This window comes from Triturus cristatus, chromosome 9 (assembly GCF_964204655.1).
Source record: "Triturus cristatus chromosome 9, aTriCri1.1, whole genome shotgun sequence".
Classification (NCBI taxonomy): Eukaryota; Metazoa; Chordata; class Amphibia; order Caudata; family Salamandridae; genus Triturus; species Triturus cristatus.
In genome coordinates, this window is record NC_140592.1 from 51684728 (window position 1) to 51756816 (window position 72089).

Sequence of the window (72089 nt, forward strand, 5' to 3'; positions counted from 1 at the left end):
TTAACATCTATGTACGGAGGTGGTGGAGAGCTGTGGTCTGTCTTAGTTCTCGTATGCAGATGACAGTCAGATAATCTTTGCTTTGTTGTCGGCACAGGGTAACAACACCGGAACCTTTAATTTATGCTTCAGCAGCATCTCCACAGGGATGGCCACAAACTCACTCAAGCTCAATGGTGAGAAGACTGAGGTTATGGTTCTGGGAAAGAACCCCCAGCTATGGGGCCCTCAGCACTGGCCGAAGGCATTGGACAACCTCCAGGACATGTTACCTAAGGTAAAGAACCTCAGCTTCTGGCTAGATGAGAAGCTTCCTATGAAGTTGCAGGTAGCCGCCACCTGCTTTGCTGTTATGAGGTGGGTCAAAAATATCACAGCCATTTTACCACTCTCTGCCCAGAAAACAGTGATCCAAGCCTTGACCATTGTAGAGAGTTGATTATGGGAACATCCTATACTTGGACGCCAAGAAGGCAGTCATCTGGAACGTACAAGTAGTGCAAAATGCTGCGGCTAGGATGCTCATTTGCCTCCTGAAGTATGCGTTGGAGCATATCTTCTCTGTGAGCTTCAGTGGTTGACCATAGACAGTTGCATACAATTCAGAGCTTTGTGCTACATGCACAAGGCTAGATTTGGCACTGCCCCACAATACATTCAGGATCTGGGGGTACCTTGTCAGCCTGCACACATGCTCCGGTCATCTAACCAGTCCCTTTACAAAGTGCCAATAATTTGTCAAGCATGCATGGGGGGGGCGGTTTTTGTATCTTGAGCAGAAACTTTGCATAGCTGCCAAGGTTTCAGATTGCTATGTGTGACATTTTCATAATTTCAGTGTAATCATGAGTGACATTTAAATGACTATAAGTGACACTTTTTTGTGAGCAACAAAACATATAGGGAACCATATACATATTAGAAATCACACCCATTTGAGCAACAAGGAACGCTAAGAAGTCCCTGAAGAGACAACAGTCATCTCAAATTATTTCATGCATTCAATCACTCTTTGTGGATGTAACAAGTTAATCTACACGCATGACATTTTTGTGCGTTTCAAATGAGTGAAATATAAATTAAGAAAACTATGTCTGCAACTTATTTTGGTGTTAACTAATTGGAATTACGGCTTAATACTGTTAAAACATATGTCAGCAGCAGTCAGACTGAACGTCAGTACAGAGCCAGAGACTTAGTGCGTGACTCCCCCAGGCTGCCAGTTCACAAGTGCCTAGTAGGATAGTGTGCCTACCTGGCAGAGCGCTTCACTGGTGACGTTGCAGTGGTGCTTGAGCTGAGGGCCCGTCTCATGAGACGTCTGCTGGCTGCAGACATGAAGTTGTCAAAGCTGTCACTCTGATATCTGGTGCTAGGATGCAGTATACCAACTGCTCTCTTGACCTGACCGCGGCGGGCTCGAGCAAATCAGGAAAGAGTGCATTATCTTATCAACAATATAGCAGCCATGCACACCTTTAGGACACGGTCTGACTTGGCTACCAATAATGATTTATGTCTCCTTTTGCCTGCGCCAGAACCCGGGCCCAAGTGAAATAAATGACATAATGCACGTGCCCCTCAGCCTAGGAAGGAGGCTGTAGGACATAAACACCGGTTGTGACAGAGCGAGCCCCACGCTAAACGTTAGCTCTAATGTGGCTTTAAGTCAGCCCAATTGTTTTTAATGGGAGCGGAGTGGAGTAACCTTTTTATTCAAATCTCTGTGACTCGCGCATGAGGGGTTCAGCTGCCCTGCAGATACCACCAAGGTCCCGGTCCAGATTATTGTGCTCAAATGGACATGTTCATCTGAACGAAGCCTTATATGTAATGTTTCTAACGGCGCCCTGGCCTGCACAACTCTAGCCATATTATTCACTGCCGCTTGGGCAGCTTATATTAGTGTTCTGTCTCGCCATTGGGAAAGTCATTGCAGCCTCACGTGACGTGGTCACATGAATCGGAGTTTTGTGCCTGAATGTAGCTAAATCAGAACAAGTGCTACTGAGCTAGCCCCTACACACGCGCTGCCAGCTTTGCTCAGCCTGACTGCAAATTATTATAGCACTTCACTTGACAGCTCGGAATGCTATAAAAATGCGTGACTGTGCATTTCAGTGTGGTGATGCGGACCACCACACTGAAATGCATCAGTCTAACGCCTGATGCGTGGTACTTGGCAGGCTTGGCTTTGGAATGATATCCTAGAATCTCTGCAAAACTGTTCTTCACTCACATTACTTTGGAAGGCATTAGAATAGGGGCTGCACTCATTCTACCAGGGTCAAGTGTCTATATAAATATATTTAGAAACTGTATTGATAATAATCATTATAAAGCAGAAAAGGTAGGCGGCCCTACAGCAGGTCTTCCCTGAACCGATGGGATGGCGAAGTGAACTAAGGAACGATGATGGATTCAACCCAGATCTGTAACTGGGGGTGAGTCTGAAAAGTTTCAGCGCTCAGTTCCATGATCTCCTTGTGTTTGCTTTGTTCGCCCTAAGTTGGCAGGGTATTCCCAGACGTGGGTCCCTTGCTCACTTTGCCATTGGATTCAAGCTAGCCTGGCTGATGAGGGCTTTTAGCCCGAAACCGGTCTCAGGATGCTTATTTTCGGTCCAGGGAAGACATGGCTTGGCAGTTCGGGCTGGACTGTTCCCATGAGGCACAGGGTCAAGACTGATTTGCATATAGCTGTGTCTGAACTGGGGTGGCGAAGTGAGCTAAAGAACGATGATGGATTCAACCCAGATCTGTGACTGGGGATGAGTGTCTGAAATGTTTCGCCGCTCCGTCCATTATCTTGTTGTGTTTGCTTTGTTCGCCCTAAGTTGGCAGGGTATGCCCAGACGTGGGTTCCTTGCTCACTTTGCCACTGGATTCAAGCCTGCCTGGCTGATGAGGGCTGTTAGCCTGAAACCGGTCCCAGGATGCTTGTTTCCGGTCCAGGGAAGACATGGCTTGTCAGTTCGGGCTGGAATGTTCGCATGAAACACAGGGTCAAGACTAATTTGCATATAGCGATGTCTGGTCTGGGGTGGCGAAGTGAGCTAAAGAACGATGATGGATCAGCGCTCCCTCCATCATCTCCTTGTGTTTGCACACCGAGACATCTCCCAACTGATTATGTAACTTTGTAAGGAGTTTGCTGAGAACCACAAGGGTGCACATGATCACATGACACTGCAATAGTGAAGAGGGGAGAGGAATGCAAGGGCACAGACGGGAGACGGTAAATGATTAGTCTCCTTTCAAACATGTTTAGATCTATAAAGCATAAGCAAATTGAGAAGATCATCACTAACTTGCCTTTATGCAATGTATTGTTCAGGGTTATGCGAGGCCAGTTTAGTTAGTCACTAAAATAGTGGATGATTAAACAGTTTATTAAAATATATTTAAATATTTGTATAATTCAGCTTTATTGGAACAACTAGATGCTTACGTGAGCTTGGTTGTGTAACTGTCTTTCAATCTGAGAAATAATTTTACACTCATTACTGAAAGAGAGAAACCAGTAATAAATAAAGGATATTATGGCATTCTTGCGTAGTTTATGTATTCCACAAGGTATTGGTGGCCCTGGCAGTCAGGCATCTTCTCCTGAGTCCCAGGACTTTTGGTGTTAGATGTAGAGAGGATGGATGTGAGAGGATGTGGTCCGTAGGCTAGACTGCCGATTTTGGTGCTGGAAACCAGGGTTGGAGCCTGGGGGTCGGGTCCACATCCTGTGATTCTGGGCAAATCACTTAATCTCCCCATGCCTGAATATGTAATGTAAAAACGGTGCTCATGTAAAGCGCTCCAATACCTTCGGGTCGGGTTCGCGCGAAATAAATATGCAGCAAAAAAAAAATCCATGCACCATGCTTGTTGACTCACGGATGCATGACGTAATCACCCCTGGTGGTCACGTGATGACGCGTCGCTGCTCAGGGTCTTTCCTCTAACCAGAGTCCGTCTCCTCCTGTGGCGGGAGTAAGTACGAGCGTTACTGCTGTGGCCGTTAAGGCGCTTCGCCCGCGGTGCGACCGGTTTCAGGGCGCTTTTTCCTGTCACTTCTGAGGGAGGGAAAGATGTGAGTCCCCCAGTCCCTCCCGCGGGAAGGGCAGCTTTGTCCCTGGGTGATAAGCCGCACGCTTCCGCTGCCCGCCCTCACCTGAGGCACCTTCTCGCCAGAGTCCGGGTAAGTCCCGGCGGGATGGTACACGTGAGCCGGAGGCGGCTGTCTTTGGGAGCAGCCGCCTCCGTAGACTAGGAGGAGGCCGGCATAGATTGCCAGTTTGTTCCCACTCATACATCATGGGAAAGTGCGCAATGTTTGGGACTTTGGGAAGGGATGGGCGTTGAGAGGGCGGCTACCCGCCACCCAGCAGCAGACAGCGGTATCCCTGGAGCCACATGCTGTTAGCGCACAGAGGAAAGTCCTTGGAGACGAACGGCTCCGACTCTTTCATAATCCTAGCCCCAACCCAATGCCGAGGGCAACGGTGCATTCTGGGCACTGTAGTTTTATGCGACTGGTGTTTGCGCTAAGGTTCTTACTCCCTGTTGGATTGGAAACTGGGACAGGAATTCCGTGTCTCTGGTAAACTGCTGTCTTTCAACTAGTAATCATATCTACCCCCATCAAAGTGCCAGGTCCAGGCGTGACGAGCTGCTCCACTCTAGGGGGCAGATTTACAAGAAACTGATGCATCTCTGCATTTTAGCCGTGCTGCATCAGTTTAATTGCGTCACGCAATAAAACCTTGTGCCACCATGGGTGCGTTACATTTACAATGCGGCGCAAGGATTGACATGCGACGCGCACCTGTTTGCGTAAAGGTAACGCATTGCTGGAGTTGTGTTGCAAGCACAACGCAACTCCAGCAGTGCTCAGGAATGCCTATTCCTATTGTGCTGCATCAAGCAGGCGTAAGGTTTTGACGCAGTGGCGTCGTAGAAGTGACGCAGTGAAATCTTGTGTTCACTGTGTCATTTTTACTACAGTTTCCGGTCTTGAAAGAAGGAAAGCTAGATTAGAGTATCTACTCATGTGTGGAAAACTAGGCAGCTAAGTGTACAGGGTGTTCATATCTAAACCACACCTTCACCTATATCTACTTCTGTCTGAATGGAAAGCAGTAAAAGTACACGGCATCACAATCTCTAGTTGAAAAAATAAATGCATTTGTAAATAATCATGCTTATTATGAAATCATATATAAAGGAACTCATTTGCCCCCCGACTCCATAAGCGAAACGTCTAATGAATTTTACTTTTTGTAAACATTTTTTCACACAAAAAGCGTAGTGGCCATATTTTTTTTAAAAAAGGATAAAACTCAGAAGAAGTTAAAAAAAAAAATAAAAAAAAATTAGTGTATAAATAAAATGTGTTCAACTGTTTGATGTTAATACTTTTGTTTCCTGCTGATGTTTGTAACCATCATCAATTCACATAAGCTTCACGTTCTTTTGTTGTAATATCACCAAAGGGCGAAAAGGTTGAAAGTTGGGCATTTCCTGCCTCATTTAACGAGCTTCAAAAGATTACCCTGTCCTGGACCATTTGTACTCGTAAGAAGCTTGTTTCCTGGGGGTTTAAGCTCCCCACACGAGGCCCCAATGCAGTTGCATGTAAACTGGGTACAATGTTTTCATTCAGAAAAAGAAGCGGCAGTGGCGCGCAGAAAGGCGTCTTTAAAAGTGCAATTAAATTGACCTTCGAGCCCCCTATGGCTAAAGGGGAAGGAGCTGCCCCCTTAAATTATGGGGGTTGATGGTTTGCATCAATGAGGACTCCTGATAAAGGAATGCTTTCTCAGATCTTGGTGTGTCTAATGGGGTTGATTGCGGCATTAGGTTCTTTGATAAGATAGGTTGCTGTCCCAGAGGGTCTCTTATGAAATGTGGTCATACGTCTTTGCTCCAACAAATAAGACCGTGGTGCCCTTTAAACATATGGATTTTATAACGTGGCTGTGTGCTTCTGTGCAAGGCAGTTAGTTGTCAAGTGCAAATGAGCAGTCTTCTACTTTAAATTGTGGCTATGATGTAGAGGAGACCAAATGCTCACCCAGTTGTAGAAATTAAATAATAAGTGATGACTCACAATCACTGCTTATAGCCTTAGAGGTCTGTAGTTGAGGAGGTGCCGGAGTCATAGGGGTTTCTTTATTTCTTTTAGTACCTATTATAGGTGAGTGGCCACACCTTTTATGAGTGCAAAGTGTGTTGGTTGTGTTGCAGGTCTGATAAACTCTAACCAGTAGTGCAGTTTGGTCGTGTGGTTATCTTGGGATTATTTTATACAAATAGGAGGTGCACCTCCTATCTCCTGAGGCCTATTTATACGTCTGACATGGAGTCATTGAAGCATATGCCACAGAACTCATTTCATTGACCACATTACGGTGAGCGACTTAGACATTAACCTGCATAGAACTGTGAAGCAGATCTCTTGTACAGAAAATCTTTTTTCAGCGCTATGGTTCGGGAGTTCGCTGCTAGCACTTCAGATTTCTCATGTTCTGTAATTCACAACTCCATGTTACTCAAGGCTTTAAGTGGGCCGGGTCTCACCGGGTCTGGGCACCGGCAGTTTTTTAGGGGGGGGGGGTCGGGGGGGGCTCGAAACGGGTCTCTATTGGGCTCTGTTTTGAGCCCTGGCACAGACAGTCCGTTTTTTTCCGGACGGAAGTGACAGCAGGCACATGATGTGCGCGTGTCCACACTTCTCACAGTGGAGAAGTTACGGCATGACATCATGCCAGGTGAGCGTAGGGGAAGGGAAATCCTTTAAAGGGAGTCATTTTCTCTCTGGATTTCCCCTCTTTTTGAAACTCAAGAGCAGCAACATTGTCGTAGTGTCACCAGAGCTTTAAGTGGAAGCTTTTTTCAATATTATATAGAAGCCATAGTTGCTGCTTATTTATCTTATGCAACTAACAACCATTGGCAAAGCCAATTGTCCGGTCTTCTTGTAGGTATGATTCTACTTGTATCATGTATCTGGATGCAATGACAGAAACAGCAAAATACAAGTCGGGTGGCACACTATGCTAAGCACAGATTTTTAGCTTACATGTTTTTAAGCCACGCCCTTAATTACATCGGCCACGCCCCTCGGAGAGAACCCCAGTTTTTTCATCCCACTTAAGGCCCTGGTGTTACAGCTATAGACTATTCCCTCTACAAGGGCACAAGTCCTAAGAAAAATAGTGTGTGTGTGTGCAGGGGTATTAATTACACAAATCACAATTAAATTACAGGAAGAGACACCACAATAATTATAATGTTCCTTGCTTATAATGTGGAACAGCTGTGTTTTAGAAAAGCATCACGTTAAGATAATTATGCAAAAATGTGACAAGAAAATGTTTCAAGATGTTTCACTTTTTATAAATAAAACACGTTTTCCACTCTTCAGTAGATAATTTAGGGAATTGGCTGAAAGGGACACTATTTATAAATAAACGTGAAACTCTGGATTACATTTTAAACAGTTTTTAGAGAATTTAACAAGAGGTGCATTTGCATGTCTGTTTTATGTTGTGTTTTTTCTTTGTCTAGCTTCAAAGCACTGCACATTTGCAGTTCTTTAGGCGATAGAAGGGTTAATGGTGTCATGTTATTTCTCAAGACATTCTAAGACATGGGTACTCGTAAACATTTGCCCAGGGGCCGCAAAGTATGGTCTTTGGTGTGACCGAGGGCTGCTCTGTGGCGGTATGGGGTCCTGGGTGGGTCAGGGATTGTGTTGGGAGATCTAAAAAAAATTCAAGTAAATAGGCAAGCATTTATTTTCAGGGTTACCAAAGTTAAGTGGTGCAGGACACCACAGTAGTTGATTCATTTAACCTGCAAATAAATGCTTACCGGTTTGTTTAACATTTTTTATGATTATTAGTGGTCAGCAAGTAAACAGCAGATCATGCTAGTGTTCACCAGGGGGGCCGTATGTAAATGTCGAGAGGGCCTCAAGCGGCCCCGGGCTGTACTTTTAAGTATCACTGTTCTAAGATAACCCCCTCCCCCCCCTTGGCTCTCACAAATAAAAGGACTGCTACCAGTGGGAAGGAGGTTTAAAAACACTACAAGGCCAGGTTATCCAGGGTTGCCACCCTTGCCAGAGAAACATACCGGCCATCTGCTCACATTTTATGATCCTGCATCATAAAAGCAGCTGCAGAACACGTTTTAAAGTTTTTTCTTTACATTTACTGTTTAAAACATGTACTGATAAGATGGGGAAAAAAATGGCCTGAAGTAATTTTCTAAATTTTTGTACCAGCAAGGACATTAAAAACAAGCATTTACAATGCAATGGTCTCGGCATTGTTAAAGTTAGAGCTATTGGCATTGCTCATTACATTATTTTTGTTTATGTTTTTAAAAGATTTAAAGAAACGGCATTGTTATTTACACTGTCAATAGCTTAATCACTCTCAAATGCGAGACCTATTGCATTTGCACCCACACACAGAGCCACACACACAAATAGAGCCACCCTCACACAGAGAGCCACTCACATAGAGCAACCCACACACAAATAGAGCCACACACACACACAGAGTTATTAAAAGGAGTTTATGATGGCGTGACAATAGTCTGCTCTAAATACACAAACACAACCGGTATAGCCATTCGCTGCAAAGCACGGATACACATTAGGGTTTTTATTATCTTTAATAGTTTTATTTTCTTACAGCTTCACAAGCACGCACAAGAAAGGCACACAAACTTCAACAAACACACATTTGTGCATATGAGTGCACCTTCGTTGGCATAAGGAACCGCGCTCAACGCTTAAACGCATTTCTATATCCAAAATCATCCTAACACAATAGTTAACACAACCACAACGCATGCGTGCATTTCGCAGCACACATAACGGCATAACACTGACACCACACACACACCGGTAAATGTGAACCGGTGGTTGCAGGTGGCACTCACCGGCACTCATTTTTTATTTTTAGTTCTGCCCTGACTGCCCAGCAGGACACGCTCTTTCCAGGGCAAAAGTAAACTGGCCAGTGTGCAAAACTCTGCTCCAGGGAAGATCGCGCAACGTCTAATAGTTATCGAGACTTCTAATGGACGAGCAAAACGGTTCCAACTTAGGGGGTGAGCGAGCACTACTCAAAACAGCCTTCTATAAAGCAACAACGGTCATGAGAAACATTCCCATAATGCATTCATCTGAATCTGAGAGCGGAGGCAACGTAACGGGCAGAGCTGCAGACTTTGGACTTGGGGAACATGACATCGGCGTCAGCAACACATCCTGTGATCCTGGGCAAATCACTTTAATTTTCCCGTGCCTAAAAAAATGAGCGTGACTTTATGTAAGGTAATTGATGCTCATATAAACCGTTTCAATACCTTCGGGTCGAATTCGCTCTATATAAAACTACTACAATAAAAATAAATAGACAGCACATTAGCACGACTTTCCTTTGTCCTTAAAGTCGTACAAACACTACATTTGATGCTTATGACACCCACTCCCATGCTAGTGCGAAAAAGTTTCATCTAGAAAACAGAGAAAGTATTTGGAAAAAAGTATATTGGATTAATTCATTTGCTGATTAACGACAGAGTGAATACATATGTTTTTGAAAATGGTTAGAGAAGCTATTTATTGCTGACTGAAATAGCAATTGACTCCCCGTGCGTGGTGTCCCGCCACTTAGCAACATTTCTCCCCAACAGTGATTTACCCACTTTTCTTTTAAAGAAAAATGTAAACCTGTTCAAGCTACATTGCCAGTGGGAGTTGAGGAGAAGCCGCTCGCGTCCCCCAGCCTGCCCTCCCCTGCAGAGGCTAGTGACTCATTTAATAATTAACTTGTTCATGAAAATACCACGTTCTGTCGCCGGTGACGTGTCCGGATGGTGAATGGCTGCCACCATTGTCTTGAAAACACTGGGCGCGAGGTGGGTGCGGGAGGGGGCTCAGGTGCACGCCAGGATATTGACATTGCTTACTTGTTCTATGGCTCTCTCTACCGCCCCTATGTCTGTCCCTCCACTCTTCATGAAGTAGGGATGGGACTGCAGGGCTGGGGATCCCGTGCTCGCGCGTGTATGCAGGGAATATGTCGTAGGGGGTGGAGGTCCCGTCGCAAGTTGTCGTGTCTCTTTGGAATGTGCAGGGCCGGGGGTTCCGGGCGAGAATGTGCAGGGGTCACATGGTCCCAATCCGTCTATGTGTAAGGAGAGGCTCCACGTCATGATGGCGCGATTGTATGGAAGTAAACAAGAAAATGCCAATACTGATAGAAACTCAAAATCCATTAAATGAGACGTTGAAGAAACCTCAAGCGACCACGTCGGTACTACTAAATAGTATTTATTTAAATTATTTTGCATGTATTAATAAATGCAGATACATTTTGTATACAATTCTTTGTGTGTACAAAAATCTGAAGCCGTCTACAAATATAGGACCTGTCACAGTGAACACAAACAATGAATGGAAAAGAATTAAGAACCCAAGAAAATAGGCTACACTAAATTTGTCTACCAAAGGGGTAGGCTGGGGATTTTAGAAAAACAATCAAACACCACTCCTCATCCAAAAACAACACAATCACACACAATTTCCTTCGGAGACCTTTTAGAGCTTGGAAAGACCAAAGGAATGCTCAACCTGGTAAGTTATGAGAAGAACTTTAAAGAGGGTGCATGACAACAAATGTTATTTCAAATTTAAAAATTTTTCAAATTGAATAATGACAGATGCACCACTTTGTTATATTCAAACCAGTGTTGAGAGATACAAAAAACATGTAGAAAAACAAAAGCGGAGGTCGACGCGTTTCGAACCCCTAGTATTTTAATGGGGGATTCTCCTCAGGACCATACACGCGGGGTGGAGATGAGAATCAAGCTCTGAAGTCAATGAGCCCAGTCCAATTAGATGGGTTCGTCTCTAAACTGGAGGGAATTAGAATTTTGTTGGTCTGGGGTGCGAGTCACCCATGGCGCGATTGTATGGGGCGGGGGTCCTCGATTTACTGGTGGGTATGCGCAGGGCTGCCGTGTCCCAGGCTTTTTCAGCTCAGGGAAATTTGAGAAGGTCAAGGGACCGGAGGCCTCGGTCGAGTTCAGGGGGAGGTGTTGTGCAGGGGGTCGTGGGCTCTTCCAGCCTAAGGAAACGAACGGATGGGCTGGGAACTGGCCTCGCACCGATGGCCACTGATGAGGAAACGAAGGGGCGGCAACTTCCCAGAGTCCCCTTCCCGTGTTGCTGATCAGGCTAATTAATGTTTTACTGTTTAAGAAACAGGCTAATGAATATTGGCTTTTCACAAACCTGTTAACAATTTCGTTAATTGATTTTTTGGGTTGGCTTTTCAGAATTCCTCCCCTACGTGCACAGCCTGAGAGGACAGGGGGAGGAGACCAGAGCAGCAGCCGGACACGGGAGCACCGAGGGAGCCGAGAGCAGGGGGAGAGGACGAGCACACCACTGCCTTTCTCCGAGGTCAAGCAGAAATGCCTCGGAGAAACGCAGTGTCGTTTTCGGAATCGGGGGCGTGTTTTTCTTTCTCTCCTCTTGCCATTGGCTGGAATGTTTACATTCCAGAGGAGAGAGAATCGAAAAAACACGCCCCCGAATCCGAAAAGGACGGGGCTTGTTTGGAGAGACAAACCTCTTCTCCAATGGCTGACCAGCATTTCTGAGGCCAGCCAATGGAGAAGAGGTAAAAAAAAAAGGGGCGGGTTAAAGCCCCACTTCTAAACATTAAATCTCGGAGCGAGACTGCGCAAGCGCAGCCTTCGAGCCGAGACCTTAAAAGGAACCGCTATTGCCCAACTGGGTTGGCTGTATGCTTGATAGAAAAACATTACTACTAACTTTGAATTACTGTAGCCTGAAGATATAGGTTAAACACAAGTGTGACAAAAAAATAATACTGGATAAAGAATAGTAAGGAAAAAACCTTGTCAAAGTAATGTATTGGACCATTGGCTATGGCACGGTAGAACACTACTTTTAGACAGAAGTGCACATGTAATAAGGCAAAATGCTGTTCATAACAGTAAGAGAGCTAATGGCAGAAGTGAGCTGACCCATTGTCACATCCATGCTATGTGTTCTGGTGGACCGTAGGGGAAACATGAAGAGAGCCTGTTTCCAACATCACATACAGCATACATGACGAGCAATGAGATGAATTCCTAAATGAGGCCTGTTTTCCTTAAACATACATCATCTTTCTGCACACCATAATTACATGTGCTAAGAAGCACTAGTAAATTATCGCAAGTATTTTAAGTGGTCCCACTTTGGTGAATTTGCTTTATATCACTTGACCCAGTCTTTTTTTCTGTGTTGGTTTGTGCAGTTGCAATTAACGGCAAGGTTACATTTCCTTTAATTTGGTCTGCGGAGACCTCCAATGAGGTCCGCTTCGTATGTTCTCAAATTCTGTGTGCAATTTTTTTTTTTTTAACATCTTTTTTTATTAACTTTTCTCAAGATCTCATACATTACATAGCAGTGATCAGAAGGCACGTAAACCAACAGCATGGCATTACAGAATTGAGGATCATCGGGGCTACCAAAGGGTCCCGCTACAGCTGTCTTCCCCCCCCCCCCCCCCCCCTCCCCCACCACCTCTCGAGGTTCGGTACTTGCACCATGGGCCCTTCTGTGTGAAATTTTAAACAAAATCTTTCCTGGGCTCAAATTTTTGAAACGTTGTGTGGAATAATTGCAGCTGCTCTTGTAAATTATATTTAAGTTTATTGCAAAAGACAAATATTTTAACCTAAATATTTTGTTCCGTCTCTTAAACATGGCAAATGTATTTAAGAAAAAAATCATGAAATAGACATTTTTGTGAATCCACTGTTTGTTAAACCTAATGAGGTATTGGGGGGGGGGGGGGGGGGGCATCTAAACTTGGCAGGTGTGGGTTTGGCAGATGACAGTCCAGCTGTTTTGGGCTATGTCAATTGGGCTGGTTAGTAGTAATTTAACCACCCATTTTCCTGACAGTGGCCGCCATTTTAGGTAGTGTGACACGGTGGCAGATGCTCGGGAGGCTAATAAATTCTCCTCGATTTTTCCAGTTAATGTTGAGCCATAGGATGTTGTTGTTGAGCACAGGTGCGCAAGGGAATATGGTTGTAAATGTTGTCACTGGAAAAAGGTGTAAGGCGTTTGGCCCTTTAAGTTGCCATGTTGTTAGATTAAAATGACTATGGTGAACATAGGTGAATCAGGACAATGGGGGGTGGCAATAAAGTGAAACCTGGAGAAAGAAAGAAGTTAAAAGTTTAAGTTTTAAGATACTTAGATAGTTAGATGTTAATAGACTTAGGTTAAAGGGTGAAGGGGCTAAAGGTCAACAGTTTAATAACAGTATAGGTGTTACAAAGTGGCAAGTTAAAAATGTAAAGGGGTGGGAACGTTTAAGGGAGGGGGATAATGACTTACAAAACTGAACCTTACTATAGAACCATTTTTCTAAGGCGAAGACCTCGGTAACTTTGTGATATGCACCTGTTTTCAACAAAGCGGGCTCTTTTATACACTAGAACAGTGAGTATCTGCTCTGTGCTGCTCCCCATAATGCTAAATGTATCCTTTAAATTTAGGATTGCAAACGTCAGGAAACTCGTAATCACCTTTAGCCACACTTGTATCGATTGTTTGGAAAGAACACACAGAAAGCGAAATCAGAGCCCACGATTAGGACGTTAATGCACTACGTTCCTCATTTGACTTCATGGAGGTGGCTGTCTGGCCTGCAAGGAAGAGCAGTGGTGTACATCTGCAAAGAAGTGAAAGCAATCTCTCTTGCTCAGCGTTATGAGCCCCTCCCAGCCAACAGAACTGCAGCACGGTACTGCATGACTGTGGGTGTCTTATGTTTTTCTGAGCTCTGCTGTTCTTTTCCTTCGCTTCCTGGTTACGTCGTACTGATTTAGATTATTCGCCCTATACATAGTTTTGTTGTTTCTTGAACAGTAAACATTCAGGTTTATAAAGTCTGGAGGGGATTGTTTGACATGAAGAAAACAGACAGCACTTTGATTATTTATCCCAGAAACGACCCCCCCAACCCCCGCTACCCCCTCCCCCGCATATAAACAAATAAAAATAAACAGCCAGCTGGTTGGTTATGTCAGCTAATTATTTGCCTCAGGTGAGAGCAGTTAGTCACGAGTTCGAGCCCTGGCATTGCTAACGGAAGTCTTCCATCTCGTGAGTTTTTAAATTGAATACTATTCATTGTACTAATAGTAATACATGTTGTTTTCAATTAGATCGACGGTTGTGAAGACAACCGATGTGTCACAAGCATGGAAATGAAAGTAATACCAAAACATTATATCAGAATTTGCCTGCTCGCAAACATTGAAAGAACCGTGTAGAAGTGCTTACAAACGGGCCCTCGTTAATAAAAAAAAAAAGAAACCTTGGCAAATCCCAAAAAGAAACTAGCATGCTTCTTCAATGTTTGTGAATGCTTTTTGTAAAAATTGTACAAGTGAACTACTTTTTGTGTGCACAGCCTGAGAGGACAGGGGAGGAGACCAGAGCAGCAGCCGGACACTGGAGCACCGAGGGAGCTGAGAGCAGGGGGAGAGGACGAGCGGACGAGAGGACGAGCACACCACTGCCTTTCTCAGAGGTCAAGCAGAAATGCCTCGGAGAAACGCAGTGTCGTTTTCGGAATCGGGGGCGTGTTTTTCTTTCTCTCCTCTTGCCATTGGCTGGAATGTTTACATTCCAGAGGAGAGAAAGAATCGAAAAAACACGCCCCAGAATCCGAAAAGGACGGGGCTTGTTTGGAGAGACAAACCTCTTCTCCAATGGCTGACCAGCATTTAGGATGCCAGCCAATGGAGAAGAGGTAAAAAAAAGGGGCGGGTTAAAGCCCCACTCCTAAACATTAAATCTCGGAGCGAGACTGCGCAAGCGCAGCCTTCGAGCCGAGACCTAAAAAACGGTCCTGCTTTAGAGAACTGGCCAGGCTACAACCTTAAATTACTCTTGCATGGTGTTTGTAAATGCAGGCAGCTGCAGAGCTTGGATACTAGGTGACACCTCTCATCCTCCTTCAAGCTCTGGTAGGGAATGGAGTCCTCCCTCTAAAATTGTGGGGGAGACCTGCGTCCTCCAACTTGCACCCTCCCCTCTATGGTATGCTCAGACAGATGATCCAACCAAAGGAAATGCTGGCTGTCGCAGTGCTGTGAAAGCCAGACTGGGTGGTGCTAGCGCTATACTTAACTCATTACTTAGTAATTATTACCTTTAACTGGAAAATCCATGAATCTTCTTAATATCAAGAATGTTCGTTATACGTTATAATGTAAATACACAACACACTAATAATTATATGACAAGCATTCTAAAATGCTTGTGATTTACTTCCCTGTAATTGAGGAAACATACTTGAAAGAATTATGTGATATCATTGACACCCCAGTAGAGTTGAAGAGACCAATCACATGCATACATATGCCACGAAGGATCTTCTATACAGCGAGCACTGACTTATGATAATCACCTCTGTTGTTTTTATTATAACTAAGTAGCTGCATAATCTTTGTAATGTCAGTGCAGCTAATGTACATTGGCCTATTTTTAGGCCTCACATGCAACAGTGCATGCACTCTCGCTTGCAAGGGGTATTATTTACAATAAAAAACAGGCAACCCGTCAATTGAATACCATTCGTTAGCTTCATTGTCACTTCTTTGCTGCCACCTAATTGTCCAGTGCGTGACATTCACTACTTCCTTTTCTTTCTGTGGAGCATGGACCAAGAGCAGGTTGATTCAGCTTAATTAATGTCCGTCCGGTGATAGTGCTGTGATTGAGGTACCCATTTCAGGACATTTCCTCTGTTTTCAGTTCTTGTGCTGCTTTCTCCATTCGTTCAGTTTTCAAACGCATTTTTGGAAATTTTTCATCTACTTCTTCATCTTTTGGCTTACTCTTGCAACTAAAATAAAATCACATTTTACCTGGGTTGAATTCAGAATTTATAATATATAAATGGCACACTAACACTACATTTGCACCTTCAGGATGCTTGTTGCCGCATGCCTATTTTTGTGGCCTTTCAGCTATTCATCCACTTTATGCCTCATACCTTTGTGTTGATTTTAAATTTGGTTCCTTGTTTAGGTTACTTATACCCATTTCTGTACTACTCTAACACACTCTTTTTTCAGCTACTCCATTCTACATCACGCCATTCCACTCCCGTCCAGTTTACACCACTCATCCCTAGTCTATGCACTTTGCTCTTTGCTCTTCGCCACTACGCTCTATGCCACTCCACTCCGTGCCACGGAACTCGATGCCATTCCATTCCTCCCAGTGCGCCTCTACGGCCCTCTGTGCTACTCCACTCCACCAATTTTCTCCATTCTGTGCCAATCCACGTCATTCCAGTCCGCACCTCTTCACTCTGTGATACCCCACGCCACTCCACTCTATGCCACTACTCCATTTCATTCCGCGTCACTGCACTCTGTGCCTCTGTACTCTACATCACTCTGTGCCAGGCCACTAACCTTTACCCGTGCTGCAAAGCAGCCACGCTGCTGTACAACATGGATAAAAGACATCAGCAAAGCCAATAGATCTCATATAGGTGAGACCTATTGGCTTTGCCAGTGCATCTTTTAGTTGAACCCGATATCATTCTCTTTATGCAGACGAGTAGTGAAATTGGAAAGTAGATTCTATTCTGATAAGTTGAATAAAATTAGCCTTTGTTTGGTACACCGAATTCCTAAAAGGGAAAAACAAGCTTTTTCAAAACTTCTAACATGATTGTAGAATTGTTTTACAGGAAAGTAATATTATAAAGGAGATTGACTTGTGTGTTTTTGTGTGGCATACACTATCGTACACATACACATTGTAACATAACAGTAATGTTTTGAATTAATAATACACGCATTACAGATTTCACTTAGTTACTTAGTATTTTATTCATTTCTTCCGTTTTTTACTAGTCTGTAAAGATTTGCAAAATGTGCGGGCGCACCGCATGCACGCTGGCACCAGATGACATCAGTAAAGCTTGCACATACCGAGATGTGCACGGCAGAAGACGCCGCCCTGAATGGAGAGATGACGATGCCAACAAATACAGTCCCTCTTACAACAAGGCTCCTCAATCAAACAACCCTGTTCTTGTCTCTGGAAGACATTTTGACAAGGTAGCAAAGTGCAATGCAAAAATGCTTGATGCATTAGGAAAATATAATAGTTACCAGTACTTGTGGAAAATTAGTATGCCATTAATAAGGTTCTGATTTGTGTGCCAGTTGGACTGCCCTGCTTGAGAATGGCCATCTGAGTTATTCAGACTTTGGAATTTGATTCTTAATTGTTTTGTTAACTTATTTTTCACAACTCGAAGCCTAACAGTGAATGTTCTGGTACTGTCACATATGGGGACGATTTACAAATGTTTTCTTGTCAGCAAGTGTGATGTACTCATGAATTTGAAGGCGTACGTTACATATACTCATGCAGAAATCTTTGATAAGTGGGCCTTCTCCTCAACACTTAATTCTCACTGTTCGATTCCAGTACACCTCAACCGAAGCCACGTCGAAAATGCCATATGCTTGCTTTAAATAAACAATTGCAAGTTCCTGAGTAATTACAGTATGCAACTTTGAAACCTATATTTTATTTTTAAAAAAGTGTTCTTGTGGTAGATGTGTTCTCCACAGCAGTGCCTCACTTGTTAAACAAGGATTCACGCTGGCTAGTGTTCTGCCATTTGAACCTCATTGTTCAGTTACATTTCCTGGATGCTTTGAAACCTAAATGTAAAATATTTAGAAGTACATATGTCCCTTTGAGGTTTCTTTTCTGAATACCAGTGACTTTCTTTCTTTTTTTATGTAACCTTTATTTGTCAAGATTTCCAGAGGATTATGGGGATACAGCGTCAATTAGGGAACAAGAAGAGCTCTGAATAAGCAGTACAGTGACCATAGTTCAAGCAGTGTAGTATGAAACCACAACCAATCTTTTTGGTATAGAAAAACTTCCTCCTACTTTACAACTTGAATTTTACAGCACTTGAGAAGTAAGAGCCAGATTTATGCACCTTTTTGCGTTCTCAAAAGGTCTGTTTCGCAGAATCGTGCTATTTGCAACAGCGAAAGGGATTTCTTTGGTATGTAGGAAACCCAAAGTGCAATTTGCTAACCTGTTACTAAATCGCAATGTGGGTATACATACCGAATAGGTATTTAGAAGGTGAATGTTTAGTGCGTCCCTTGCAATTACCGATTCAGCATGGTATGTATTGTTTTGCAAGCAAAATTCGTCCGCAAAACATGACTACTTTACAACCATACAAATGTAGTGGTAAGCCATTCGCAAACGGGAAGGGGTCTTCATGGAGCCCTCTCCCCTTTGAGAATGTTACAAAACATTTTTGTTGGAGTAGGCAGTGGTCGCGGGGCCACTGCCTGCTCTTAAAAAATGTTAGTTAAAAATGGTATATTTTTAAACATTCTGTTTTACTTTGAAGAAAACAGTTTGCATTAAAAAAAATTGCTTTATTTAAAAGCGGTCACAGACTTGGTGGTCTGCTGACATCAGTAGGCCACTATTCCTGTGATGGCTGCGATATATAGTGGGTCGCAGTTTGCGAGCCAATTCATTAATTTTCATGAGGTAGGTCGAATTCTACCCATTACTTATTAGTATTTTATGAACAAACTTATTAGTACACAGGTCGGTTCACATAATAGCACACTGGTCGCAAATTGAGACCAGTATTTTGCAATGAGTGCTTCGTACATCTGGCCCTAAGAGACATATTGAATTTTTCTATTAATCCTCTAGTCTCTTGACAAGTTCATTCAGGGTATCCTGCTGTTGTTTTCTCAGTTTTATAATCTCCTACCTGCTGTTTGAACCAGATATGATAGGAGGCGATTCTATGTCTTCATTGCTCTTTCTGTGACAGAAATAACCTGTACCTGTAATACTGCAGCTCTCATTTTCTCCTCTTTGATACATGAGGCTGTCCAAGTCAAGGCACACTCAGATCGCTGTAATTGACTTTCAATTGATTGAAACTGAGAGTTGTGACTGTAAACTCTTGTCAAAACGTCATTATTATCGCTTCCTCTTTTGCTTGGTGTTTTGAGGTCGTATTTAGCACTTTATGCAAATGTCCAGTTCTGTTAATAAAACATAAACTAACATTGTATTTCCTCACTGTAACCTAAACGCGAGTGTATTTCATTGTGGGCCTAGAGTACAACCATGCAATAATCCCACCACTTATTTACTACTGCACACTTGTCTGTTTATGACCAGAATGTGATGCTTTCGCCACTCATCATTACTGCGATGAGTGGCGCCAGTTTTGAACCTTCGATAAAGCATTCTTACTTTCTGTTAGAGAAGTTGAATGGCTTGTTGCGGTTACTCATATTGGCAGAAGGTTTCCTTTCCTATGTTAGTTTGTTGTTCAGAAAGTAAGACTGAATAGTGGTAAGAAATGTTTGAAAATCAGCACATTTGTAGGTATGTGGTTAAGTATTATTTGAAGTTTGTGATATTTTGCTGTTGATAGTAAAGGAAGCTAAGACGCATTGTTGATCTTTTAACAGACAGCTGCTTTACATCTAAAAGACACATCGGTGAAAATATATTTAATTGTGATTATCTTTCTGCAACTTCAGTATTTGTTCTGAGATAGAAAGGTGTGCTGTATTTGCAAAACTTCAATCGGAGAAAAAAAAACAATTCCATTAGTAGCTCAAAATTGTTTACGATTTAGCAGGTTGTAATGTCTCTCTCTCTATGTATGATATCTATATGTGTGTGTGTGTGTATGTATATATGTATATATATATATATATATCTATCCATCAAATACACACATACACACAAGATGTCTAACACCTGCTTTTATGAACTTGAATTGTCTAAGAATTGCTTTCGGGTTGCAATTTAGTATTCTTGATGTGAGATCCATCACAATGCAGGGCATATTTCTAGGGCCATGTTGATGATGATGAAGCATGCCACTCAAGTTGGTTGGTAGTGTTTTGCCTTCATGTTTTGAGAAATTCACACTTTCTCAGCGAGAGTATCTAGAAAACTGTGATAATATGCTATTCTCACAAACAGATTGCTTTGTTTGATTTTGAGGTTATTTCAAAATGTATTCTAATATTATTTTTTGGGTGGGGGGCTGGGAGCTGGGATGGTCAATTAGAAATTAAAGAAAAAGGCAGATGTCTTCTGTGGGCCTAAATATCACACTTCAGCTGCATTTAGATTTTACAGTTAGAAATCAAAATGTTTATCAGAGCGTTTATTTGGTTAATTTTAAGTATTTTTTATGTTTTGTGTTTGGCTAGTTTGGCCAACATTAATGTACCAATACCACCCTATTTCTCAACGAATTGAACACTATTGTGATTTTCTTTTGTTTAAAGGATGTAGACTCTTCTGATCGTGTTATTGCTGCCATGCGTTGGGGCCTTATCCCTTCCTGGTTCAGAGAAAGCGACCCGTCCAAAATGCAGTACAGTACATCTAACTGTCGCAGTGATACCATCATGGAGAAAACCCTGTATAAGGTACGTTTTAAGACCATTCACACAAAAAAGGGCAACCATACATCAATTTAAATGGAAGAACCTAAACACCTATAGCACTGAGATATCGCAAGCATCAAGTTATTACATTTAGAGGCATTTCGGTTTATTGTGCAACACAGTCAATGCAAACAATATTAAGGCTATAAAGGTATCGTATATGTCCAATACCAATTTGTAACCGAAAGTTCTATAGTTGCTGTGGAAAGTTGCTTATGTCCAAACTTGCTGACAAAAACCTGCAAATGCTAGCATGTTCATTTGTGTTCAAGCAGACTACTGCTTTATTAATATATATAGATAAATTGAGTGGGAAAAGCACTCTAAATAAGGACCAAGATGTCCTACTTGATGAACATTGGAATTAGTAAATAAGAAACAACTTGAATGCAGAATAAATCCCCAAGTTGGTAGACCTTATTTGGTTCCTTGTTTCTCTTGAGGAGTTGCAGATGAATATGGCATCAGCTCTGCTATGGACCATTATGAGGTAAATACAACTTGCACAGGGTGGATCGTTCATTCAATTAATCTCATGGACACATTTATGTTGAGAAAGAAGTCCTAGCAAGACCTTGGAAAGCTGTCACTCGGCCCTGTCCCATCTTTTAGTCTACTTTATGTGCCTTTCCCGCATGCCCACATTCTCTGAAGATGGGGGTTCAGTAGAACATAAGTTAAGCTAATTTAGGTGTATATATACGAAGCACAGTTCCACATTTCATCAAAGATACTGTCCCGTTGTACAAGAATGTGGAGCAACTGGTAGTGAGTGGCAGCTTAATGTAAATTCAGTTGGGGAGGCAGATTACTGGCCCTCCTGATGTAAAACTAATTCAGCTATACATAACTGAGGCCCTTATTTTTCCCAGGGTGTGCAGTATGCCATTGTGACAGTTTTTGTTTTTGGCACATTGAAAATGTGAATGCTGTTCATGAATGCTTTTGTCCTCCTTTAAAGGGTGATCAGATGTATTTCCAGATAAAATATTGTTGAGCTCAAATGGTAGATTTCCTGGCTATTCTGAGCCTTAAATAAATCTATGTTGTAACAAGGTGCATTTGAAATCCTGAGCTAACAATAACTCTAAGGAAATCTTTTCTATAGTCCTGAGTTTCCTGGCCCCTAGAGTACAAGCCAGCACAATTCCCTTGTCCGCCTCTTGGTGCGAGGAGCTCTCCACTTTTTTATGGAGAAAATTAACGCTATTCAAGCCTCATTCAGGCACCTTTTATGCTGGTAGAACCTCTCAAGCCTTGCCCCTCCACCTGTTGAGCACATTCGCCCCTATAGATCTACCCAGCTCTCTGAAACTCCTTAAGTAACTGAAATCTGGTTCCCCATCAGACCCGTGCGCTGCTAGACATATGGCGGAGGTGGCTGATATAGTTAATCTGGAGGTCAACAGACATATTTCTATGTCCCTCAAGGAAGCGCTTGTTCCAGTCGTTTGGAAGCAGGCATTAATACTGCCTCTCCTAAAGAAACCATCACTTGACCCCCTGTATCCAGCCAATTACCGGCTGATCTCCCTTCTGCCCTACATGACTAAGGTTTGCGAGAAAGTCGTTGGCAGACAACTGACCCAATTTGTAGAAAGTTAAGGCCTTCTCCATACCGCCCAGTCAGGCTTTAGGGCCTCTTTAGTACTGAAGCACCGCTGGTGGAAATCACTGAAGCCATCAGAGACTGCCTGGATGCCGGTGGGAGGGCAGCCCTGATTCTGCTAGACCTCTCGGCGGCATTCAATACGGTCCCCCATGCTCTGCTGCTCACCCGAGTGGCTGAGATCCGGGTATCAGGAAGTGCCTGGGCCTGGATTGAATCCTGTTTGAAGGGTCGGACACAGCAGGTTTGGCTCCCACCGCTCTCCTCCTCACCAAAGAAAGTTACCAGAGGAGTCCCGCAGGGCTCGCCCATGAGCCCTCAGCTCTTCAACATTTACGTTACCCCATTGGTTCAATTGGCTGAGGACTTAGGCGCGAAGGTAATCGCTTACGCCAATGATACCCAGCTCTTGTTCACTTGGGAAGGGACGAGTGCTCCGTCTCTACCGCCAAAGAGTGCTTGACAGCAGTCTTCAGATGGTTAGCGGCAGCTGAATTGAAATGCAATGAAGAAAAATCAGATATCCTCTTATTTGGAAAATTCCCCTCCAGCTTCAGGGAAACACTTTGGCCATCCGGCTCTGTACTTCCTGTCTCCTCTGTGAATCCTGTCAAGCACTTGGGGGTCTGGTTCAAGGAGAACCTCCTGTTCGCAACCCAGATCAAGAGGCTAGCAGGGACATGCTTTGGACTAATACAAATTCTCAGGAAGTTCCTTCCTTTTCTTCCTCAGGCAGCCAAGGAGACAGTCACCCGTGTCCTTATTCTTTCTCGGTTTGACTATGCAAATGCGCTTTATGCTGGCGTCCCGAGTTACTTGTTAAATAAACTGCAAGTAGTGCAGAACGCGGCTGCCAGGCTTCTCCTGAACATTTCGGCCAGATGTAGCGTGAAACAACATTTTCGCACTCTACACTGGCTTCCTATGACAGAGAGAGTCAGGTTCAAGACCTTAGTCATCGCCGACCGTGCTCTGTATGCCACAGGGCCTGGCTATCTTCAGAAACGGTTCCCCTTCTACACCCCTATAAGACACCTGCGCTCTTCCTCCCAATCTTTGGCTCAAGTCCCGCATTTCCGGCTGCAAACGATGGGCGGTAGCTCTCAGACCACTAAGGCCGCCCTTTGCTGGAATGCGCTGCCCCAGGCTCTCCGTTGCACTCAGGACATCAATGTGTTCAAGAAAAAACTGAAAACGCACCTATTCATCTAATTCTGCTCCCCTCTCTCGCTAGGCTCACGCCGGGACACTCCTGTAGTATCTGCGCGCGTTAGAAATGTAACTTAACATAACATAACTGTACTGTCTTTAAAAAAAATAATAATAGTGACTCGCTGCTTTCTTTTATTCAGCCTTCCTTTAGTCCTCATATAATATTCCACCCCCTTCCTCCAAGGCACCCGTTACATACTTTCCTCCATTCTTAAGATTCTAAAGCAGAAGGTATCTTTAACAGTCAGGGCCTTTACATAGTTCTTTTTAGTGTTGTGATAGTAGCTTTCGCCACACTAGGTACAAACTATTGCTTTGGTGTTATGGTAGTGGGCTATGGAGCAAAAATCTAGTTACGTTGCCTGGATTTCTAAAAGCGTGGCTTACATTGTGGTGTAACCATGGCACAGTAGCCGCAGTATACAGAATTTGCCATTATGCACTGTAAATTTCCCGTCCTCTGAACCCATTGCTTTGCCCTCTGCCACTCTTCTCCTCATCCCTGGCCTTTCACTGAATGCCTGTCGTTTACTACTGTTTCGCCACCTCCTTATTTAAATTATTAATGAATCTTATGTGACCTGTATTAAGTGTTTGTTGTGCTGAACTATCTTATAACGAGTTTACTGCTAATTTAATGCTGCATTCTTCTGATTGTACAATTGGTATATCTACAAGGCTCCTCTGACAAAAGGAAAGCGGTGTGTTGTCCTGGCTGAAGGTTTCTACGAATGGCAGAGACAGAGTGGAGAGAAACAGCCCTATTACATCTACTTTCCACAGGGAAACGAGGAAAAGGTCAAAGAAGAAAAGGTATTGTCTTCATGTATAACATGTGCCTTGGCTTTTGTGTATGCTTTTGACAAGCAGTAGCCTGCTATGGTTGCACTTTTTCAACATGTCTGTGGCTGACATTTGCAGAGCAGTTACTTGTTTGGTTGATTCATAGTTTGTGCTCGCTATTGTTTGAACTTTGAAGAATAAATTCCTAGTAAATAGGCTACCCCTGGAATTTTGTTTGGTTCAGACAGCCTCCTCAACACTTCTTCCTCGGAGTTGAGGTTCTGCCTTGGTTATGAACCCCCAGTGTGATCCTGATCTGTTTTTAGCTTCTAATATGTATTGGCCTGTCCTGAATAGGGCATCCTGTGTGTATCTTCTTCCATGGAAAGCAACCTATCACATTATAGGATCTTCTATGATGTTCATAAATGTTAAAGTATTGTAATAGGTAAAATGATATTTTTTCAAAGTTACCTTGTTAAAAACATGCCTGTAGGAGACAATATTTTTTGCCTTTTTAAAAGCCCGGTAGGGTACAATTAAAACTCTCAAAATGCCACAGAATATAAAAGAAACCTCTTTGATTCTCCTAAAAGAAAGAAGGGAAAAGCAGAGAATGCTGTATGTGGATAACGCCACTCGCAAGGAATACTTTTGACACTGCTCATGTAGCAGATCCAGCGGCTTCACTGGCAATTCATATTTTGCATTATGGAGCAAGGATTCCTAAACACAGCTGAGCCTTTTCAGACCGAGTAAAGTCAGATAACCTTTTGAAGGTAATAATCTTTCTTTTCACCAGAGCTGGGCCTTCCCTCAGCTGCTGTTTGTGTGGTGAAAGGATGCCTATTCAGTTTGTGATAGAGATTCTCACAGCATTGAGGACAAGTTCTCCCACTTCCTGCGGATGCCTAACCATTCGCCGTGAAGGCTGTCCACAACAAGAGCTACGACCTGTTTGCGGTTGAGGCCTCTTGGGACATAAAGGGATCTGTCATCTGAGCCTGATGTCGAGACATCATTTGAATGTTATGTGAAAAATAAAAAAATAGATCTCAACTTCATCATCTAGACTAGACTAACGATATAAGTAGTTGTTGAATAAAGCAGAAGGACGAGTGCGGTGTCTCTGTCAGCAGGACACAGGCGATCACCTGCAGATAGTCTATAAACCAAGCTCCTGCCACTGCAGGAAGATGCCCATATTCCGGCCCTTCAGCAGCCGCAGCCAATAAAAGTGTACTCGCTGCTATGGTAATCCATGGTAGTCACTTCGCCAAAAGGATGGTTTAGGGCAGAAGCCCAATAACTACAGGAAAATACATTGAAAGGGTAAGGCTTGCCCCAGAGACGAATCTGCTTCTCGTCACGGCCATTTTAGTAGTTCAAGGTTGTGAAGATTCTTTAGACATGTCACTGAATAAACTGGAAATACTTCTTTATCATTAATCTCTTATATACATCCTCTTTAGAATTTCTCTGGTTCACGATATTGTGACTTCATGAGGTCACAAATATATATTGTCAAGAATACTAACCCGTGACACCTATTTTTCACCAAAAAGACTCTAACATGAGGCTTTTTGAACCCCAATAGGACCGTGTTGTCCAGACCAGCTGCCAACAGAGTGAAATAAAAAAAATAGGCAGATTAAATCCCTCTGCTCACTACAGCGCATTTGGTGGTGGTTGTTCCAAATCAGTTATGGAAATGGATAACAAGCAGGTGTATTGGAAAAATTACGTTTATGGTGCTTATATTTCCTCATTCACAACACCCACCCTACTACCGTATGCACCACATTGGTTGGAATAACATTGCAACTGGAAACAAACGGCAAATGGCACTGTGGTGGGCACTGCTTACTTTGTAAAATAAATCAAAAATAAGTTCAGGTGTCCAAAGTTCTTCTTAGGAGACTGTCACCAGTGCTGCTCAATGCCGAGGTTGCTGGTCACCTAGTCTTGACTCCACCTCAGGTCTCTTTTGTCCAGCACCCTGCACTTCCTCGTTCTGTCACTCTTGCTGGTTCTTTTCCATCCCTGCTTGCTTCCTTTGCCTCTGTTTTGAAGTATTTCTCTTTCCTTCTCTCTTTCCTGCCTGCCTTGTTCTTATTCGTGGCCAAAGTGCGACGATATAAAATAGTCTCATTCTTTAACAAGCAATGGCAAAGATAATTTGTGTGCCTTGGAGAAACCTTTCCTTTCTTTCTTTTAATTTTTTTTTTGTCCGCAAACATGTATTTTGCAGAAAAATTGCAAAAATATATAAATAAAAGAGTTGGCCAGCACCCTAACCCTGGCAATAAAGAGCACTTCTTTCAAGGCAGCTGTGCACATTTGATGATGCAAAATGCCATTACTCGCAATGCAAGGTAGCCAGTGAATAAAGTAGTCCGTCCTGTTTAGTTTTTATTATGAATATTTTGAAAAACCTTAGTCTGGCAAGAAAGCTAAAGCTTTATCTGGGCCATACCAGAATAAAATGGTCTACTGATGCATGCCAAGAGATCTCCTGCAATATCACCCTTCTCGCTACTAAACAGTTTTTCCTGCTTTTACTGGTGAATTTTGGTCACACCCTCAACACCAGATATGTTGCACCCACTTCTAGTACAACTGCTTTAAAACGTCAGTAACTCACTCTTTAGGGAATCAGTGCCTGAGCGCCAGTTATTTCTTGACACTTGTAGACTATCATTTAGTTGTGATGGGTTACATTATCTACTAATAGTAAAGGTTCATGCATGAAATAGCTAACATTTGTCATTGAGGATGATTCTGTGTGGTAAATTTGACAGTTTCCCTTTCAGGTACTTGCACGCTCAGATGAACAAGCAGCGCAAGAAACATGTCTAAGTAAATCCCCACAAATGAATGAAATAAGCGTATGACAGATTTGCTAATTAAATCAACATTTTAAAACCCAATTGCAGATTGAAACAACTGACAAACAGGTAGCACAATTCCCTTGGTTGTTTGAGAGAAGTAGGCGCAACTAGTATGCGAATTTAGTCAATCCCAATATACAATTCTACCAAATTGTGGCGTGATGAAAATCGGTAGTGTCATTCCTAACAGATTTACCATAGTTTTTAACTTTTTCAGTTTGTTGATCAATAGGATGATAAACGTTGAACCTTATCGCACTGCAAGCTTTAAAGCCCCTCTTTCACCACCGAGTGCAAGGCTAAATGACCTGGAAGTGAAATTACACCAGCTGTCATCACATGCACAGTTGTATTAACACTCACATTGCACACTCATCACCTGTTAGCACTGACATTTGAAGCCAGTTTAATAATCCCTAGAACTCGGGGGGAGGAGCCAAGATGGCGACCGGAGCAGACGCTTGAGCGCCCGGCTCCGTCGGTCCGTGGCCTCGGACTACTATCCTGATGCCCATCCTCGCCGATTCTCGAGGTGCACCGTGTGCGAAGACGCGCTGACCGCGCTGCTGCTTTCCCGGAGTCTCAACCCGCCCGGATGCCCGAGTTCTGGGTGCTTTTGTCCTCGGCACCGAAACCCTGCGCCCTTATGGCCTTTGCCGGCCTCCTGGAAGCTCCGCAGTTACCGGCCCAGCTGGCGCTAATCTGAGCCCCGCGGTCCCGATCTCACCTTGCACCATGGATCGTTGCCGGATGAGCCCGGGGAGAGACGGCCGGACACCTTCTGCACCCTGTGCCTGACGGGCTGGAGCTGTGGGGTGGGCCCCGGTGCGGTGGGTCTCCTGCCCCGCTCGGAGGACCGGGCTGTGGGAGGCTGCTGCCCCCTTCGCCTATTGCCTAGCCAGCGGCGAGGGGGACCGGCGAGAAGTGAAGCGACTGTCGGCCTCTCCTGTTGCGGCGTAGACCTGAGGGGAATTGACCCCTTGCCACGACCCCCCCCCCCCCCCCTGGCCATTGCAACGTATAGCGGCAAAACATGGCGTTGAGTGCCTGCTCGCGGCTGGGGGGTGCTACTCCGGTCTCGCCCGCTGCCCACTTCGCCCTCCCTCTTCCGGACACCAGCTCCACAGTGCCGTCCCGGACTGCTGCCGATGTGGGGGCCCAGCTTCCGCTGACATGCGGCTCCGTTCTGGCTGTCCTGCGGGACTTTCAACTACAGATGTGCGCTGGCCTGCAGGCGCTGAGTGAGCGGTTTGACCCCATACTGTCGGCTGCGGGTCGTGAGCGCACTGTCTGTCATCCGCGGGGCGTGGGTCTCCCGGTGCTCTTGTCCTCTTGCGGGGACGCAACGGCGGTGTATGATTGTGCTACACTGGTGCCTTCATCTAGCGCTCCCGGCGCCCAGGGTCCACCGCTCTCCACCTCAACTGCGGATACTTTGTCCCCCTGGTCATGGCTGCCTGCTTCATTGTTTCCTGCCTCACCGCGTCCGCGAGACTATCCTGCTGAGCGATACTTAACTGCTTCGAGGAACCGTCCGCGGTGGCCCACTGCTGCCTTTTTGTGGAACTCCTGTACCTTACTTGCCAGGTTTGGATTTTATGTGGTGCAACGAGGGACCTCAATCGATGGTCGGCGGCCATTTCGTGATCCTACTTCACCATCCTCTCACAAGCGGCCATCTTGTCTTTGTCTGCTCGGGACACGGGGCCTTCACGCAGGAGCTGGTTTAATCCCAAGCCCGCGATCGGGCCAGGGCTAGACTGACTTCTATCGCTATGGTTTATGGACGGGCTGGCCTGGGACTGGAATTGTATGTATGTTTTGCGCGCACTCGTTGCGACTTGTATCCCTTCGCTTAAACTGTGGTGCCATGGTATCTTTGCATGCCGTTTTTTGGCGTAGAGGGCTCTCAGTGTGTGGGGGCCTTAACTGGCTGATGGTTCGGGGCGCTCTGGTGTCCAGTGGGCTCCTCCCCCCCTTCTTTTCTGTTTTCTTCCCTTCTTTACTCTGTTCCTACTTTCTCTCTTCTCTATATTTCGGGTTCATTGGGCGACAGGCACTATGCTGGGGGGGGGGTAGGCCGTAGCCTCCGCATTGGTGTAGGGTGGGGGGGTAATACTCTGTTCTTAATTAGTTCTATGGGCCTTTCTTCTTTTATGTCTCTGTGCTCTACTTTCTTCGATTCGGGGTCCGGGTGTGGGGTGGATCGAGTGGGGGCGGCTCTGGAGGGGCGCGTACTTGCTCATGTGACTATCCTGATATATCTCTGCACTGCCTCACTGTTTGAGATTTTACTTCCATTGTTGTTCTTACTGATGTTGCTGCTCTCCCGTGTGGTGAGGCTATCTTGCGGACTCGAATCTCCTTTGCTCTTATCCTTCATTGACTTTTTTTTTTTCTCTGATAAAATTATCAAAAACTTGAAATTAACCTTCACCTCTCCTTCCCCGGGTTTCAAAGATATCTCCAGTATGTGATTCATAACTTGTTGTTAATCCTGACCGTTGATGCACGGGGGCTGTAATGTGGGTATCAGTGCTTTACTGTATCGTGGCCGGCCTGACGGTTGTAGGCCCGTATTTGTTCTTTTAAGATGCACGAATAAAGGTTTTTAAAAAAAAAAATAAATAAAAAAAAAAAATAATCCCTAGAACTCAATACAATAAAATGAACTACTTGCATTATTTGGAATATTGCATCACTGCCTGAAATAATGCTGTTCAGATTTAAAATTTGATGCCGTTCCTTCTACAGAGTTGTTGTTCAAGAATCTCTCTAGCTCTCAAGAACCTCCAATTAATCACACATCTTGTAATTCTATATCATCTGCTAGATGGGAGGGTGTGAGTCTACTAATTGCATTGTAGCATTTTATGGTAAGGGAGTTTGTATGCAACCGCCCTTGCATCTTGCTAGCTGACCCAGTTAGTTAGTCCTAGTTAGGAAACATTGGTAGGTGATGCTAGCATTGGAAGGCATGGATGTGGACGCTGAAGCTACATGCAGCAGATTAAATTCATATTGTTATATTTTAAGTTGAAAAGAAGTGTCGCAGACAGCATCCCAATCACTCCTTATATATGCTGCAACTTTATAGCACCGGTCAATCCTTTGACACGTTTCAGCATATAAACAGCTACAGAAATACAATAAATGTAAGCAAATGACCCAAAGTCTGCCATGAGACATTTTAACTTCTAATGGTGACAGAGTTCCCTTGCGGCCGAGTGAGGTGTTTGTAACAGTACTATAAGAGGCTGTATCTCAAGTATCCATCTTTATCCTCTGTTTTCAGTATTGTCGATTCTTAGTTTGAGCCGTCTGCCAGAGAGCACACCATGTATAAATAGTGCAATTAAGACTGCACTGTTATAGTTTCCTGAGGACTGTACACAGGGTGTCCGCTTTTAATTCAGTAGTTGAGACGTATGAACCACAGACCTAGAATGCTGACACTTTGTAAGCATTCAACAAGTAACGCAATGGCGACTGCCTTTGTGAAATAAATCTTACCACCACCACATCTCACGTGACCCGTCGAAAATTAACAATAGAGCAGAGTAAAACGAATGTGACATCAGCTGCTTGGTTACTGCTTAGTGACCCTCTTTAGTGATGATCTCGGGTATAATGACTCCTTGTGCTATCCGGTAATACAGAAATTAAGCAGCCACAATTTGCACACAATCTACAAACAAGCCCTTCAGAAGCAGCCATTAGAACCTTGTCCGAAATATCCATGCATACGCGAAAAATTATAAATATATCTCACAGAGGTCATGCAGCAGAAGAAGGAAACGGGCTACAGACAAAATTGCCAGTGCTAAGAATAGCACCGCGAAAAATATAAAGGACTAACAGCTGAACAGAACATGCATTTGCAATATAATAGGTCTCGCATTTACGCGAGTTTGAGCCATTGGCATTGTAAATGACATTGCGTTTTATCTATGTGTTGATTTTCAGCGGGTGCTATTAAAGTGAAAGTGCGGTTTGAAGCACTTTTACCCAAAAAAGCATTTGTTTGTCAAGTTGGCAAACAAATGCTTTTTTTGGTAAAAGCACCCCATGCCGCGGTTTCACTTTGATACTGGGCATGGACCTTTCTTTAGACAGGAGTGTGGCCTCTATTTATGGCAACGCGCAGCATGGGGCCTTGAAAACAACTAAAAATTGAAATGGTGAGAACAAAAATGCGGCAATCTGTGTGCGGGGGGAGGGGGCAAGGAACAGAGCACATTTCAAACTTATAGAGCTTAGTTAGTAAAAAACTGTTTTGGCATATTAAGAGCCCTCGCTTCGCATGGTGTGTGTGCAGGGGGTTGGGCATATTTATAGCCGACGCCCATTAAGTGAAAGCACGCATAGCGCACTGCACCCGACCCCCCCCCCCCCCCCCAACCCCCAAAAAAAAGCCATTGTTAAAGCTGGCGTTTCCTCTTTACATTAATTGCCAATAAAGAAAATAGTGCTCACCTACTAGATAAAGCAGACCGTGTAAAACTACAAGTAGAAAGTCCAGTCGTTATGAAAACCAATGCAGACAAGGCGGTAGGTACCAAGGAGGGACTAGTAAGCCTATTTATGAATGGAAAGCAACAATTTTGAAAGGACGTAACAGGAGCCAATTGAAAAGATGGGTGAGAAATGGGCGGAGCTTTTATTCCATTCCTCAATACAGCATGGCTCGCAGAGCAGCACATGCGCCGCCCAGGCTCGACCTAAAAAAGCAGAAGCCAACAATGTACAGATGTCAAGGAGGAACGAAAAACAGACTAAACATATAGGTATTAAGCAAACTGAGTTTGGGCAGTTCAGGCCCTGGGGGAACGGAATGAAAGGGTGACGTCTGAGCAATAAAAAGCAGCCCCTCACACCCTAAACTTGATTGCAGCGCCTCTCATTTGGCATACTGAAGCTAAGTATGGTTTGCACTACATCCATGATCTAAGAGGACATACATGTAAACCCTCTATGATCTTTGAAACAGGATAGACTGCTTCCTGTACTCACGTCAGAAACCCCCACCTGCAGCAGCTCTATACCTGGGCCAAATACGCTTGTTATTAAAGCTGGACTGGGTCATCGTGCTATCTTTTTTTTTTTTTTCTTTTTCTTTTTTTTTTTTTTAAAGAAACCTTCCCTCAAGCCAGAAGACACCAGTACTTTCAGTCAGTTGCGATGCGTCCAATTTAGGTAAGCTGCTGGAATATTGCATCTTTGTCCAACTGCAAACTTTCTGTGAAAACCACAGGCTGTTAACTTTTTTATTACAAAAACAAAGGAGATCATTAGGTAGAAAATTTGTTAAACGAAAAAAAAATACAATAAACAATCCAAAACAGAAAGTAGAATGTCCTCTCTCTGCTATATAAATACATGGAACTTCAGGAACCTTCTCCTTGTTATGCTTCTCTGCTAAGTCCTCTTTAATTTAAAACTTTTTTCATGAGCTTATTTATTTTAAATAAATAGAGCTTTGGATTAATTTGTTTATTTTGATATTAGTTAAAACATGTGTGATGCAGTGTTTTCTTTTTCAACTGCATTCCAATTTATAGACACTGGCGGTAAACCAGTCGAAGTTAGCTTAGTGTTAGCACTTCAAGTTTTATGGACTAATTACCATTGTAGAATTTGCCTCCCCGCTTACAGTCCTCTATTTTATGGAAGTTAGTTTCGGCAAATGTTCATATTAAGGTGAGGCTCCCACCTGGCTGTTGCATGGCAGCGTTTCCATATCACGCTGGAATGGAAAGTGAAGCGTTCTGCAGACCCTCGCCTGTTCAGATTAGCTGTTCTGTTTCTAGGAGTGGGGCTGCTGCTGTGGACTCACGCGGGTATGCAGGTAGAACTCATGACCCCTGACTGTTTCAGAACGTTGGTGCAGCACTGCTCTCCTAATAGTTTGGTTGGATCTCTCGCGAGACAGCGGCCATTTTTGAATGGTTTATTTTTTTGTATTTTTTAAAATATTTTTATTATTACATTTTTCCATATACATACATCCCCTCCTTATTCACCCCCCTCCCTATCCTGAACATTATTATCCTTGGTAGACACATGAAATCAGGTACACTTATAATAACCTAAGCATTACATTATACTTCGACCGTCAAGCAAGTATATTATAGTATGTCAAGGGTTCGCCATGCCGGAGACTTTTTGGCCGTGTATTATCAGAGCCTTTCCGTTACATTTAATTGTTTGGACAGTTTAAAACCTAATCTCGTGGCTCAAGGTTTTGCATCCACTGCAACAAGGGATCCCAGATTCCCAGCCCTTGTTTCTTTTTATTCCGCCCCTTCCTTCTGTAGATAGCTATCTCGAGGCTATAAGACGCCAATAATTGCGCCCGCCACTGTTGAAAAGCGGGTGGGTTTGAGTCCAACCAAACCGAAGCCAGACATATTCTAAGGATTGCCATAGATATAAATATCAACCCTTGCATGTTATTTGGTCTAATATTTCCATCTATACCTAGCATTATTTCTCCCGTTGTAATTTCAATTCTTACGTTGAAAATTTCGGATAAAAAGCCTGAGATATCCCTGATCAGGCCTTGTAATGTGTCACAGGTTGCAAATATATGTACAATGTCGGCCTCATACAATGAACATCGTGGGGATTCTGTACCTTTACCCGACCCGCATTTGGCTATCTTATTTGGTGTATAGTATAATTGAAAAAACGATTTATGATATTGGGCTTGCAGCCTTGCAGACATTAGTATAGATTGAGATAGTTCGTACGATCTCACGCATGACTCTATCGTTGTCCCCAGTTTTTCCTGCCATTTTGCGACAAATTTATTCATGTCATCGGGGAGTATGGTAACCAAGCTATCGTAGATTTCACCAATCTTTAATGCTTTGTTCCCCTTTATTATTTCAACGGTCTGAATTCTCTGAAATTTTGAGCGACCGCCCCCTTTCTTTATCAAAAAATCTGTAACCTGAAGAAATTTTAAAAAGCCTCTATGTTCTAGCATGTACTCATTTCTTAGGTCTTCAAATGATTTGAGCCCCGACGAAGAGTAGAAGCAACCAATTTGAGTGATCCCAGCATTTAGCCAGTTATTCATATAAGTATCATTAAAGATCTCTGGGAGATTGCTGTTTTCCGATAAAGGAGTGTAATAGGAAAACCTTCCGATTCCAAGCAGTTTACGCATATTATTCCAGGCTATTTGTATGCCTGCTAAGGTTTTGAATCGTACTCTTTTGAAGTAGCAGTTGTGTATATGTCGCCATAGATACCCGCTAGCCTCATCACCCAAGATTAGCTCTTGTGGTGTTGGTATATCCCCGTTTGGCCTGTTGTCCCTATTTGAAATTAATATCACTTTACAGTATTTCAGGATCGTAGCCCACCAATATACTCTGAGGTTGGGCAAGGCGAGGCCGCCTCTTTCTTTCGAAAGTGAGATGTATCTAAGCGCCCTGCGAGGTCTTCTATATCCCCATATGAAACGGGAAAACATGTTGTCTATGACTTTAAATATTTGTGGTCTGAACTTCAAGCATATTGTCCTGAAAAAATATAGACATTTTGGGAAGAAGAGCATCTTTATCACATTACATCTACCTCCAATTGTTAAGTGCAGGTTGTTTAATCTATTTAGGTCTTTTTCAGTTTGTTTTATAAGCTGATCTAGATTAATCTTCTCCAGATTTTCCAGATTGGCCGTTATATTTACCCCCAGATATGGCACTCTCTACCACCCGATCGTCATTGCTCACGGATTTATCATCAAGAACTATCTGGGTTTTATCCTGATTCAACTTGTACCCGGATACCTTCCCAAAGTTTTTTGCCTCCTCTTCCATCGCATTCATTGCTGTGCCTGGGTCACTTGTAACCAGCGCAATATCATCTGCATAGGCTAAAGTCTTTGTGTCGCCATTTCGGGACTTTATTGGTGGGATTGCCGGAATATTTTCAAGTCTACGGATAAAGGAATCAATAAAAATTGCGAACAATAGGGGGGAGCATGGGCATCCCTGCCTTGTCCCTCTGGTTACATCTATTTTTCCTGATACTGCCCCATTCACCATTACTACTGCTTCTGGATTTATATATAACATTTGAATAGCTTGGATAAATGGTTCCCCTATACCGCTCTTTGACATTGCTGACCAAAGATATCGCCAGGAGACCCTATCAAAGACTTTCTATGCGTCTAATAATATAAGTGCCATAGGGTCTCCTGCTATCTCGGTAATGTCAAACAGTGTGATCACTCTCTGTACATGGTCGGTGGTAGATCTTCCCGGGATAAATCCATGTTGTCGGTTCGATACGATTTTGTGGATGATTGGAGCTAATCTGCTGGCTAGTAATTTTGCATATATTTTAGAGTCGCAATTTATTAGAGTGATAGGGCGATAGGATCCAAGTTCTATCGCGTCTTTATTTTTCTTCAAAAAGACTACAATTTTAGCTCAGGCTCAGGATCCCGGAGGATGTCCTCCCTGAAAAATGTGTTTGAATAAGTCACTTAAAATCCTTTTTAGTGATTTATGGAATTTAACGTAAAACTCTGCTGGTATACCATCCAACCCGGCTGCCTTCCCTTTAGCTAGCCTGTTTATTGACAGTAATATTTCCTACAACTGTGGTGTTACATCCAGACTGACTCGATCCTCTTGTGACAACTTTGGGTTTGATGTCTGATCAAGATATTCCTCAATCTCTTTCTGTTGAATATCGCTTTCCTCATATAATTCTTGGTAATAACTCTGGAATGCGGCTCTTATCTCTTTGGGGTCAGTTCTAAGGCCATATTTTGGGTCTCTAATCTCCATAATCATATTGGCTGTATTTTGTTGTCTTGTACGCACTGCAAGTTGGTGCCCCACTTGTTCGCTCAGCTTATACATATTCTCCCTATTCATTGCAGCCTTACATATCGCCTTTTCTATAAATATGTTGGTAATGTTATTTTTAGCCACCGCTACCCTACTCAGTGCCCCCTCGACATTCTGGCCTTCTTGTACCACCCTTATCAGTCCCTCCTCTACATCAGCCAGCTTTTTTGTAGCATCCCCATTTTTAATTTAGCCTCATAGTTAAGTTTTAATGAAAACCGTAGAGTTTCTCCTCTAATTCCTGCCTTGAGAGTATCCCAGACTATCTCTATTGAGGTACTACCCAAGTTATCCTCTATAAATTCAGGTATCCACTTGTTTATATGTTGACAGTACTCTTTATTTAAAAGCAAGGCCCTTTCGAATGTCCACATATTCTGTTTGTCATTCCTTTTTCCACTGTCAAAGCTCATGATTAGGGGATTATGATCGGATAAAACTCGCGGTAGTTTGTCTATTATTCAGTCTGAAATTATAGCGTTAGTTACAAACACATAGTCTAATCTGGCAAATTTAGTATGTGGATTGGAGAAGAAGGTATAACCTGGATCTTTGGGGTATTTTGCCTGCCAACAGTCCCTCAGACCTTGTGTGTTACATAGTTCTTTAAGGGCCTGATATATTTAGGTTTCCTCCCTTTATATATAAATCCAGGCTCTAATGACCAATCACATGGCAAATTCAGATTAAAATCTCCACACACAATCAGTGGAAGTGGCCAGTGAGCCAGTTCATTCGTAATCTATTCAAATACAGCTGGGTCATCCGTGACATTACCATATATGGAACATATAGTTAATTTTTTCCCATTGTTAAGCTGGCATTCCGTGATTGTCCATCGACCACATTTACCGGCTGCAGATCTAACGAATTGCATTCCCCTCCCTATAGCAAGGATGGCTACCCCGTGTTTTTGTCGCTTGCGTAGTGGCTATAACCAGCCTATATCCTAGAGTTTTAAGAAGATGTCGTTGCGACCCCTCCATATGTGTCTCTTGGAGACAAATAATATCAGCCCCTGTTGCTCTTATTCCAACCACCACTCTGTCTTTTTTTTGAGTCATTAAGGCCACAGATATTGATAGACAGAATTTTTAATTTAGCCATTTAAGATTCTAGCTCCCCTTTCCTCAATCTTATCTTCCCTTTGTGCCATTCATACCCAGCTTGACCTTTATACTGTTTAATGCCTCCCAGTTTGTTTATCCTGATTGCGTGTTTTATATCTATTGAATACTTATTCTCCTGATACCCCACCCCGCTACCAAGCTGTATATTCACTCCCTCCTCCCGCCCCCCTTCCCCACCCCTCTTGAGGCAGTCAAGCTCAATCCTGAGCCTGTGTGATAGCATCTGAGTTGTCCCCCACTCCCTCCATCCGCCCGCTACTTTACCATATGCTCAATCCAGTTTATATGTAAGGGAGGGAAATTAGTTACTATTCCATTCTCTCATTTAGTCTCAGTAGGTTTCTTCCCTCCTGCTATAATTTCATCTAACATTTTCTGTGCTTGTATTTTGGATGTGAAAAAAATATTCCGTCCTTGATGAATAATTTTTAGTTTAGCCGGATTTTGTAAAAAAGCTGATGCACCGATTTTTTTGAAAAGCGCTTATGAGCTGCCTGAGTCTCCATCTCCTTTCCACGGTGGCATGCGCAAAGTCCGGTTTAGCGAAATAGGAGAAATTTTCCCCCATCCTTTTCATGTTGGGTCTGGCCAGAACATAAACAGCCTGCCGGAGTAAAAAGTTTCCAAAGTATATTAGAATCACACGTGGATATCCTTGTGAATTTGCAGGACGCTTGGGGGCTGACAGGGGAAACCTATGTACCCGCTGGACTTCCTTATCCCAGTCCCAATGTGTTAGTTCTGGTAATGAATTTTTCAATAAGTTAATTGTGAACCCCCTAATATCTTCTCCTTCAATATTTTCCGGAATTCCCAACAGTCTCGGGTTATTCCGGCGTTGGCGATTTTCTGCTTCCTCCAGCTTCCACATTACGTCTTTTAGCATACTGTCTTGTGAGGACGTCTGTTTTTTTAGTGTGTCCACCGTGTTTTATAGATCTTCTGTACGTTTCTCCACCATGCCCAACCTCTCTGCGATCTCTGTGCAAGTTTTCCCAACCTTGCGCATAGTGCCTTGCAGTTTCTTTGAGGAAGCCGTGCTTGGCGATTTTCTGTCTTAATCTCATCCTGAAAGGACCTCAATGACTGCAAGATCATTGACAAGGAGGGTTCTGGGGCTTCATCCCGGATCGTCTGCACCCTCTGGTCAGGCTGTTGTTCTTTTGGATATTTTCCTGCTCCTTTAGGGCTATTGAGGAATAGCATTTGAGTTGCTGAATAATCCCATCCAAGCTCTCCTTCGTCTAGGTTTTTCTTGTGGCTATGTCTCTTCCCTTCTGACCCCCGTTTAGTTCTTTTCTGTATCCTTTTTTCCTCTGGTTGGCTGAGGTTGCTTGCGGAGGTATCCTCTTCTTCCATCCCATCACTGCTGCCGGAGACCCCGGATTCTGAATCCACTGACTCTGCCGATTCTTCATTCAAGGAATACAAATTTTCCATGGAGTCTGGGGAGAGATAACCTGCCTCATAAGTCTTTTTTTTGGAATAGCCCCCTCTTCATTGGCTATCCGGTGAAGCTGTTCAAGTCCTGTTTCCCTTGGCTTACCGATTGCTGAATCCCTTTCGGCATTCTCTCTCTGGGGGTCCTCCGCAGGTGACCCCAGGACTGTGTTTTCATCGCATGACCCCCAAGATGGCCACCCCTCCCCATATGCTCTAGGGGGTGGTTCTGGGGGTTTTCAGTGAGGATTACTTCCTGGGTAGCCAAATCTGTCCTTCTGTGGCGCACCTGGTGCCCTCACCCCTTTGTCGCTGTCAATAGGGGAAAACATGGAAGTTATTGCAGTTTGTTTTTTCTCTCCCGACCCTCCCGGCAGCATACCTTTCAAATCTGCAATTTTTGAGCCTTTAATAACCTCCATCTTATCTTTGCCCTTTTCTTGTTTGCCCCCTTTACTGGCACGAGTGTCTGTCTTCTTTGCCTCCATCTCAGTCTTAGAAACGTTCTCCTTACGGGATATGCCTATCGTGTTCAACCGGAGATCGGCAATCGGTAGTCGGTGGACGATGATCTCCCCCACACTTTGGTGTTTTATTTTCAAGTCTCTATCTCTGCATCGTTCTTGCCATCACCGGAGCCGCACTTCATCAGACCGGCGATCCGTAGTCGGTAAGCCAGCGGAGCGGAATGAAGGTGAGTGATTGTGAATCTCACTCAGACGCCATCTTGCCTCCAATCTCAAAACCTAGTAATGGTATTTTCTACTGCAAGAGTTTTCGGGTCATCGTGCTATCAAATTCTCTCCTCAGTATTTTGATTTTAAGCACAATATTGAAAACATAATTTTATGCTTGCCATAGAGCGCTTCATGTAATTTCAAACTGGCTCTACAGACACTCGCTAATCTGAGGTTTGGAGAGGGTTTTCTTTTTGGCTGTTTTATATAGAACGAACTCGGCCCAAAGTCATTACAGGTTTTACATGAGCACCAGTTACATTACACAAGGTCAGATTTTTTTTTTCCCCCAGACACTGGAAGATTACATAATATGCCCTGAATCACATGATATTGAGCTGACACTGAGATATGAACTGGGTTCCGCAGTCAGTAGCACTGTCAGTACCAGTACATCCTCTCTTCAGTGTTACTCTGTTTTAAAGATTGCATTCAGCAGAGGTTACAGCAATCAAGAGCTTGCATTTCATAAATACCTGCATATTTTGTGACGAACACTAGACCTCTAATAGCCTGGAAGATGCAGTGAACCATTGTTCTTTAGCAGTCCAAGGTGTCTGGTCGTTTGTAAGGAGCTCTCGGCCATCTTGGAATGATAAAGAAATGAAAATAATGCTACCACCAAAGCAGTTCCTGCACTAGATGCTGCGTACTGCGAGCAGCAGCGGGCGGCTCGACAGCAGTGTGAGGGGAGCTGCCTGGCGCTCTGAAAATGGAAATCATGTATACTGTCAAAATAAAGTATTTGGCACATAAGGTCTAATATAAATAAGAACTGTGTTGTTTAATGAATTCCATTGTTTAGATGTCCGTAACATTTGTACATTGATTTTACTGCTTTTATCATGCTTGTATTTTTAGTGACTGTTTTAAATTTATTGTGTGATTCTATCTTTTATGGCCTAATCGGCCGAAATAAAGAAATTTTGGATTGGATTGGATTTATCAAAAAAGAGCACATTGGCCTTGACACTGACGTGGACTACATTAATGCTGGGTGTGCACATTGTGCAATAGCTAAATGCAGGCACTCACAAAATGGTAAGCCAATGTCCCAAGTGGGCTGTACCATTGCTCTATCTTGTACGCTGTAGTGGGCGGAAGGAAAGTATGAATAACAACATAACTGACCAATAGATGAAGACTACAAGCTAAGTTCCCTATATGTAAGTATACTAAACTTTATTTTATACAAACAATAGTCTGGTGAACCAGCTAAAGCTGTCTTATAGGCCAGACCTAAAAATTATTGTTGGTGCTCACCACCTGCAACTATCTGTACAAATTAATAACTGGTGGTGGGGATTGTCAGGCTCTTGCACACAGTGGAAAGCAATCTGAACCAGTCACAAAAGTGGGCGAAATATTAGTATACTTTTTATACCTGTTTTCCTTTTACTCACTTTTAACTGAAGTGTGTGCTGCATGTTCTGTTTCTACCATTAGCAGTTTTGTATTTTATTTGCAGTTCGATGTGGAAGATGATGTTGCAGAATGGAAAGGATGGCGATTGCTAACCGTTGCGGGGATTTTTGATTGTTGGGAGCCACCAAATGGAGAGGAACCATTATATTCCTACAGTATCATCACAGTGGAAGCTTCCAAAGGTGTCAACTTCATCCATCACAGGCAAGGATTCAAGGGCCAAGTGTCTAGTATCGGTGTATGTTAGTAAATCTACATCTGCCATTCACTGACTTACCTACATTCTTATAATTAATCGTATCACCCCCCCCCCCCCCACCACCACCACCACCACCACCTCTCTCCCATTTTATAAGAAATGATTGGATTGCCCTAAGAGTACACAATCACACTAGTTTGTTTGATTTGGAACCATACTTTAGAACCTCTAACACGCAAGGTGTATTCTTAATTTACCAAATAACTCATTTTGCACTTTTGGTGAAATCCCATAACCTGGCAACTCAGCAGGTAAGCGAAAATTAAAATCTTCAGAGCTGTGCTCTGTGACAGCATTTGCGCCTTCGTTTCAGGACTACTCGAATTATGCAGCAGAGAATGACCAAATTATGCAGCAGGGTTTCTTAAAATATGTGGCAATAAAAAGCAAATTTATTATTAGCATTACCTCATTATTTCGGAATTTTTACATATGTCAACACTATCTGTGCCAGCGTTTCACCTCATTAGTATCACTTTGACACCCAGATACAGAAATAAGCAAGAGAAAGATGACCAGTCGACCTTTGTGAAGCGCCTTCCACTGTGCGACAACACGTTGCTGCACTTTTAGTATCATTTAATCAGTTTAAGTTAAAAAACACATTTTTTGTTGACATATCCAATTATGGATTGTGCGGTAAGTATGACAAATCCATAGTTATGCAGAAAAGGCAACCTCAAAATCGCATAGTTCTGATGGCCCTGCTTAACTTTGAAACTTTTGGAAAATGCCTCTATTACATACATTCCAACATAAAACAATTTTTGGGCTTAAAAAATCGGGAGGCTTCTGCCTGAATCGGGTGTATGGGAAGATATGCGGTTGCTACAGGTTTTACAAGTGTATGCAGCTTTTACCATTAATCCAGGGTCTTACTACGCCGACGTGCAGTAAAAACAAGGCCTTTTTTTCTCTTCTGTCTCTGCACACTTAGTCCAGGATAAAATTATTTTTATTTGCCATTGGTTGATACTGATTGCCCCTCTGCGTGCTTTATTGAAGCCCTGACCAATCTGTGGGCTAATGATCGCCCTCTGCAGTGTATTTACTGCATGTATGTATCTAAAATGTGCTTCAGCAATGTTCAAATTCTTTTTAGCTCAAAACGTAGAGCGACCATGACAAGTTGCTTTTGTCCTCATGAAATTAATTTGGGAGTGTAGTGTCACATTCAACTTCTAAGAGGCAGCAGAAATCAATACACCTTCAGTGGATACAATAGATAAAGGTACTGATCTATGGTGAGACTGTGCTTCCCTAGTGACATCCCATCTTTAGTTTAGAGTACAAGTCACTTGAAGTCGCCTGTGCTGCCAAGCCCACCATTGATGACACCTCTAAGAAACTCTGTCCTACAGCATCCGTAGGAGAACATGCTGTGACCACGTCTACTCAAGTCTACCTTGTTAAGGACCACATAGCCCATGGCTCCCACATGCTTGTCGACAATGACAACAACTCCATCAATAAACAGTTGTTAATGAAGAAGAAAGCCTTTTCATGAACCGTTCATGACGATAACCACCCCATTGATTTATTTCTTTTGGCGTAGAAACAGCCCTTTTCCGTGATGTACTCATTGAATAGCAGCAAAATAACCTCCTGCACAAAAGTTACATCACTGATAATTACTTTCTTCGCATTATAGAGGAAGCTACTTTTGAGGAGGAAAAACAAAATCCTGAGGGAAAAAAGAGGACGTTCTGGAAGTAGAGGAAGGGGAAGGTTACCTGTTTGTGCCCCTAGTATCTCAGAGCGCGTTCATGCTGATGGCCAAATGTGAGGAAGAGACATACTTCAACCCTTGTCTGCTTTACCATCAGCCACACTACCACATACAGATAATGGCTATTCTAAGAAAAGTTCCCCTGAAGGGAATTATAATATTTTAATGAACTGTGACTTATCCCTCAGCCTGAAACTGCAGCGTAACTAATTTTGATGCAACCTCATCCTGCTACTTACAACACCATCTCTTTCCCAGGTTTCACCACCTTCAATACCTGACTCAGATAGGCACCTTGCACTGTGCCCAGAGAAATTGTCACTCTCAGCCCATTGAGATGCGTTGGGATAAAACACGATGCTGCTAATGCAAGCGGAGCCAGCGCGCACAGCTCCTTGTAATCCATCACCATGTCAACAGGAGACCAATGTTTTCACTTCGTCGGCTTCTGACTTGTTATGGCAACATTGTATGCTTCTAATTGAAACAGAGTCCGCATTCGTCACATTATCAACCTCTTTCCATTGTTCAAACATACACCATATAACCAGCTCAGCAAAATTTGAGTCCAAGTGGATTGATCATCGTTCATGGCTGACCAGTGTTGGTCAGCAATCAGTGTAATCTTTTCAGTCTCCCGGATCCAAATTTCATCTATTGTATCCCGTTGACTTCAGAATTCTGGTCATATCTATTTCATTACAGGTCTCCTCAACATTCATCAAAAATTACGCCCAAAATCATGCACTCTCGGTGTACTTCTGCTAATATAACTCACATCTTGACTTTTTCACTTTAAGTAGAGAGACACATGAGTAGTTTATCAACAGACTCAAGACCAAGAATGATATCTGGACTCTGATACTAAATGAGACACTAACTGCAAAGCCGACCACTAATAAATTGCAGACATAGGCCACACTTTTCACTATTTTGATTACATCACTTTTTAGACACAACTTCTTTCACTAGTGCTATTTATCCACCAGGATTATTGACACTACCTTTCTGTAAAGCACACAGAGTGCAGAAGGTGCAAAAACCTTTTTATATTTGATTATTTCGGCTCTAGTAAAAAAATAAATCCTAAAGATCAGCATTTTATTTTTAGGGTTTCTTGTTTTCAGTTTTTACCTGTTTTGAATTATAGGGCATTGTTTCCCACTATTTTCAAGGCTTCGAAAAACACAGTGGCTGTGAGTGTTTGCACATTGTGGGCCATGCCAGATCACGTTTTTCATTGGGCATAAAGGGCTTTTATTTATTTCCTTCTTTCAATTTTGTGCTCTCCTCTGCCTTGTGTCCCAGAAATCAAACTCTTCATGCCAGAATGGGAATCAGGCCCATGTTGAGGATTTGCATAGCTGGGGATATTGTTGCACCCTAAATCTGAATGCAGCAAACAGAAGCTTAAAGGTGGGTATGTGAAATAGAATACACCATCCGGCTGCTCATTTCTTCAGTTGGTTGAATGAAGGTTTTCTAACTAGGACTGGTGCAAGCTGTAGATAATTTAATGGGTAACATTTCTCGTGGCTCTCGAAACTGTGAGGATAGCCTATAGACCATTGGAGCTGGGCATACAAAAAGAGTTAAATTGACCTTCTGTTGGGGGGATGTGTAGTCTAAAGTGCCTGCAGCCCTCTCCTCTGAGTAAAACCTGGCTGGAGTTTCCTCAGGAAATCACTCCAGAAAAGGTAAACACCAGCCTGTGCAAACAATTGTGGGAAAATCCAGCTCCTTTGGTACCTTAACTGAATTGCCATCTTCACTGGGGACATCTGTCATCCTCATAAACAATGAAGGAAAAGCCACAGTTGCTGACGACCACCTTGTGATAACATCTCAATACAACTAATGTGAGAGCCCTCCACGACGACTGTGAGGAGATCTTCATCGACAACAGCCTCATTGACAACTGTTCCTTCTGCAACAAGACCACCATCAGTAACTATCCTAAGGATGTCTCTTCTTCTGCTGCTGAAGATGAACCATCTTTCACCGTCAACTGTAATTGATGCCTAATACTTTGTCAACAATGGCCCATTCAAGGGCACCGTCGATACTGAAAACAATGTATTTTTCAATATAATTTTGCTTATCATCTAGGAATGTGACAGCAAGTCTACTCCCACAGATTCTGAACTCTGAGCTGAAGGCAGATGTCTGCAACCAGGACATTGTCTCGGCAGCAGTACTGAGGGGTTGGATGTGCATGACGTACCTAACTCTTCTGAAGACGCTTAGATGAAGAGGGAATATACCAGGAGTATCAGCCATAGACCTTCGTAGCTGACAACCCTCCTTCAATCTTATGAACCTCGTTGTTACTTTAAGGAACCAGTCGTCATGCAGGTGGCAGTTGCGTTTTTGACAACTTTGTAACTAATGGAGGATACCTTTTAAAAGTCGCTTCCTCAACAGCCTGCAAGGCAGCCGATATCTGCCCTGTGCTGGGCTCCATCCCAGGCTACTCTACATCTGCCTCCAACTCATTTGCCTCTCGTACTGTCGGAGACACCTCCCACAGCTGCCACCGCCTACTGGTATGACAACCCGAAGGACATGGGGGACTCGGACCAATATTCCTATTTGAAAGAAGGTGGACTTGCACACGGAGACTACAGACTCAATGATGAATGGTGAATCTTACCCCAGGAGGGAGACAAAATACCCATTCAACCAGAATCCCCTCTCACAGATTGATGAACCAGAGCCCCAGATTCGTTTTCAGCCTGCCTTTTGGGCTGGTTAAAGTCTGATTCTATTATTACATCTTTGCCAACTCCTGACAGAGACAGCCCATGGATAGATAATTTGGGCCGGAAAGTTAGTTTGATGGCGGCATTGTTCATCAAAGCTGCAAATGCCTTGCCAATTTCAGGTCGTTATGACTGCCAGATGTGGCATGATTTCTAGCCACTGATCAACCTCATATCTGAAGACAAGAGAGCGGCTGCCACGGCAGTCGTCACCGTGGGAGCACCAAACATCCTCAGCCATCATCAATACAGCAATTAATGTATCCAATGCAGACATCCGCCAGTATGAGCACTGTTTTAAGGAGGCATGGATGGCTGATCTCTGCAGCTTTCCGTTTAGAAGTGCAAGCAAAGATCCTGGACATGTCGTTAGATGGAATCACCTTGTTTGGGAAACAGATGAACGATGCCCTGTAAATCTTTAAAACAGATACTGGGAAATCCTTCAAGGATCTGTAATATTTCAGTCCTGGCTTAACCACTTTGTGTGGCTCACAATGATTCCAGGCATACAGGAGAGGTAGTAATCAATATTTATGTCAATGTCGACTATATGACCCCCTAAATCAGGATATGCTTATGGATATACATACATCAGAAACCAAATACAAGGATAAGGCATATCTTTTGAATGGTAAAGGGGCGCCACTCAGTCACGTTTACAGGACAACCAATGAGAGATTGACTCTTCACAGCTACCTGCCTACCATCTCCAACCCAGCAGGTCGGGGGTGAATTTCCCTTTTCCCCCAATTGGGGGTCAATACCTTGTGACCAATTAGTGTGGCACACTCTGGAATTTGTACAGAAACCACCTGCCTACCTATCCAGGAAGGAATATTATCTTCACTTGAGAGAGCTACAATAGAACATCCTCTTCCTCCTCAGGGTAGCAATAGAGTGTGTCCCAAAATCCCAGAGAAACCAGTGATTTTATTCCAGATTCTTTTTGATGAAAAAAGAAAACCAGACATTGGAAGTCTATTTTAGATTCTCAGGAAGTTCCTGAACTTTCACATGGTAAAGCTCCAAGAAGTCCTGCTGATGCTTCGCGAAGGAGATTACTAGATCACTAGATCTTCATGAAGTGTATTTTAACATTTCCCATACAAAGGAAACACAGGGAGTACCTCTGCTTTTAATCGGAGAGGCAGTACTATCATTTCAGGGCACTTCCATTTGACCTCAAGTCCGCACCCAGGATTTTCACCTAGCACCTAGAGCCTGTTGCTGCCTTTCTGAGATGGCAGGGTCACCAAGAATATCCCTACTTGGACGACTGGCTCATCAAAGCTCCGTTAAGTGAAGAGGAAAGACTTCTACAGCAGCCTGCATCAGTCAGTTTCACAGATTACATTTGACACTATACCTTGACTAGTCTTCTATGGAATCAGTGAGGAAAAGTCAATACTGGACACACAACTGAGGAAGGCCTTTCCCTCTGTGGATAGAGCATTGAGGCGCCGAACCATTGCAATGACCTTCTCTGCCCAGCAGTCAGTCACAGTCAAGCTATACAAATCTCTGCTGGGCCTGATGTTATCCTTCAGAGCCTAATACCCTTTTGTAGCCTCTGGATAAAGCCAAGTCAACTAAAACTGAATAATCAATAGGAGCAGAAGGACGGCTCGTGGGACAACATGGACTAAGTCACAAGCCAACATAAACAGGTGCTGCTACGGTGGAGGTTCTACGCAAATCTCAGTGCAGGCCTCACGTTCTACCCTTTATCAGACAAAGTATTGATAACAATGGATTCATTCATTGAGGTATGGAAAGCTCACATGCAAGAACTGTCAACAGGAGGCTTGTGGTCAGCACAGAAAAGTTGCTCAACATAAACATCCTGGAGCAATGCATCTTCCACAAATGGTGGCACTCCACACTAGACATGTTTGCCACACTGAGCAACAACAAATACTGGTGCTACGCCAGTAGGTTTTGGCTACCAGGAATAAAGGGCAATGCCTTTTCGGTCAGATAGTCCAACGTCTTCGCATACACTTTTCCTCAGTTTCCCCTATTTCCCAGGGATTTGAGGAAGATGAAGGTGGATCGCTGTACCCTGATTCTCATTGTCCTGGTGTTTCCACTCCAGTACTGGTACAGCGAACACCTGAGACAATCTGAGACAATCCACACTTCTGGCAATATGACTAAAAATGCATTCCAGTAGATGCGAGAATGGTTTTTGACCTCTTGGAGTGGCCATTTCTCTTCGCAGTCCTTAAGCGTATGGGATTTGGACCAAAATTCTGTACATGGATCCGCCTACTATATACACAGCCAATGGCACAGGTTGTAGTTAATGGCCATTTATCGGCTGAGTTTCCGCTGGGCAGAGGGACAAGGCAGGGTTGTCCGCTGTCGCCACTCCTCTTCGCAATAGTACTGGAGCCCCTGGCGGCATGGATTAGACAAGATCTCACAATACAGGGGATGAGATGGGCCAGCGGCTGGGAGGATCGTATTTCGCTTTTTTGCGGATGATATGTTAATTTATTTAACGTCCCCAGCACGATCCATCAACTGTCTTTTGGATATATGTGCAGCGTACGGGCGGATGTCAGGGTACACTATCAACTGGGAAAAGTCACTGCTATATATCCTACATGGCCCCCCACCGCGGCTCCCAAGAGGGTGCGCACATCAAATAGTCACGGACGGGTTTAAGTACCTAGGAATCTTCGTTACACACGACCACGCGCTCTTCACGGAAAAAAACCTGACCCAACCCCTGGCACGATTTTAAAAAAGATGTAAAACATTGGCGCACACTACCTTTGACGCTCCTGGGATGAGCAGCCCTATTTAAAATGATGGCGCTCCCCCGGATTCTGTACGCACTGCAGAATACACCGTTCCCTGTCCCAGCTGCATATTTCACAGCAGTCAATGCGGAGGTGACGACGTTGCTTTGGGATGGAAAAACACCCCGCATAGCACTACAACTTACCAGAAGCTGATATGATGGCGGGATCGCTCTTCCTGACATCAAAGTCTACTACTGGGCTTCCCAATTAGTCGCAATCAACTAATGGCTTCATGTCCCCCAAGAGGACCCCGCATTCAGATTAGATAGACACCTCCTAGAGCCATCGGGGATCATAGGTGCCCTATACAATAAAAGGAAACAAAACAATATTACAGGGCCGACACTACACACGCTACGCATATGGTTTGAGGCACAACGAACACTGGGATGGGACGGTGTTGTCACACAGGCAACGCCATTGTGGGATACAAAACAACTCTGAATGCTGGGCAGGACCAAGGGGTTTCATAGTTAGGACCTAATAGGCATATCAAAAGTTGGAAACTTATTGCAGAGGGGTGGAATGGTTGTCTTTGCCCATCTCCAGGCCACGTATGGCATGGCCCAGACAGAATTCTTTTGATACATGCAGGTCAGGCATGCACTACAGTAACCTAATACCACCAGATACGAGGCCCGAAGAGTCCTCCCCGTTGGAGGATAGGCTCCTAACGGACCACCTCCACAAAAAGGCAATCTCACTGACATACAGGAAAATTGTCAATAATCGCACAGTCCCCACGGTAACGCTGAAGGCTACGTGGGAGCGCGAACTGGGAGATATTGATGAGGCAGACTGGCAGGAGGCGTTAGCATCCCCCAGAGAAGCTGCAATCCCATCACGACTACGGCTAGTCCAATTAAAAATTCTACACCGCACATACTACACTAGGACACTCCTGCACATGATACATCGGGCGGACACACCGCTCTGTCTTCGACAGTGCGGAGAGAATGGCAGGTTCTATCACACTATCTGGCTCTGCCCCGAAATAGTGCATTACTGGATGGTGGTAATGCGTACACTTTCCCAGGTCACACATATTACCACACTCCCAAGCCCGAGGTGCTGCCTGCTCAATATCTAGGAACCAACAGATCTCAACGCGGTTGCTCAGGATTGGGTAACTTTGGCCATGACAATAGCAAAATGCAACATTGCACAGCACTGGGGATCCAGAACTAGCCCCACACTTGATCAATGGTGTAAAGACATGGACATGACGTTGATGGCCGAAAAGTCAGTGTATGTCCATCGGGGATGTCCGAAAAAATGTGAGGAGGTCTGGGGAGGTTGGAACACCTACCGGGGCAATATATGTGAACCCCCCCCCATCCCAGAAAATGCATTCCAGGCTCCTCTCCTGACACAGTGGAGAGATACTACATCACAATCTCAAGTTGTGAATATATTAAAGATACCAACGCATGAGAACTGGAGTTATAGATAAGTAATTTCTTCTCGAGGGTAACTTCACTCTAGTGCCCCTTATTTTCCACTTCTAGGCCCTTTAACTACATGCCAGGACCTTACGCGAGAAATCTGAGACACACTGCTTGAGAGGTGTTTTTTATTTTTTATAAATCAATTCTATCATCTACATTTCTAGAATGCCGGCTATACTAGATGGTGATGAGGCTATCCAGAAATGGTTCGACTTCGGACAGGTGCCAGCACAAGAAGCCCTCAAGTATATACATCCAATTGAAAATGTTTCTTGCCACCCGGTCTCCACAATAGTGAACAATGCCCGCAACAATTCACCGGAGTGCACCGTGCCTGTTGATTTGAAATGCAAAAAGGTGAGGTTAAAGTCTACCGTTTTAAGACGCCTGTTCTCATGCACATGTTGTGATTTCTCTAGGGGCCCGATTGACCCTCTTTTATCTTGATGTCCAAATAAATGTGTTTGTGAGGGTAAAATTTCAATACTGATTGTGTCTTTGAATGAATTTAACACATGTATAAGGGATAGGTGGTTACGTAAATTCTGTCAGTATGGTGGAATTTCTGCATTCAGAGATTTAGAGCTTCAGCAAACTTGTGGTCAACCTAGGGAACTTGTATGCCCAAATGTAGTAAGAATTCAAACACACGTTTTGGGGTTTACCTACCTTTTGTAGGTAGTGGTTTACATACCTTTTGTAGGTAGTTTCCACCTTGGAAATGCATGCAGATGTATTCTTGTCAAGACCAGGAATAAGTGCATGGGGAAGAAACTCCCATAGATAATTTATGAGTAGTGGCAGGGATTTTTCTGAATGAAAGTTGGTACTATGTGATTTAACAAAATTGGCGCATTTGTTCCTGACGTTCATATGCAAGATGCAGAATTTGAAACGAAGAAATTCTGCAAAACATTTTTGATGAATTATTTTAGAGTTCCTTAAAATGTCAGTCTTTTCCCCTTCCTTTTGTAAATTATTGCAGCAGTGGATTTGAGGTATCATGCTATGTTGTCTTAGCAATTTGTAGGTTCTGACTTCATAGTTTTTTATGAATCCGTTATCATATAGAGGCAAGCCTCTTTAATTGTTCAATGAATCTTTTTTTTAAACATTTTATTTGTAATTGTGGTTCTGCACGTGGTAAGCAATAACGCGCTGAGATACAAAAGTATAATTCAGGTGATATGGATTATAAGCTTTACAAACAAATGATATAATGAGTACAATCATTCAGGTGTTTTAATTAAGTCTACTATCACAAGAAGGCAGCAATGGAAAGCATGTAACTGCACACATACCTCCAAATAGATGCGGTCAGTAGAAGAAAGACAATATTACACAGTGCTACGGCAGACTACACCCCTGATGCAGTGAGGTGAAAATTAGTCAACTGCTAAAGCAATAACTTATACAAAAAATTATTAAAGCTTGGAGCACACACACATTTGAAGTGAAATATAGTTGTTTGCGATCTAACGAAAGAAGAAAGATTTATTCTCAATGTTGGTAAAATGCATTGGTTTCTAACAATATTATGATTGTTTTTGGAGTTTTAACATTCAACAAAAGATATTGATCACGATCCTTTAATTTTGCTGTTAATACACATGATGTAAACTTGGAAGAAATGACTGCTTCAAAATCGCATTTTGTTTTGCAAGGAACCTGTTTTAAGTGCAAGCAGCAAGAAGATGTTGAGCTGGCTGAAAAGTACATCACCGAAAAAGGAAGTACTTGGTTCTCCCATATCAATCAAACCACTCTGCAAACAAGAGACACCGCCAAAGAAAACCAGTGCAGGTTTAATGCATAAATGGCTGAAGAAAGAAGACGAGGAACCTTCGCCAAAGAGGCCAAAAATTAACTGAGTTCAGTTTTGACTGTTTTGCAAGGGGACTAGAACCATCATTATCAGACCAAAGTTTTCTGGTGTTAGTGGGGCATTTCTGTGCTAAATAATAACTAACTTTACCTCTCGCCTTTGCTTTGTATGTTATTCCTTATGAGACATTTAAATCTGTTGTTCGTTTTCTTCTGGGAGCATTATTCTGCCTATACACTAATAAAGGGTAAGCATTAATCATGTTCCCCAATGTAGTTCATAGTGCCATTTAAATCCTTTGACCAGAAATTAACAGCCGTTCTTTGAGATAAGTTTGTGTGACCCAAAGATCTAATTGCAAATATGAATCCATGCCATCCTCTTCACAAGCCTCATTTTCTTTCGAGAGTTAATGGTAGTTTTTAAAAAAAAAATGGTTTGTGAAACAAGTTTTAATTATGTCTCATTATCAGATGACACCCCTAATTTGGCTCCGTTTATTTTATATTTGAGGTCACCTTGGTAAGAACACACTGACCCACAGTTGATATCCATATAGAATTGCATGGTACTATAGGTAATAAACTAAATGATATGTAACTACTTAGACCAACTGTCAATGGTTAAAGTGGAACTATATTTTACTGTTGTAGTATTCTTACAGCAGCCTGTCCAGTACCGTCAGAAAAACATTTTGATGTTTAGGAATAAAATATTCACCTTTAAAATCACAATGATGGGGTAAACCTTCTTCACTTTTCCATCTTTAGTGAGGTAGGACTTTATTTTGAGGCAGATTTCCACATCCTACAAGAGTCCTTGTTTTCACTGAATTAGCTAGTTTACATTGTAGATCAAACGTGAGAATGGTTGATTCAGTGTAATCCTGCACTTATAGGTCATAACGTGAAGTCCCCCTCTTGACCTGGAAGGTTAAACATCATATCTATAAAGGATCTCACTTAGCTGTGTTCAAGGTAAATCTCTACTCCCCAAGAGTTTGGCAAAAAAAATGTCGAGAAGACCGGTTTGAAACTCTGTAATAGTACAAAGGTGATTTAAATATTCAGCGCATCTGATCTTAAATACCACCCTGTATATGCCTTAAATACCATATGGCGCTGTGATTTGCTTACAGTTTGTGAAAGTGCCGTATCAATACATGCAAGCATAATTATTTTGGCGTCCTTCCACTTTGCGCAATGTCGCAAATGGCATACTGGCCTGATTGGGACAATGGTTGAAATGCTGTAGTTTGCTTCAATGGGATTCCTCCTACACTTGGAGCAAATTTCCCGAATAAGGAATACTCTAGGGTTATCGAGCATTTCTATGCATACTTTCATACCAAAAGTGTATACACTTGAAATTTCCACTTGATGAGAAATTGTGCTTGCATAAAAGTGATAGAAATGTGCATTTACACATTAAAAAAAATTCTCAGTGGGATTTTTTTTTGTGTGGAGGAAAATCTACTCCAATATTGGGTGTAACTTGTTGCCATCTAAATTTCCACCCTGCTAAGTCTCTTCTGCCTTTGGCAGTAGCAAATGTGTCTCTTTTTCTGGGTCGAAAAAGTGTTAGCTTTTATACTTTTAAATCCACTTCAGGCCTTTAAGTGAAACAGCACCATTGTATGTACCATGCAACCTTTTCATATGAAACCAGCTTAAATACCGGCCATTATTTTTTTGGGAATGTGGCACGTTGACTTCTCCGTGTTCTGCTGCTGTTTACAGCAGCAAAATTCAAGGTCATGGATTCACACTTTAGCATTTTTAAATAAACTTCATTCAGTCAGCTTAAAGTAAGGTGAAATCCTGGCTTCTTTAACTGCTTTAGGATTTTCACTTTTTTTTATATAAAGTAGCTAATAAGATCTATTTAAATATGCTGTTGCAAATTTTATAAAATTCTAATTCCACCTAGCTTGACTGTTCTTAACATTTTGTAAATATTCTAACTTGATATGTTTTTGTAATATTTTGTGCAACAATTTCCAATAAACATTTTTTGCTTACTTAGTCTCTTTTTTTCGGCAGCTCACCTTGACAGACCTAAGCATTACGAAGTCAGCTCGTGAATGATGCATAGTATAGTCTCCATTGGTAGTACTTACTGCATAGGAGATTAAGTATACCTACTCTTGTTCTCATTCTGGAAGAGAACATTTGCTGTTTTCGCTCTACACTAGTGTGACCTACCGAAATAGGTCTACAACCCTGTACAGTTACAAAGCGATTTAAGACTTTGTTTATATTTGTTATTTAAGATTTTATTTAGAGCTGCTTAATGCCTTTCGGTACCTTCGGGGCTCTAAATAAGTAGGAAAATACAGCTTCATTGTGGAAAGGAGAGGTTGATACCCAAACAGGAGGGGTGGGAAAAATGTCAGATAGTCTTCCTTAGACCCTTGTGCCATGTCAGACTCAAGTGAAGGCAAGTCTGAAGAGTTTAGTTTTCAGGAGTTTCCTGAACATAATTTGGTTCAGTCTAGCTCTGTTATTTGTGGTTCTGGGCATTCCTTCGACTCTGTTCTTGTGCACCCACAGATCTTCCACAATCTTTCATCCTTCTAAGGATCTCCGTTTAATCCCAAAGGCTGGCATTGAGTGAAGGTGTCTGATAGGGATGTAGTGTTGTCAGTTCCTGCCCCACTATGCTTGGTGAAGTGCGTAAGACCTTAAGTTTAATCCTGTCCCGTACCAGGAGCCAGAAGCAAGGGTTAAGAGCAGATTTGATATATGCCTGCTAGTAAAGGTTAAGGTGAATTCTGGCGGTCTGGTTTTGAAGTGTCTTATGTATTTATTTTTTGGGACTGGGGTCAAAAAGAATTTTCATGTTTCTTACTTTTGATGAGGCGAAAGAGGCGTTTCAGACACTATTGGGCCAGGTAAGTAGTTGTGCTTCACAGTCAGGGTTGCAGAGCACTAGTATCTTTCTAGTAGCACTGTTCATGTACAGGGCTCACCCCTTCATGCAGCAGAACATGCTGTCCAAGCACATGGTAATGTTGGATGGGTTATCCGACCCTTTTTCTTAGTCCAAACTGAGTTGTGTATTTCGGCATTCCTTTGCATGTAGATCTAGTTCTGCTGATGGAGGTGCCCTGAGTGGCATACCTGCATGTTGGAAAGAAGTGAGGAATGCTGAGTGCGCTGGACTTGAAGATGGTTTCATTTATCTGATTCTGACTTTTTGACTATGTTCAGTGAGGACTAAGTGGAAATGCTGCAGTGCCGGACTGGGAATACCCGCCCAGCGTTTGACTGTTTCCAGTATTGTGTGGTTGGACGGGGCTGTAGGCTGAGAACAGGTCAACAAACTGGAGTGTTTTTCCAATCAAGGGAGAGGATAATCTCTTCCCTCATATTTGCCAGTGATTCTTAAGTTATCACTTCTCCTTCCATGATTCTGCTAAGGAATGTAAGGTTGGAGAGGGTCTAGTAATTGGCCAGTATTTTTTGATCACCAGATTGTATTTCAGGAGGGGGTGATGATGGATTGTTTCTGAGAACTGGAACCAGTTCCTGAAAGGAAAGAGGCGTCTAACAAAAAGTCCATCACAAGAGAGTGCAAGAGCTGTGCAGAGCATAGGTCACTGTGAGTGTTGAATACTTTTAAGTGTCAGGTTTAGGTCATTCATGATTTTCGGAGTTTAGAAATAGGAGCAGGTGAATTGTAGAAGGTGACTATTAGAGGACTTGAATTATATGTGTGCTATTACTCTTGCATCTGTAATCACCTAACCATATGGACCAGGATCAGTGCATGTGGCCTAAATGTATATAGCTACCCCTCCGTATTTCACACTACTGAGGAAGCCCTGATCTGGATGGAATTCGTGCTGGCTATTTTTGTGGCAGCTTTTACGATAACTGTCGGTGGTAAATGCAGTTAAATGTGTGACTGTCAAGTCTGCACCTCCAGAGGTAAACCAATTGTTGGGTTACTTCTTTACAACTAGCGGGTGACGGAAATGGCATAGACATGCATCTAATATACATGCGGGTGTTCATGAAAAAAGTTTGTATAACTTAGTCGGTGCACAAATGCCCACTGCTGCCAGTTAGTGTCCAGGGGCCACGTGTATGCAGCTTTTTTGTTGTTTTTGCAACCATAAAAAAGGCTTTTTTTATTCGCTAACCTATTGCCGAATCGCAAAACGGCTTAGCGATTCTGTATTAGGAAGGGGGTTGTTAGGAGCGTTCCTTCCTAAGAGCTACTCACAGTGCTATGTACAAATGTTTTGCAACCGAAATGTGGTTGCAAAACATTTGCATTTTACTGCCTAGTACAAGTCGGTGGTAACCCAGTCGCAAACTGGAAGGGGTCCCCAGAGGAGCAGAATCTAAATTATTCCCTCTTCAAAGATTCCAGTTCTCAAGCACCACGAGAGAATAGAACAGAAGACTTCAGGTAGGAGAGGACCTCTTGCCAAGGAGCTGACCCGAATTTGCCTAGATTCTCCTCAGAGTCCTGGAAGCCTTTTACCACTGACTGATGCCATTTCGCTCCCTGACCAGCCCCATTATTTTGGCAGCATAGGCCACTAAGTTATCATATCCGATACTGATGCTAGGGTATTAGTTGATGCTGGTGCCTCTGATGTCTTAAGCATCACGTCTGTCAGTATTGCCCATAGTGACTTCTTGCCTCACATCGTTGCTTACTTCAGCATGGAAGAATAAAATTGTTCTTCTAAAGTGAAAAAAGCTGAAATACGTACGAAAGACGAGTCCTAGGAGAGCTAGAAGCAGACATTGAGGAAGAAGAAATGGTGCCTGAGGTAAAGTAAACCAAGTAGCAACACTGAAAGACATTGATTATAGGAGGAGAGGCCATGCTTCCCTGAGGAACTGAATACGTCAGAGGATCATGTTAGCTGGCTGCAAGAGATCTTCAGGGAATAAGCCATGGCAATCAGGAATAAAAGCAGGAACGAAGTGAGTAGATAGCTGAGACTGACCCCTTTAGGGTACTTTCATTCTTTCAAGATGAGTATGAATATTACCTAGCAACTATCAGACTGTAACTGCAAGGACCTATACATGCACACTGACACTAGTTTAAAAGGACTTTCCTGTCCGTCCCAACTCAAGGTCTTGTCACCTTATGCGGTACTATGATCTGAGTTGGGCCTGACCAGGCCTTAAGAGAAAGACGTTCCATACATCCTCTGTGATGGAGAATGAATTGGAGAAACCACTGACCCTACCTTTGCTGGACCACATTTGGAAGGAGCCAATAAGCCAAACTCAGTGCTGACAATCTCCATGAGGCACAGGGTCAAAACTGATTTGCATATGGCCAGATCTAAACTGGGGCGGCATGGTGAGCCAAAAGAATGATGGATTTAACCCAGACCTCTTGACTGGGGGTGAATGTTTTGATTTGTTCTGCATACTGTCCATCAATTGTGTGTCTTTTGCTTTCTCGCCCTAAGTGTGCCAGGGATGCCCAGACGTGGGTCCTGGGTTCACTGTGCCACTGAAATCAAGCTATCCTGCCTGAAGACAGGTGAAACCCCGAAACCGGTCCTAGGATGCTTGTTTCCGGTTCAGGGAGGACCTGGCTTGGCAGTTCGGCCTGGACTGTTCCCATGAGGCACAGGGTCAAGACTGATTTGCATATGGCCAGGTCTAAACTGGGGTGGCATGGTGAGCAAAAGAATGATGGATTTAACCCAGATCTCTTGACTGGGGTGAATGTTTTGATTTGTTCTGCATTCCGTCCATCAATTGTGTGTCTTTTGACAATCCTGATGAGACGAGAAGTTTAGAGCCCAGGACTTGCTCTCCACATGTCTGTGTCATTACTAATCCATACAATTGCAGCTGTTGCTACATATCTGTGTTTGTGTATGACGTGACTGAAGTGTCCCAGTTTTCAGTCAGAGTTTTAGGCCAGGGTGCTAGACTTTGGCTAGGAGGTTGATCAGGGTTTCGAGTTCATCAAGGCTGAATTTGGCTTGGCAGAGGCTATGACGGCTCTGAATATGGAGTGCCCATCTCCCTTATGGAGAGAGTGATCCACAGTTCCAACAACCATTCTTTGCTATCCTGACCTGTTGCTGGTAATCCTGGAGATGTCAACAAGCGCTTCTGGTAATCACAGGATATAGGGACTACAAACCTAGAAGCAAACGGTGATGAATCTGACGATAACATGTTGGCTCTGTTTAGCCAAGCAGGGGATATTTTTCACATGGTCTCGATGTGCAATGCAGTCATTTCAGACAAGTGGGTGATGAATAATTTGGCATCTGTCCACAGATAGGAATACACAGAGAAGCCGACTCCTCAGCACCCACAGTGCTGTGAGAAATTGGGGGAACGCCTCTGTTGCCTGCAAAAAAGAATTGCTAGCACTTTTCAGTAAAGATTAGATTGAATTGTATCACCACACAAATGAAATCGGAGAAACATGCCAGGTGCAGAAGAAACGGACGACCCTATGCCTTGTCATTGACTTTCCCTTCATCAACAAGTTCCTCCGAAAGCAGTTCAAGCCTGTTGGCAGAGGAGATCCCTCTATGTGCACGGCGGCAATCTGAATATCATAACTGAATCTCGGGAAGGCCTACCTTGCACTTTTCCGTTCACTGAAAGCATCACGGGTACCATATGTTATGAGTGGGACAAGGGATCTGGGAGTTCATGATCTGTTCTTTGAGTTGTGGTCTGCTCCCAGGATGTTCAGCAATGTGACCGTTTACACAAAGTAGCCCCCTCGCTCCCGCCACAGTGGCTCACAGATGAGGCAAGGAATTAATTCTTCTCTTCCAGGGGATCCTGATCAATAGTTATAAGCTCTAGAATATTCCCGCCCTTGCGCGGGACCCCGGAAACACAATCATATATGTCATAAACGTATATGCATCTCTATATATATATATATATATATATATATATTAATAAAAAAATCAAATGCAGCCTTTCAGCTGAGTAATGCTGTAAGGACTCCCCTGTATATAATCAATAATATATCCAATATAAACAATATATCATAAAAAACAGGGAAGAAACAAAAGCAAATCATGTTGAACACTGTTTTAATGCTTAGCATTAGCACAAAAACCTCAGATAGGACTGAAAGCATTGTCAGCTCACAGGCTGCATTGCAGAAAACTACAGCCTAGAAAGGCTAGAAAGCTAACTCATAGCAACACAGAAAAACTGGCACCAGGCCTAAAAAGGAAAAGCAGGAGTCACCCTATCCTGCTACTCTGATCCCAAAGAGAAGGCATAAGAGTGTCAAGATGTCAGTTGCACTCAACAGAGCTGACCCCTCAATTGATCCCAACATACCCCAAGTTTCCCTGACTTTTGTCGACCCCGTAGGAGGTTGATGCCTTCAAAGAGGCCATGCTGCGAATTTTGAGTTCGCTTCTGGCTCCCTCTGGTGCACCTTTGAGTCCTACAAAACCGCAGGGGAGACCAGTTGGGTTACTGCCGCTGGGTCCTTCCCTGGTGCCATCTGTTCACCCTGTACCTGTTTCTGGGCCTGCACAGACCGTGGTACCGACTTTTCATCCCAGCCTCAAGATCAATGCCAGTTCCCGCTGCTCAGTTACTTGTGCCGACACCTCATGCACTGGTGGGTGATCTGATGCCGACGTGCATACCAGATACCAAAACCACATCAGCTCTGTCTTGACCATTATCATGCTATGAGATAACAAAATGGCAACCCGTTGTCACCCACACTGACTGAACGCTGTGCCTCTACCCCATCGCAGCTATTAGCAGAGCCTCAATTCTCTTTATGGCTCGATTTCTGAACCTTTGCCAGAGCAGGGTACACCTCAGAATATTGATGATGAACACAGAGAGGACGATGGCTTTCTCACACTGATGATATCCTATGCCTTGATTCACAAAACAGCAATGGGCTTGATACCTCCCCTGAAACAGAACTGGACTAGTCGTGATTTGGAGGGCAGCCAAAGTAGTAGAATTACAGTTACCCCATTGAGACAATTTTTTTTATGGATACCCTACAGCCTGGCCCAGCAATACCTGAACCCTTGCTTCCGTTTAACGGTTCTTTCAGAGATGCAGGCTACGTGGTTGAAACCAGTCTCTTGCCTGCCTGTCACAGACGTCACAGACTGTAGCGTGGAGACTCAGATTTTCTCACCAAGCACGCTATTACAGAGAGCCTTATTGCACAGGCCTCAACTAGTAAGGTGAACCCTAACTCATTTCCAACCAATGATCCAGGCAGAGAATATAAAAGGAAGTCTTTAGGAAACGTGTATTTTCCTCTGCCAGCTTGACACTGCGGTCCGTAAACACCAGCTTGACACTGCGGTCCGTAAACACCAGCTTGACACTGCGATCCGTAAACGTAGTTTTTCTCTTGGGCCAATACACACATGCCCTGTGGGACAAGGCCAGTGAAATCTTGCCTGCAGTCCCGAAGGAACTTAGGGCATCTCTCACTTAGACAATACATGACGGGAAGGACAAGGCCAGGTATCTTATTTGCACCGCATTTCACTGGCAGGCTGTCGGTACCTCTGTTGTCCTTTGTATACCGGCCTGGGTGAGATTCACCAGAACCTCTAGCAATGTACAGCCATCGCCAATGGTCATGTCCTTTGATGGGTCTTGCCTCTTCAGAGAGAAAGGGGACTCCGCTTTGGAAGGCTTTAAGAATAGCAGAAGTACAGCACGTTCTTTGGGGACTGTTGACCCCGCCAAACATTTTCCACACAGTTTCCGAAATTTAGGGACTATTCCAACGGGGTGATGTATAGCTCAAGAAAGCCTTCCCTGCCAGTGATGCAGCAGACAGCCCAGTCCTTTCGAGCAGTGGATCCGGCAGGCAACGTGCTGGCCAGCAGGGGGCACCAGTCATCGAACTCCTTTTTCCCTGCTGCAGCCTTAATTACTTTGCCCTCAGTAGCACATGCCAGCCAGTGGGGGGCAGGATACAACACTTACTCCTGGGTTGGACTGCCTCAAAAACTTAAATTTTTATGTTTGAACTGGGTTTTAAAAGTAAACGTTATCCTATTTGCCTTTTTTCCAGAGGTTCAGCTTTGACTTGGACACACTTGATCATGTAAGCATCTGCTGCTGATACTCATGAATAATCACTGGGGAGTGGTTCGTAACCATTGAGATAGTGAAAAAAAAGTCTAGAACTAACCACTTTACAACTTTGTGTAACCTGTTGTTTTATTCATCACAATAGCTGGCAAATGGGTTTTAAGTGCTCTGTTTGACATCCTCCCTCGACACCTTTTTAACAAGGCACCTTTGCATGGTGTGCTGCTTCACTCACTAACACACAGCGTCAGTACAAGGTGGAAAAACTTGTGGAGTATATTTGTATGCTGTTTTAGGTCTGGCTTGACTGTTTCCGTGAGATATTGGTACTAATTGTTTAAATAAAATATATAGAGAGTGGGCTTTGGCTCCACCCAGATGTGTATTATTCTTTCACATCATGCTATTGGCTGTTTGCTGTGTCATTCCAATTCACAAAGAGTACTTGCTTTGCAGTGTGTCAGGGGCTATTATACATCTGAAAAATACTCAATCATACAGTCAATGCTCTATCACTTACACAGATATCTCTAGCTCCTGTACAGAAATGCATCCTTTTTTGTATTTATGTTTATCTACAAAAGGCTTTTTTTAGGCTGACCCATTACCACCACCACCTTTACGACCACCATTAACACCACTACTAGTATGCCACCACCACCATTAGCACTACAACAGAATTTGTGTATCCCTGTTTGCATGCTTCAGTACTTTAAAGTCAGAGCTATTAACTTTGCCAGTGCTTGTTACACGTGCACCTGTTGAGAGTTATGTGAAAATTCCTCTCACTTAGTTCATGCACTTCAATTACACCCCATATCAGCTGGTGATGAAATGGAGCCTGAACAGGGCGAAATAACATTCCTAAAATGGCAAACCAGGTGGCAAAGCCTAGTGCAAAATGAAATTGCACCACAAGTTTTACCACCCATTGAAGCATGACATGCTTAATGATGCCCAGAGAGTAAGGGTGTCCCAGATTTGCTTTCTAAAAATAAGGTTTGTTGTTACTAATTATGATGATCACAACCTGTGTGGTTGATTGCTAGGAAGTGTTTCAGGATAAAACTGACATGTCCTCTTAATTCAAATCAGTTCAATTCTTCTTTTGTTTACATCTGTAACCATCCTTATGTATGCATGTACGACTGTGTTTCTTGGATAAAGCTTTCTTTTTTTAAATTCAATGACAAGCATTGGCATAGCCAATAGGTCTCGCCTTTGGGACCTTATAAACTGTTTAGTTATCCAGCACAATATCCTTGGTGCAGTGTTGAATGGCTAAACACTTATAAGGTCCCAAAGGCGAGACCTATTGGCTATGCCAATGCTTGTTATCGTGGACGTGGTCTATCAGATCTAGCGCCCTGAGGCTGTCTGTGTACACGAGGTGCTGTGCAAACAGTAGGCCGGCTCCACTGAGTGCATTTGTGCAGTATTACTTCCCGCCTTCAGTGCTGCGGCGGTGAGGTGAGCCAGGTGGCGCTCCAGAGAGTGCTAATTAGGTGCAATGTAGCACGAGGCGCAGCGCAGTCTTCGTGTTGGTATAATCAAGTGCTTGCACGAGCCCTCCTGCTCCCCCTCCCCCATGCCTCTTCTCTCTTCTTCCTATCTTTTCACCCCTCCAGGAAACAGCTTGTTTGAAGGGGCGGTCTTTGATGTGTGTTTGTTTTAGGGAGGCAGAAGGTTTCGTGCCCCCTTTGTCAGTGGAAGGGTCTTCGACAACTGCTCAACATGAAGGGGTTTGTTAGGGAGGTCTGAGGCTAGACCTGCTACGGTTATGGGGGAAGAGGCGGGTAGAGGTGCAGGAAGGTGGGAGATAGGCACAACACACTCAAGAGATCGGAGCAGCACAACACTCGTGGCCAGCTCCATTCAGCCGGTAAGTGTACGCGAAAATTGGGTCTGGGGAGATGGATTTAACAGGCATGCATCTAAGAGTTCTACATCCTGTTGCCAAAGTTGGAGGGTAAAGTGAGCCGTTGGGGAGGAGAAGGGAGCTGTTTGTATTTTTTCCCACTACAGAATGCAACACAATGAACGTTTATTGGCTTAACGTGCAGACATATAGGATTTAATGCATTTAAAAGTGTTCCTACTATACACCGTGCTGCTGTGAATGAAGGGGTCTTGCAGATTTTGATCGTTGTTTTTCTCCATCCTAAATAATACTCAGTACTGTTGTGCACTTGTTTCTTTAAGGTGCTCTCCTTTTACGAACCTGGCGAGATAGCTTATTGGGGTTGAGTGCCTGCCACAGAGAACAGTATGTGTCCCTCGTGGCAGACTAGTTAATTCCTAGCCCGATGCACATGTTATAACCTGGCTTAGAAACCGTACTGTCCGGACAAAAACAGAAAATACGCAAGCAGTTTACTAGGAAAGCTCTTACGCAACCATCTATTTATTTAGAATTTTAATAGAGTGCTGTGAGTCTCCTTTTTGTATTGTTTTTCCCACTGGTTGCGAATGAAGTACAAGCGCGCGCTGCAAGTAAAAAAAAAAAAAAAGGGAGGCACATCTGGCGAGTGGTGTGCGATGTGCGCGCACCATGATGAGAGAGGAAAGCCAGATAGTGCCTCTGCTCATCATTGTACGCGTAACCGCACACACTATGCCACCCAAAAAGCTGTGGTCGGGCTTTTTAAAGCCCACTCACTAAATGTCTCACCAGCGCAGCACATGCGCTGGCTCAGGCGAGACGTAAAAAAAATGTCCTCAAAGGAACCCCATGATACGGGAATCTCGTCTCTTCGTGACTGCCTCGCGTTCTCAGCTTTTTTAAGGCTGTGCGGACCCATACCACAGATGTCTGCTGCAGCAGCTTTCCCAACAGAGTGTGACTCATCAATAAGAGGAAGATTTGTGGAGTATTAGTGTCGTGGTTCTGCTGCAGGGGACGCACCACCAGTTAGAGCACCTATTCTCCCACAAACAGAACCAATTTTTGGATATATATATGTATGAGTGTTCCTAAGTTCAAGAAAACAAGGAGGACGGGCTTTCTCAGTGAGAGCAGCCTTACTCTGAAACCAGCTTCCAGCATCCCTTAGATTGTCAAGGAACTTGCAACATTTTAAGAAAGCCTTTAAAACCTGGCTTTTCCCTCAGTAATCTCCCACCCGGTGGCTGTAATGTAATGTAATGAAGGCTCCCAGTTTTCCGTTTTTACAGATAAATACAGACAGAAAACATTTATTTTTTTGTCAGTATTTGTTTAAATGTGGATAAAAACGGAAATTGGGGTGCCTTTTGAGTGATTCTAAACAATGTTTGTCATGACTGCCAGGCCAATAGATGTGTGGATTGATAGATAAAGGGGTTAAAAAAAGAAAGGAATTTTAGCAAAGAGGCTTTAACAGCAGTAGATATGCACAAGGTTGATACTGAAATTCACATATTTTCATATAATGCACTGATTTATCTTCTGCGGGTGTTCACAGCACTGAAACCTGGCAGACATTCAAGCATAAGTGCATATTTATCGGTTAAATAAATGTGGAAATATACTAATTTCAGCTTACTTTTTCCACGAAACCCCAAATAAATAAGGATAAATACAGATAAAATTAGCAAAAAATAAATATGGATACAGACGGAAATGGCAAAAAAATAAATACCATAAAACCGGGAGCCCTAAATGTAATGTAAGGTAATACTTCTATAGCGCGGCTATCACCCAACGGGTATCCTGGCGCTGAGATTACCAAAAACACTGTATGTAACTGAGCTAGAGCATAGGATTGGAATTAATCTCTGGGAAAAGTTTTGTTTTCAATTCCTTCCTAAAGCGGGACAGTGAGTCCATTTGTCTAAGCCCTATTGGCAGAGTGTTCCAAACTCGGGAGGCTACAACACTAAATGATCTGCCCCCCAATCGAACTTTCTTGACATGTGGAACACATATCAAGCTGGCTGAAGAGGAACGTAGGCTTCTTGCTGGAGAATACCATAGGAATTTCCTCTATAGTGACTTAGACCCCATTTTATGTACTATATAGACGATACAGAGTGCCCTGAACTGCACTCGCTGTGCCATAGGTAGCCAATGAAGAACTTTCAAGGCAAGCGAGGAGGAAGCGCTACGTTGTCTGTTCAATGCAAGTTTAGCTGCAATTGTCTGTATCCTTTGCAGTTTTTTTAGCAAAGAAGTTGGGGCTCCTAGTAGAAGGGCATTGCAGTAATCTAGTCTGCTCAAAATAATACTCCTTACCACTTGCGGTCTGGCTGAAACGGGTAGAAAAGGGAGTATTTTTCTAAGGGCTCGGAGCAGAGAAAAACAGGTACTCACGGTTTTATCTACGTGTGAGTCCAAGTGCAGATTCTCCAGTATTGGGGTGTCTTTCATAGATTCACATGCTTGAATATTCCCCGTCGTCGGAGTGGGAGTCCCACGGTAAATAATGTATTAATATATACAGTCATAATATATATATATATATATACATATACATAAGTAATCATATAAAAACAGAGATATAAGTAAGTGATAAACATCAAGAATGTCCCTATATGAAATCTCCATAGAGATACATGGAAAGAGAAAAAAGACATTCGCAGTCTATCTCTGTCATTATGTTAGTCCAAACTACGGCCAATCAGGTGCCAGCTCCTCTCTAGAACCTTCTCCTCAGAGCTCCTCACCTCAGATTTTCTACCGCACGTCGTGTGTAAGGGAGTCTCCCTGAGCTCTGCTCAGTTTTGTTCTCTTCAGCATGTCTTCAAGTAAGAAGTCTTTGATTAGACCTTGTTCTTCTTGTGGAAAGCTACGTTTATTCTCAGAAGATCCACACAGTAAGTGTATTTACTGTCTTTACCCAGACCATGAAGTGGCTAAATGTAAATTCTGTAGAACTTTTTCTACAAAAACTCTGAAAGACAGGGAAGGCCGTCTCTTGCTGTGGCTCCAGATACTTAAAGATAAGATGAAGTGGTTTCTGAAGTAGAAAGCCTTACTTCTGGCCGTTCCCACACAGCCTCAAAGCGCAGTAGTGTACAAGATTTACCTTCTCCTTTTCTGAAAAAGAAGAAAATGTCTTTGACTGTGACATCTGTCACTTCTTCTTCTTTGACTACTGCTTTGTCGCCCACGAGACATAGTTCTCAGGCTGCTGAGGCTTCCACTTCCCAGTTTTCAGACGAAGGTCCCGTCGACGAAGGTCCCGTCGACGATGGTCCCGTCGACGATGGTTCCGTCGACAAGTCCGTCTACAAAGATGTTGTCAGTACCTTCTATGTCTCCGATCCCGTCGACTGCAGTCTCATCAGTGAAAATAAAGATTAATAGGACGACTTCTGCACAGAGGTCATTAAAAAAAAAATATCAAATTTCTTCCACGTCTACAGCACCTACTTCGTCTTTTGCCGCTGTTCCTTTGTTACCATTGCCACCGAGTTCTCGACCAGATATGTCAGGTGAAGTTATATCGTTGGAGGATTCCCACCTTCCTTCACCATTGTTTGCCACTGATTCAAATCAAGATTCAGAAGAAGGTTTACCTGAATCGTTTGGGACGGCACACAGTCCCTCAGATTTAATAATAAAATGCCAAGAGGATAGTAGTGAGGATGAGGAACAATTTTATCAGGAAGAAATTCCTACAGAAAGGCAAACTGCGACGCGACCACTGTCTCTGATAACAAATCTTCAACTCATGTTGGACGATAATAATCGGCGATTTCCTTTATCACCACAAGATTCTGTGGTTCCGCCTCCTCCAGTGGTGCCAACAACTATATCGGAACCGGTGCTGGCTCCAATTCCATCTGTGGTAACACCTTCACTACCGCTGCGACATTCTTCAACTCGGACAGTACCTTCTCATGCTACTGAAGAAGAAGAAGAAATTCCTCAAGACAGGGAGGATGGTGAGATTCTTGATTATGGCGGCGATGATAATGATGAACATGATGGTAGGGCGGAGTGGGATGATTATCATGATCAAACACCATCTCCCTCTCCAGTGATACCTGGTGATTCACCAACTGTGTATATTGCAAGTTTTCACCAGTTAATGGATAGGGCAGCACAAGGATTCATATTAACAACGGAACACATACAATCCCTATAATCAAATTTATTTGGGAGGAAGGCAAAAAGATTATGAAGACCCCAAATAGCCTTCCGGCACAGGTGCCCAGATTGAAGAAAAAAAAAAAAAAATGTACAAGTCACCGTTAGGAGCGCCAGCATATCTTACTGGTCAAGCAAAGCCAGATTCTGCGGTCGCACGGGCAGCGCATCGTCGGGCTAGAAACCCTGCGTCAACGATCACTGCACCACCTGATCGTGATGGACGTCGTTTGGATGCCATAGGTCGAAAATTTTCTTCAATGGCTTCCACCACTGTAAGAGCGGCTAATGCTTTAGCCATCTTAGGCCGTTACGACCGTCAAGTATGGGCGGATATATCAACGCTAGTTGAACAACTGCCGGAACCGTCCAAGAGTGAAGCCCTAAAGCTACTCCAGGAGGGAGAGAGTACATCTGCAGAGATGATAGACTGTGCAGTTGATATCGCCTGTATGGGATTCCGTCAACTTGCTGGAGCAGCGGTATTGCGCAGGCAAGGTTGGTTGCGCTCAACATCCTTTCGTCAGGAAGTACAGGCAAGAATATTGGACATGGCTTATGACGGAGAGGCTTTATTTGGAGATCATGTGGATGAAGCTCTCCAGTCGATAAAGAAGGATACGGAGACTGCTCGCTCTCTGGGCACATTACAATTTCGGAAACAGCCCTTTCGGGGTGCACGCGGACGCGGCACCTCCTCTAATTTTCGAAGAGGAAACAACCATTATCGACCATATAACCAGGTTTCCAACCGTTATTCCTATAACCAACAGCAAACCTCTCGACAGCAGTCTTCCAAGACTTACAGAGGAAAATCCTCTTATAAGGGTTCCACCCCTAAGAGGCAATGACTTGTATCAGTCCCAGAAAATTGGAGGTCGAATCTCTCTGTACTCTTCTCAATGGTCCTCCATAACAAGGGACCGTTGGGTTTTGGACATTGTAGAAAGAGGTCACACTTTAGAGTTCATCGAATTCCCTCCACCCACACCACCTACCGGACCACCACCGGCTCATTTCAAGGAACTGTTACATCAAGTTCAACTTCTAATAAACAAAGGAGCTATAGAGGTAGTACCAAGATCTCTAAGAGGAAAAGGATTTTATTCCCGATTTTTTCTTATCACCAAAAAGAACGGGGAATGGAGACCCATTCTAGATCTGAGGGCTCTCAACAGGTTTCTAAAGAAACAATACTTTCGCATGTTAACGCTTGTAGAGATCTTGCGATTACTCTCACAAGGAGATTTCATGGCAACAATCGATCTCCAAGATGCATATTTTCATATCCCCATACTACGACAACATAGGGAAATTCTTCGTTTTCGAGTGGGTCGGAGCGATTTCCAGTTCAACGTACTACCATTCGGGCTTCGCTCGGCCCCTCGAGTGTTTACAAAGGTGCTAGCCCCTGTGGTAGCGTTCCTACGTCTCCAGGGTGTCCAGATCTTCCCATATTTGGACGACTGTCTCCTAAAATCACAATCGGAAGTGCAACTTCGACTGCACACACGTCTTTGCAAGGAGGTGTTTCGCACCTTAGGGCTCTCCATAAATACCACGAAGTCCCATCTACAGCCTTCTCATCACAAGGATTTTCTGGGAGCAACTTTGCAGACAGTTGTCAGCAAGGGCACTTCTCTCCCAAGACCGTCTTCAAAGGATTCTCCGACTGGTAACCCCTATCAGGTCAAACAGATCCGTTTCTGTAAGACTGTTAGTCATTTCTGGGAATGGCGTCATCATGCATTGCATTGATCCCTCATTGCAGATTACGGTCACGCCCCATCCAAGAAGAACTGGATGTTCAATGGCGTCAGGTTACGGGTTCTTTCAACGATCTCGTAACCGCCACAGATCGGATGAAGTCGGCGCTGAAGTGGTGGACACAACCGTTAAATCTAACGGAAGGCATTTCATTTCTGTCAATGGTACCAGACATGACAATAACAGACGCCTCTCTAGAAGGATGGGGTGCTCATTTGGAGGATCTATCAATCAAGGGAAAATGGACAGTATGCCAAAAAGCCTGGCACATCAACAGGTTGGAGCTCATGGCTATATTTCTGGCTCTCAAATCCTTTCTCCCTTTAATCCAAGGAGAATCAGTCCTAATACAGACAGACAACACAACCTGCATGCACTATATAAACAAGCAGGGCGGAACAAAATCTCTGAAACTGTCTCGACTAGCTCAGTCGATCTGGGATTGGGCTCTCGACCATCACATCACGATTGCAGCAGTTCATCTACCGGGGGTATCCAATATTCTAGCGGATTCCCTGAGCAGGTCCTCCTCATCGACCCACGAATGGGAGTTACATCAGCCAACTCTGGAGAAAATATTTCAACGGTGGGGTCGCCCACAACTGGATCTCTTTGCCACACCAGAGAACCGGAAATGCCGAGATTATGCAAGCTGGCATCCCCACCAAGGATCACGGGGAAATGCCCTTTTGATGAACTGGTACAATCTGTTTGCCTACGCTTTTCCTCCAATCCCACTCATACCTCGTGTCCTGTGGAAGATGCGGAGGCAACCTTGCCATCTACTTCTATTAGCCCCCGTGGGCCTCGGCAGGCATGGTTCTCAGAGTTACTCCTACTGTCTCAATGCGAACCAATCCTTCTACATCCTTGTACAGATCTACTTACAATGAGCAAGGGGAAAATTTGTCATCCGAATCCCTCCTCACTGAGCTTATCAGCTTGGAACCTGAGCACTGTGAATTTCCCATTTAGACATTCCACAGGACTGTAGAGACATCTTGGCTCAGGCGAGGGCTCCTTCTACGGTAAAAACTTACAAATTACAGTGGAAAAGATTCTGCCACTGGTGTACAGCTAATGGGGTTCACCCGTTTCACTCCAAGCCACAACAATTGTTACCGTTCTTCTTGCATTTAGCTAACTCCGGATTGTCTCATGCAACCTTGAGGGTTTTTCTGGCGTCAATTTCCCGTTTCCGTCAGGATGGTTCGACGTCCCTTTGTTCTTCAACGATTATCCATCAATTCTTCAAGGGGTTATTTCGCAAATTTCCTCCTGTTAGACGCCTGCCTCCATTGTGGCATCTAAACATCGTATTGGCATAACTAATGAGGCCACCGTTTGAACCTATTCACAAGGTCGAGTTGAAGTATCTAACATGGAAGATGGCTCTTCTTCTGGCACTAACGTCTTCACGTCACGTCAGTGACATTCATGCATTTACCATAAATCCACCTTTCCTACAGTTCAAACCAGATTCTGTAGTATTGCGTACAAATCCAACTTTCTTGCCAAAGGTGCCTTCAGACTTTCATATTAACGAACCAGTGATTTTGAAAACCTTCTTTGCTAATCCTCAAACTCCTGCGGAGCAAAGATTATATTCCCTGGATGTGAAACGATGTTTAAAGTTCTACATCAGCAGAACAGCTTCTTTACGAAAGACTGATCAACTCTTCATAGCTTATGGACGCTATCACAAGGGACGTCCAGTTACAAAACCAACTATTGCACGTTGGGTTTCAGCAGCCATCGTCTTCTGCCATCAAAAGGCAAACAAGCCATTGCAATCACCAGTGAGGGCTCACTCCACTAGAGCGATGTCTTCTTCAACCGCATTATTTGCTGGAGTGCCTTTACATCAGATCTGCAGAGCAGCTACGTGGTCAAGCAGACATACGTTTACAAGACATTACTGCTTGGCAACTTTAAACGAGGAGGAGGCTGCAGTTGGGCAGGCAGTGCTTCGCAATCTTTTTTTAAATAAGCTGAGCCTCTTCCTTCCCTCCTCCATATTGTTTCCATGTACTGTTGAAATAATGGTTCATTTACACTTATATAGATATTCAGTAATATCATATATATAAGGATATTGATTGGCATTACAATTTTTTAGTGCTGTTATGACTATGGAAACAATGATAATTGTTACTGCTGGCTTTTCTATATTCAAGCATGTGAATCTATGAAAGACACCCCAATACTGGAGAAGAACAATTGTTACTTACCTGTAAACAGGTGGTTCTCCAGTATTGGTGTCTTTCATAGATTCACATGCGACCCTCCCTCCTCCCTTCAGAGGCTCCCTTCTCCTCATACACTCTAAAGTCACTTTGGTGCTACGAAAATCTGAGGTGAGGAGCTCTGAGGAGAAGGTTCTAGAGAGGAGCTGGCGCCTGATTGGCCGTAGTTTGGACTAACATAATGACAGAGATAGACTGCGAATGTCTTTTTTCTCTTTCCATGTATCTCTATGGAGATTTCATATAGGGACATTCTTGATGTTTATCACTTACTTATATCTCTGTTTTTATATGATTACTTATGTATATGTATATATATACATATATTATGACTGTATATATTGCTATATTATTTACCGTGGGACTCCCACTCCGACGACGGGGAATATTCAAGCATGTGAATCTATGAAAGACACCAATACTGGAGAACCACCTGTTTACAGGTAAGTAACAATTGTTCTTACTGTCTAGCAGTACTCCTAAATTGCGGACTGTTTTCACAGGCACTGGAGGGTTATTACCAGAGCATGGCCAGAAGTCTACTGGCAGGGGGCTAGGGATTTTATTTGCAGTACAGCACAGTATTTCTGTCTTGTCCCCATTAAATTGCAATGAGTTATCCCTAAGCCAGCCTGCTGTTTCTCGCATGCAGCTATGGAACTTCTCCAGAGGAACTGCATCATTGCCCTCAAGGGAAAAGACGAGTTGGGTATCATCCGCATAATTTATAACCTCAATGTCATAGGATTTTATAAGAGAGATAAGTGGGCATAGGTATAGATTAAACAGAATTGGGCTGATTGCTGAGCCCTGCAGAACCCCATGTTTTACTAGCCTACTCTGAGGCAGGAAGGGCCTCAAAGTCACTGCCTACTGTCTGTCTAAAAGAGGATCGCAGCCAGTCCAGTACCCTGCCCATAATGCCACATTCCTCCAGCCTCTTGATCAATATCTTATGGTTGACTGTATCGAAAGCGGCCGACAGATCCAACAGCACTAGAATGGCTGTTTGGCCTCTGTCGGCACGCATTCGCAGGTCATCCAGGACAGTCACTAGAGCAGTTTCAGTACCATGTCCTGGTCGAAACCCAAATTGGACCTTGTCCAGGAGATTATTTTCTTCCGCATGTTTAGTAAGAGATTTACTCACCACTCTCTCCAAGATCTTAATCGGGTAGGGGAGCAGGGAGATAGGTCTGTAGTTAGAAGGGCACTGGGGATCCAGTGTAGCCTTCTTCAATAGGGGAGAGACAACTGCCTTTTTCCAGCGCTCAGGCACTATACCACTAATTAGAGATTGGGAGCAGATTTGATAAAGATATGGAAAAAGCTCAGTACTGAGCACCTTCCACATCTTATGAGGGAGTGGGTCTAAGGGTAGCCTGAGGAG

The 72089-nt window shown here is 43.5% G+C and overlaps 1 protein-coding gene across 2 annotated transcripts; it reads left to right on the forward strand.

Annotated features, from left to right (window-relative positions):
- The first annotated feature begins 3886 nt into the window (after positions 1-3886).
- Positions 3887-53574, forward strand: HMCES (5-hydroxymethylcytosine binding, ES cell specific). Of its 2 annotated transcripts, none has more exons than XM_085624375.1 (7): positions 3887-3983; positions 16992-17198; positions 20460-20603; positions 24121-24255; positions 40762-40922; positions 49894-50086; positions 51394-53574. In XM_085624375.1, exons 2-7 carry the CDS (start codon positions 17010-17012, stop codon positions 51598-51600), a joined length of 1029 nt encoding a protein of 342 aa, XP_085480501.1. In that variant the 5' UTR covers positions 3887-3983; positions 16992-17009; the 3' UTR covers positions 51601-53574. The 2 variants fall into 2 exon arrangements, with proteins under 2 accessions (XP_085480501.1, XP_085480500.1); XM_085624374.1 differs by having other exon boundaries at positions 3941-4191.
- Positions 53575-72089: the final 18515 nt, after the last annotated feature.

What these genes read in the sequence shown, in the direction of transcription:
- HMCES (XM_085624375.1), top strand. Translation starts at nt 17,010, where the DNA reads ATGTGCGGGCGCACCGCATGCACGCTGGCACCAGATGACATCAGTAAA. An exon ending in TGGAGAAAACCCTGTATAAG is followed by an intron (nt 20,604 to 24,120) that starts GTACGTTTTAAG and finishes TATATCTACAAG; the next exon opens with GCTCCTCTGACAAAAGGAAA. An exon ending in TTGATTTGAAATGCAAAAAG is followed by an intron (nt 50,087 to 51,393) that starts GTGAGGTTAAAG and finishes TTGTTTTGCAAG; the next exon opens with GAACCTGTTTTAAGTGCAAG.